At 52.5% G+C, this 71,648-nt stretch overlaps 1 protein-coding gene across 1 annotated transcript; it reads right to left on the reverse strand.

The window, feature by feature from the left end:
• Nucleotides 1-5,636: 5,636 nt before the first annotated feature.
• LOC134339618 (inositol-trisphosphate 3-kinase B-like) lies at nucleotides 5,637-55,390 on the reverse strand. Its single transcript, XM_063036295.1, has 7 exons — nucleotides 54,642-55,390; nucleotides 26,510-26,594; nucleotides 25,709-25,922; nucleotides 22,573-22,777; nucleotides 20,441-20,542; nucleotides 15,710-15,781; nucleotides 5,637-9,710 (listed from the first exon to the last, which is right to left on the reverse strand). The coding sequence occupies exons 1-7, from the start codon at nucleotides 54,945-54,947 to the stop codon at nucleotides 9,474-9,476; spliced, it is 1,221 nt and encodes a 406-aa protein (XP_062892365.1). The 5' UTR covers nucleotides 54,948-55,390; the 3' UTR covers nucleotides 5,637-9,473.
• Between the last annotated feature and the right edge of the window lie 16,258 nt (nucleotides 55,391-71,648).

Raw genomic sequence — 71,648 nt, forward strand, 5'->3', positions numbered from 1 at the left:
GGGGAGCTTTACCAGGGTGTAAGGATTGAATTGCCAGAGGCGATGGCTCCTGCAGCTGAGATTAAGGGGGTGCGCATTTAATTAGGATATTTCAGATACTGAGGGAAACTGATGGGGTAGATTTGGAAAAGAATTCTTTGGTTTCCGAGGAGTGTGAAAACAAGTCGGCAGTGCCTCACACAAAGGATGTTGTTGGACCTCCTTTCTGCAGGCCGCCATTAATCTCAGCTCTACTATTTCTTCTCGGGATGATCTTCGCGAAGTTTATTCAAGCGCGGGAATGCGTGCAAGTCCAGATCACGTTTCAGCCGCAGGAGTTGAAAGGCTCTGGTTTTCAGTCTGCGCTACACTGGGCTCCGACGCGGTTCCGGAACCCGTCGGTGCCCCACTTGTTGGCAGGTCGGAACTGCTAGATCATTCAGCGGAGGACCCCGTCTGCTAGGGCAACCTCACGCCTTCTTCCAGCCCGCCTGTTGTCTTGCATTCCCAATACTCCCGCAGTACCTCATTTCCTCCGCCTGCAATGCACCTCCTCTTTTCCCGAGGCCCAAAGGTCATGGACCCCATGCAGATTACAGAGGAGGAGGAGGTGTTTGCTGTCTGGGAGCAAATGAGGGTGGATAAATCCCCAGGGCCTGACAAGATGTTCCTTTGGACCCTGTGGGAGGCAAGTACAGAAACTGCAGTGGCCCTAGCAGAGATGCTTAAAACATCCTGAGCTGCAGGTGAGGATTGGAGGACAACTAATGTCGCTCTGTTGTTTGAGGAAGGCTCTTAGAAAAAGCCAGGAAATTGTCGACCAGTGGGCCTGGTGTCAGTTGTGAGAAAGTTATTTGAGGGTATCTGATGTATGAGTATTTGGATAGACTGGGACTGATTGGGGATAGTCAGCATGGCCAAGCTGACAGAGGTTTCCTTGGAATTTCCCAGGAAAGTGGATAAAGGTAGTGGATGTTGTCTACATGGACTTTAGCAAGGCATTTGACAAGGTCCCACACGGGAGGTTGGTCAACATGGTTCAGTCACTTGCTATTGAAGATAAGGTAGTAAATTGGATGAGACATTGGCTTTCTCGGAGAAGCTAGAGAGTGGTGGTAGATGGTTGCCTCTCTAACTCTAACTGGAGACCTGTAACTAGTGGAGCGTCACAGGGATTGGTTCTGGGTGTGTGGTCGTTTGTCCTCTTCACAGTGTTACAGTCCAGTAGGAGATACAGGAGCCTGAAGACACACACTCAGCGATCCAGGAACAGCTTCTTCCCCTCTGCTGTCCGGTTCCTAAGTGGACATTGAATCTTTGGACAATACCTAAATTTTCAAAAAAATTTCTGCTTTTGCACATTTTTAAAAATCTATTCAATATACATTTATATTATTATTGTTTTATTTCTCTCTCTCTCTCTGTCTCTGCTAGATTACATATCACATTGAACTGCTGCTGCTAAGTTAGCAAATTTCACATCACATACCAGTGATAATAAACCTGATTCTGATCTATATCAATGTGATAATGTGGTTAACTGGATCAGCAAATTTGTGGATGACACCCAAGACTGGGGATGTAGTGGACAGTGAGGGAAACTATTAGGGCTTGCAGTGGGATCTGGACCTGCTGGAAAAATGGGCTGTAAAGTGGCGGATGGAATTAAATGCAGACAAGTGGGAGGTTTTACGCTTTGGTAGGACCAACCAGGGCAGGTCGTACACACTGAACAGCAGGGCACTGACTACTGCAGTAGGGCAGAGGGATCTGGGAATACAGGGCCATAATCCCTTGAAAGTGGTGTCACACCTAGATAGGGTCATAAAGAGAACTTTTGGCACATTGACCTTCAAAAATCAACGTACTGAGTACAGGAGATGGCCTGTTATGTTGAAATTGTATAAGGTATTGATGAGGCCTAATTTGGAGTATTGTGTGCAGTTTTGGTCACCTACCTACAGGAAAGATGTAAATGAAGTTGAAAGAGTACAGAGAAAATTTACAAGGATGTTAACACAAGGAAATCTGCTGATGCTGGAATTTCAAGCAACACACATAAAAATTGCTAGTGAACATAGCAGGCCAGGCAGCATCTATAGGAAGGGGTACAGTCGACGTTTGGGGCCGAGACCCTGCGTCTGGTGCTCCCGATGCGGCCTTCTATATATTGGCGAGAGCCGATGCAGGCTTGGGAGACCATTTCGCTGAACACCTATGCTCTGTCCGCCAGAGAAAGCAGGATCTCCCAGTGGCCACACATTTTAATTCCACATCCCATTCCCTTTCTGACATGTCTATCCACAGCCTCCTCTACTGTAAAGATGAAGCCACACTCAGGTGGGAGGAACAACACCTTATATTCCGTCTGGGTAGCCTCCAACCTGATGGCATGAACATTGACTTCTCTAACTTCCGCTAATGCCCCACCTCCCCTTCGTACCCCATCCGTTATTTATTATTTATTATTATATATAATTTTATTTATTTTTCTCTCTCTCCTTTTTCTCCCTCTGTCCCTCTGAATATACCCCTTGCCCATCCTCTGGGTTTCCCCCCCCCCACCTTGTCTTTCTTCCCGGACCTCCTGTCCCATGATCCTCTCGTATCCCCTTTGCCTATCACCTGTCCAGCTCTTGGCTCCATCTCACCCCCCCCCCGTCTTCTCCTATCATTTCAGATCTCCCCCTCTCCCTCCCACTTCCAAATCTCTTACCAGCTCTTCCTTCAGTTAGTCCTGTCGAAGGGTCTCGTCCCGAAACATCGACTGTTCCTAGAGATGCTGCCTGGCCTGCTGCATCCACCAGCAACTTTGATGTGTGTTGCTTGAAATTCCAGCATCTGCAGATTTCCTCGTGTTTGCGAGATGGAGTTTAATGCTGATAAATGTGAGGGGTTACATTTTGGTAGGACTAATCTAAATAGGATATACATGGTAAATGGTAGGGCATTGAAGAATGCTGTAGAACAGAGGGATCTAGGAATAATGGTGCATAGTTCCCTGAAGTTGAAATCTCATGTGGATAGGGTGGTGAAGAAAGCTTTTGGTTTGCTGGCCTTTATTAATCAGAGCATTGAGTATAGGAGTCGAGACGTAATGTTGAAATTGTATAAGGCATTGGTAAGGCCAAATTTGGAGTATTGTGTACAGTTCTGGTCACCGAATTATAGGAAAGATGTCAATAAAATTGAGAGAGTATGGAGAAGATTCACTAGAATGTTACCTGGGTTTCATCACCTAAGTTACAGAGAAAGGTTGAACAAGTTGGGTCTTTATTCTTTGGGGCATAGAAGGTTGAGGGGGAACTTGATAGAGGTGTTTAAAATTATAAGGGGGATTGATAGAGTTGACGTGGATAGGCTTTTTCCATTGAGAGTGGGGGAGATTTGAACAAGAGGACATGAGTTGAGAGTTAAAGGGCAAAAGTTTAGGGGTAACATGAGGGGGAACTTCTTTACTCAGAGAGTGGTAGCTGTGTGGAATGAGCTTCCAGCAGAAGTGGTTGAAGCAGGTTCGATGTTGTCATTTAAAGTTAAATTGGATAGATATATGGACAGGAAAGGAATGGAGGGTTATGGGCTGAGTGCAGGTCGGTGGGACTAGGTGAGAGTAAGAGTTCGGCACGGGCTAGAAGGGCCGAGATGGCCTGTTTGCGTGCTGGAATTGTTATAGAACCATAGAAACTACAGCACAGAAACAGGCCTTTTGGCCCTTCTTGGCTGTGCCGAACCATTTTCTGCCTCGTCCCACTGACCTGCACCTGGACCATATCCCTCCATACACCTCCCATCCATGTACCTGTCCAATTTATTCTTAAATGTTAAAAAAGAACCCGCATTTACCACCTCGTCTGGCAGCTCATTCCACACTCCCACCACTCTCTGTGTTATATGGTTAAAGTTCACCAGAGATGAGGATGTTTACGCTGGGTCAGGAAAGAACAACCCAGTTGGGTGCCTCCCTCTCGTACAATCCCGCTGCTTCGCAAACCATATTCTGCTCGGCTGAAGTTATTGCCATGGACTCTTGGCTTTGAGACACGGCATTTTCATCCCTAACTAGGCGCCGACGTTTCGGGCCAAGACCTTTCAGGGGCCCTGGTGAAGGGTCTCAGCCCAAAAATATTGACTGTTCATTCCCCTCCATCGATGCCGCCTGACCCGCTGAGTTCCTCCGGCCTTTTGTGCAGTTCCAGCGCCTCTGCCGTGCCCGTATCCGCGGCCTTTGTCGAGCCCTCCGCCGGCATGATGGCGTTCATTGGGATCTCGGCAAAACTGCCCGACGGTGGCTCGGAGCGTTTCAGCCTCGGGGAGGCCAGTGGGATCTTCCCGCCCCTCCACGAGCTCTTCCATTGCTCGCCAACATTCACGGCCTGGACGTGGAAGGACTCCCCGGCACTTGGCCACCCTCCCCCGGACGGCCCTGCTGAGTTCCCCCAGCACTTACTGTGAATCGCACAGGTGCCTTTCTCTCTGTCGCAAGCTCACCTCCTCCAGAAACGCCTGACCGCGTCTTGGCTGATGTGCTGGTGTGGGGGACCGAACGAAACGCTGGGCTCCGAGAGAACAGTATTTCTAATTTCAGAGAACCAGCCCAATGGCACGATTACACACACGTGACCAATTCACCGACAAACCCGTACGGCTTTGGGATGTGGGAAGCCGCCGGGGCACGGGGAGGAAACCCACGCGGTCCACAGCGAGAACCTACGGAACAGGACGGGTATTGAACCCGGATTACTGCTGGTGACAGAGCGTTATGCTAATCGATAGCCTATTATACCATCCACACCCTGTCCCATCAAGCACAGCTAGGGTGTCACGCACACGCTGCAGAGTGTCTTGAGTTCCCGGCTGGGACGCGAGGTCTGTGCGGCGGCGAGATGTCTCATTGCACCGATAATCGCAAAGCAGCTGTCAGGGCAGAGATTCCGCTTGGTCACAACCAACTGCAGCCGTGGCTGGCAATTCAAACCCTTCAGAGAGACTCGCATTGGCAGAGACCCCATCACTATTCCCTCGGGATCAATGAAGTATATCTGTCTATCTAACTATCCCCAGATCCCCACTTATCCTTACTGTATCCCCACTGACGTTAAGCCCTCTCCCTCACACCGTCCCTCAGTGACCCCTCTCCCGCAGCGTCCTGTGTCACTGACTGTATCCCCACTGACATTAATCCAGCACCGTCACACTGTCTGTCAGTGACCCCTCTCCCCCAGCACCGTGTCACTGACTGTATCCCCACTGACGTTAATCCCTCTCCTTCACACCGTCCCTTAGTGACCCCTCTCCCCCATCGCCCCCTGTCACTGACTGTATCCCCACTGACGTTAATCCCTCTCCCTCACACCGTCCCTCAGTGACCCCTCTCCCCCATCGCCCCGTCACTGACTGTATCCCCACTGACGTTAATCCCTCTCCCTCACCCCCAGTGCCCTGTGTCACTGACTGTATCCCCACTGACGTTAATCCAGCTCCCTCACACCGTCCCTCAGTAACCCCTCACCCCCAGTGCCCCGTGTCACTGACTGTATCCCCACTGATGTTAATCCAGCACCGTCACACCGTCCCTCAGTGACCCCTATCCCCCATCGCTCAGTGATCGTGTTCCACCCTGGTCTGAGAAAACCACACGCTATGCGGCTAGTCTCGTGTTTTCTGTGTTTATTTGTCAGGACAGGTACGATGAGTAAAGAAGCATTCATTTACAAAGTGAGACATCTACTGCAGGGACCATACAAAGCTCACCTCTGGCAAGTCTGAAAACAGACGAGCCTCTCGCAGTCGCTGCCGCCGAGTCCGCCTCGGTCCTCTCTGGACCTGGGTGTAAATCACGTTACTGGTCAGAAGATCCCCTTACCCCGGCTCAGCCCGCCTGTCCAGTGGGAATCCTCAGTCAAGTTCTCCTGTTCACCTGCACCGTGTGGCTTCATCATTATGGAGCCGTAGAACAGCTCTCTATAGAAACGGGCTCTTTGACCCGTCTAATCTGTGCTGGACCGTTTATACTGCCTACTCCCATCGACCGGCACTGGGACCAGAGCCCCCAACCCCACCCCCGTCCGTCCAAACTTCTCTTAAACGCTGAAAATGAGCCCACATGCACCACTGGGGCTGGCAGCCGGCATACCTGCTCATTAACATAAATATCTCATCAGCCAATCACGGGGCAGCAACTCAACCCATAAAAGCACGCAGACACGATCAAGAGGTTCAGACCAAACCTCAGAATGGGGGAAGAAAAGTGATCCGAGTGACTTTGACTTTGGAATAATTGTTGGTGCTGGACGGGGTGCTTTGAGTATCTTAGAAACTGCGAATCTCCTGGGATTTTCACACACAACAATCTCCAGAGTTTACAGAGAATGGTGTGAAAATCAAAAATCATCCAGCGAGCTGCAGTCCTGTGCCTTATTAATGAGAGAGGTTAGAGAATGGCCAGATTCGTTCAAACTGACAGATTCCCGGACTGCTGGATGTTAATATAGAACCACAGAACATTACAGCACAGAAACAGGCCTTTAGGCCCTTCTTGGCTGTGCCGAACCATTTTCTGCCTAGTCCCACTGACCTGCACATGGACCATATCCCTCCATACACCTCCCATCCATGTATCTGTCCAATTTATTCTTAAATGTTAAAAGTGAGCCCGCATTTACCACTTCATCTGGCAGCTCATTCCATACTCCCACCACTCTCTGTGTGAAGAAGCCCCCCTTAATGTTCCCTTTAAACTTTTCCCCTCTCACCCTAAACCCATGTCCTCTGTTTTTTTTCTCCCCTTGCCTCAGTGGAAAAAGCCTGCTTGCATTCACTCTATCTATACCCATCATAATTTTATATACCTCTATCAAATCTCCCCTCATTCTTCTACGCTTCAGGGAATAAAGTCCTAACCTATTCAACCTTTCTCTGTAACTGAGTTTCTCAAGTCCCGGCAACATCCTTGTAAACCTTCTCTGCATTCTTTCAACATTATTTATATCCTTCCTGTAATTTGGTGACCAAAACTGAACACAATACTCCAGATTCGGCCTCACCAATGCCTTATACAACCTCATCATAACATTCCAACTGTTATTCTGAATACTTTGATTAATAAAGGCCAATGTACTAAAAGCTCTCTTTACAATCCTATTTACCTGTGACTCCACTTTTAGGAAATTTTGTATCTATATTCCCAGATCCCTCTGTTCTACTGCACTCCTCAGTGCCTTACCATTTACCTTGTATGTTCTACCTTGGGTTGTCCTTCCAGCGTGCAATACCTCACACTTGCCAGTATTAAACTTCACCTGCCATTTTTCAGCCCATTTTTCCAGCTGGTCCAAATCCCTCTGCAAGCTTTGAAAACCTTCCTCACTGTCCACTACACCTCCAGTCTTTGTATCATCAGCAAATTTGCTGATCCAATTTACCACATTATCATCCAGATCATTGATATAGATGACAAATAACAATGGACCCAGCACTGATCCCTGTGGCACACCACTAGTCACAGGGCTCCACTCAGAGAAGCAATTCTCTACCACCACTCTCTGGCTTCTTCCATTGAGACAATGTCTAATCCAATTTACCACCTCTCCATGTATACCTAGCGACTGAATCTTCCTAACTAACCTCCCATGCGGGGCTTTGTCAAAGGCCTTAATGAAGTCCATGTAGACAACATGTTTTTTTTTAATCCAACACACTGTTGTTTAGCATGCTACACAGGCACTCGTTATTCCCCGGCGATATCGCTGGGTTTAGCGTCCCGAAGGAGGGCTTCGGCCCGGACCGCCGACAGTTTATTAACGTTTCCATAAATGCTGCCTGACTTACTGAGTTCCTCCAGCATTTTGCACGTTACGCCACGGTTTAAAAAAATGAACACAACTCCCGGATCGGAACTCGCAGTCCGGATTAACCGGTGGGTGGGTCATATTCGCGTTCAGCCCGCAGGGGATCGGTTCGTTGCCCCGGGCCGCCCCGAACGCTCGCCGATATCTGCTGTAAACTTTGACAGCAGCCACGGTTTGATGGGGTCTCCCCGTTCTCTAGGAACATGGCCAATCAAATCCATCCACCAGGTTGTTCCAGTCCCCTGACACGCGTCTCAGTCTCTCTCTCTCACACACAGTCACACCCCTGACACGGCCCAGATACAGACCCACTGCCTGCATTCCCATCCCCTCGGCCACATGCCGAGGTGCAATTCACAGCGGTCAACTAACCCAGTGACACGTCGTTAGGGTGGGGGAGAAGCGGAACTCCCAGGGGCGGGGCACAGGGCGAAGGTGCGCTCTCCGTACGCACGAATAGCACCGGGGGTCGGCGGCTCCACAGCCAGGCGCCGGACTGTGACTTCCCTCCCGCCAATGAAGCCCCGATCTGAGCTGACGGGTGCGCTAATCTCGGACTGGCCGCTGAAGCCAAAGACTCGGTAGCCATCCTGGCTCACAGTCCCTGGATCCTACTGCCGGCGGGAAGAGGGCCAGGGTGCTGTAATGAATCCAGAAGGACTCACATGGATGGAAATGGGATGACATATTCCTAAAATTCCAGACTCTGTATCTAGAACATTCGGCAGCCTCCGTGATTGATTATCTGAGCGGCGTGAGGACCGGACGGGAATTACAATTCTTCCCCGCTCACTCCCGACTCCCGGCACGGTTCCTGCTGCAGGCTGCCACTTGCAGCTGTAGTGTCTACGTGAAGTGATACCGAATACTGGAACCTCGTAGGAAGCTATCATCAGGGACGCACAAAGCTTGAAACGGTATCGTTCCGTACACGGCAGCCAATACCCTGACACTTGCTGTCCCATCACACACTCCCGGGGTCAGACACAGAGTGAAGCTCCCTCCCCACTGTCCCATCACACACTCCCGGGGTCAGACACAGAGTGAAGCTCCCTCCCCACTGTCCCATCACACACTCCCGGGGTCAGACACAGAGTGAAGCTCCCTCCCCACTGTCCCATCACACACTCCCGGGGTCAGACAGAGTGAAGCTCCCTCCACACCGTCCCATCACACACCATCACAGCCTTTCCATAACACAGCGTAAAGGAGCTTCAACCTACGAGGTCCCACAGTTCTTTTACCAGCTGCCTGGAGTTCCTCCCGTCTCGCTTCCCTGTATTTGTCCGATTACAGATGCGCCCTCACAGCCGGGGCCGGCACGGGGAGTGCGAGCTGCCCTTTAATGGGGATCAGTCTCTGATACTGTACCCCAAGCGCGGCTGTGCAGCGGCCTCTCGTCTGTCAAACGAGGCGGGACACATGGATGTGTTTCGGAGATACCCTGAGGGACAGGACAGAGGTTTGTGCATCGATCTGGGACCCTCGCCTTCCCGTGAGTGGTCATAGAGCAGATCCGACCGTCTCCGTCGGGCAGAGTAGAACCAGGCCACTGGGCCTATCGAGTCACCCCTCGCACACGCCCTCCGCCAGGTCAGGCAGCCGCTGGCCGTCCCATTGGCAGGGCCGGGCCCTCCCTGCCCTCCGTCAGTTCTCGGCCACGTCCCTGGCCAGCGAGTGCTGCCTGCTGATGGTCTCGGCGAAGAGGCCCAGCAGGTTGTCGAGTCCCAGGAGGTAACCGTCCTCCCGGTTGCCCTCCTCCCAGGGGAGGTCGTGCCTGAGGGTCTGCCCCTCGGGCAGCGCCGTCGTCTTCCCGAAGTCGATCATCCAGACGTTGACGCAGCGCTTCCTCTCATGGATGAAGAGCAGCGAGCTGCCGATGACCTGCGGGCGGGCGAGAGGACGCGATGACTGGGTGTGAAAAAAAGGGGAGAGGGGGACGCTGGCGGACACGGGGGGGGGGGCGCAGGGCAGTCACACGACACGGAAACAGGCCGTTTGGCCCATCGAGTCCTTGCCGACCACCTTCGTCCATTCTGTGTTACTCTCCGCACGCTCCCAGCCCCTCCGACTGCACCCCATACCCACAGAGGAGGAGGGCAATTTATAGCGGCTGATTAGCTCGCCAACCCTGTATGTCGCTGGGACGTGGGGAACACACACACACACACACACACACACACACACACACACACACACACACACACACACACACACACACACAGAAAAATCCCTTCAACAAGTCAGTTCCCGCAGCAATATTTGTGTGGGTGTGTGTGCATTGTTTAAGATCTCCAGTATCTGCACAATCTCTTGTCTGTGGGGACCGGAGCCCCGGTGGGGTGTGGGGTCGGAAAAGAGACCCACACGGTCACGGCGACAGCATTACGCACCATGCACACTCTCCCCACCCGGGCAGACACATTTCCAAAGCTGGGGATGGAGCGCATGTCTTTTCGAGCTGGGAGGCAGCTACCGGCGGTCCTCACTGCAGCGGGGAGCATGAGGGAGAGGCCTGACCGACGGGCAGCAGCTGGGCACCCGCTGGCTCCTGGCGAGGGGACGTTCCCTTTTTAATTCCAGCAAACACGCACCCCTTCCACCCAGCTGAGTGAGCCTGGAGTTTACAAGGTCTCCCGGTGGCCGTGTGGGTTCCCCCCCCCCGCTCCGGTTCCCAGCAACGCGCAAGAGCAGCTGGGTTAATCAGCCGCTGTAAATTGCCCCTCAGAGTGCGGGTGAGGGGGTGGGGTGGGGTGGGGGTGCTGCTGGGAACGTGGGCAGAATGAAAGGGGATGGGTATTAATGGGCCAGCAGGGACCTAGTTGGGCCGAAGGGCCTGCTTCCGTACTGTACGCCTCTGTAGATTGGGATTGTGCAGAGACCAGCGTGTCGGCCTGAATGCTCACCTCAGGAGCCACAGGGAACCAGCCGGGAGCGACCAAATGGTGTAGAATTATCTCAGGGGAGGGGGCTGTGGGGGGCATTGAGGGGGCTGTGGGGGGCATTTTGGGGGCCCAGGCATCCAGAGGCATGGCCGTGCTGATTTCTACTGCGGAGTGGGGTTAACTGGTATGAGAAATGGAAGAGTACTGAGATCATTCTATCCAGATCATTGGTATAAGAACTGATAGCACACACACCGATTTCTCTACTTCCAGTAAATTCTCCTCCCTTCCCCTCCTCTCCTTTTCCATTCCCCATTCTGACCTCCCCTCACCTCCCTATCAGCTCCCCCCGGTGCCACGTCCACGACCCATTCTCCCACTGATCCACTCTCCTCTCCTGTCCGATTCCTTCTTCTCCAGCCCTTTACTGCTTCCACCTCTCACCTCCCACACATTCACACTTCACCCCTCTCCCACTCACCTACTGTCCCCAGCTCCCGGTCTCAACTGTCACTCCCCTCTCCCCCACCTTCCCCCTCTCCCCGTCTCACCTGTCACTTCCCCCTCTCCCCCCTCTCCCCCCTCTCCCCCACCTTCCCCATCTCATCTCACCTGTCACTTCCCTCTCCCCCACCTTCTCCTCTCCCCGTCTCACCTGTCTCTTCCCTCTCCCCCACCTTCCCCCTCTCCCTGTCTCACCTGTCACTTCCCTCTCCCCCACCTTCCCCCTCTCGTCTCACCTGTCACTTCCCTCTCTCCCACCTTCCCCCTCTCCCCGTCTCACCTGTCACTTCCCTCTCTCTCACCTTCCCCCTCTCGTCTCACCTGTCACTTCCCTCTCCCCCACCTTCCCCCCTCCCCATCTCACCTGTCTCTTCCCTCTTCCCCACCATCCCCCTTTTGTCTCACCTGTCACTTCCCCCTCTCCCCGTCTCACCTGTTACTTCCCTCTCCCCCACCTTTCCCCTCTCGTCTCACCTGTCACTTCCCCCTCTCCCCGTCTCACCTGTCACTTCCCTCTCCCCCACCTTCCCCCCTCATCTCACCTGTCACTTCCCTCTCCCCCACCTTCCCCCTCTCCCCCACCTTCCCCCTCCCCATCTCACCTGTCTCTTCCCTCTCCCCCACCATCCCCCTCTCGTCTCACCTGTCACTTCCCCCTCTCCCCGTCTCACCTGTCACTTCCCTCTCCCCCACCTTTCCCCTCTCCCCGTCTCACCTGTCTCTTCCCTCTCCCCCACCTTCCCCGTCTCCCCGTCTCACCTGTCTCTTCCTTCTCCCCCACCTTCCCCCTCTCGTCTCACCTGTCACTTCCCTCTCCCCCACCTTCCACCCTCCCCGTCTCACCTGTCTCTTCCCTCTCCCCCACCTTCCCCCTCTCCCCGTCTCACCTGCCACTTCCCCCTCTCCCCGTCTCACCTGTCACTTCCCTCTCCCCGTCTCACCTGTCTCTTCCTTCTCCCCCACCTTCCCCCTCTCGTCTCACCTGTCACTTCCCCCTCTCCCCCACCTTCCCCCTCTCCCCATCTCACCTGCCACTTCCTCCTCTCCCCGTCTCACCTGTCACTTCCCTCTCCCCCACCTTCCCCCTCTCGTCTCACATAGAAACATAGAAAATAGGTGCAGGAGTAGGTCATTTGGCCCTTCGAGTCTGCACCGCCATTTATTATGATCATGGCTGATCATCCAACTCAGAACCCTGCACCAGCCCTCCCTCCATACCCCCTGATCCCTTTAGCCACAAGGGCCATATCTAACTCCCTCTTAAATATAGCCAATGAACTGGCCTCAACTGTTTCCTGTGGCAGAGAATTCCACAGATTCACCACTCTCTGTGTGAAGAAGTTTTTCCTAATCTCGGTCCTAAAAGGCTTCCCCTTTATCCTCAAACTGTGACCCCTCGTTCTGGACTTCCCCAACATCGGGAACAATCTTCCTGCATCTAGCCTGTCCAATCCCTTTAGGATCTTATACGTTTCAATCAGATCCCCCCTCAATCTTCTAAATTCCAACGAGTACAAGCCCAGTTCATCCAGTCCTTCATCATATGAAAGTCCTGCCATCCCAGGAATCAATCTGGTGAACCTTCTTTGTACTCCCTCTAAGGCAAGGATGTCTTTCCTCAGATTAGGGGACCAAAACTGCACACAATACTCCAGGTGTGGTCTCACCAAGGCCTTGTACAACTGCAGTAGTACCTCCCTGCTCCTGTACTCGAATCCTCTCGCTATAAATGCCAGCATACCATTCGCCTTTTTCACTGCCTGCTGTACCTGCATGCCCACTTTCAATGACTGGTGTATAATGACACCCAGGTCTCGTTGCACCTCCCCTTTTCCTAATCGGCCACCATTCAGATAATAATCTGTTTTCCTATTTTCGCCACCAAAATGGATAACTTCACATTTATCCACATTAAATTGCATCTGCCATGAATTTGCCCACTCACCCAACCTATCCAAGTCACCCTGCATCCTCTTAGCATCCTCCTCACAGCTAACACTGCCGCCCAGCTTCACGTCATCCGCAAACTTGGAGATGCTGCATTTAATTCCCTCATCCAAGTCATTAATATATATTGTAAACAACTGGGGTCCCAGCACTGAGCCTTGCAGTACCCCACTAGTCACTGCCTGCCATTCTGAAAAGGTCCCGTTTATTCCCACTCTTTGCTTCCTGTCTGCTAACCAATTCTCCACCCACACCAATACCTTACCCCCAATACCGTGTGCTTCAAGTTTGCACACTAATCTCCTGTGTGGGACCTTGTCAAAAGCCTTTTGAAAATCCAAATATACCACATCCACTGGTCATTTGTCATCTCACCTGTCACTTCCCTCTCCCCCACCTTTCCCCTCTGCCCGTCTCACCTGTCACTTCCCTCTCCCGCACCTTCCCCTCTCCTCGTCTCGCCTCGGAGATTTGGGAGTCCTCCTGCAGGATTCCCTGCAGGTTAATTTGCAGGTTCAGTCAGTGGTGAGGGAGGCAAATGCAAAGTTGGCATGCATTTCGAGAGGACGAGAATACAAAATCGAGATTGTGATGTTGAGGCTTTATAAGGCATTGGTCAGACCGCACTTGGGAGTTCTGTGAGCAGATTTGGGCTATCAGAAGGACATGCTGGCATTGACGGGCAACCAGAGGAGACTCACAAGAATGATTCCGGGAATTAAAGACCCAACGTACGAGGTTTGTTTGATTTTAACTACGTCTGTACTCGACGGAGTTTAGAAGAATGAGGGGGCTTCTCATCAAAACCTACCAGATATCAAAGGCCTAGGTAGAGTGGACGTGGAGAGGATGTTTCCTATAGTGGTATGCAAAAGTCTGGGCACCCCTGGTCAAAATTCCTGTTACTGTGAATAGCTAAGCGAGTAAACGATGAACTGATTTCCAAAAGACAAAGTTAAAGATGACGCATTTCTTCAATATTTTATTAAGAAAACTTTTTTATTTCCATCTTTTGCAGTTTCAAAATAACAAAAACGGAAAAGGGCCCAAAGCAAAAGTTTGGGCACCCTGCCTGGCAGTACTTAGTAACACCCCCTTTGAAGTATCACAGCTTGTAAACGCTTTTTGTAGCCAGTTTAGAGTCTTTCAATTCTTGTTTGGGGGATTTTCGCCCATTCTTCCTTGCAAAAGGCTTCTAGTTCTGTGAGATTCTTGGGCCGTCTTGCATGCACTGCTCTTTTGACGTCTATCCACAGATTCTCGATGATGTTTAGGTCGGGGGACTGTGAGGGACATGGCAAAACCTTCAGCTTGCACCTCTTGAGATAGTCCATTGTGGATTTTGAGGTGTGTTTAGGATCATTATCCTGTTGTAGAAGCCGTCCTCTTTTCATCTTCAGCTTTTTTTACAGACAGTGTGATGTTTGCTTCCAGAATTTGCTGGTATTTAATTTAAGTGCAAGACTCTTAGCTGGCTACAAAAGGCGTTTACAAGCTCTGATACTTGCCAAAGGGGGTGTTACTAAGTATTGCCACGCAGGGTGCCCAAACTTTTGCTTCGGACCCTTTTCCTTTTTTGTTATTTTGAAACAGTAAAAGATGGAAATAAAAAAGTTTTCTTGCTTAAAATATTAAAGAACTGTGTCAACTTTAACTTTATACCTTTTAGAAATCAATTCATCTTTTACTTGCTTAGCTATTCACAGTAACAGAAATTTTGACCAGGGTGCCGAAATTTTTGCATGCCACTGTATAGTGGGGGAGTCTAGGACCACAGGACACAGATAGAGTGGATGTGGAGAGGTTGTTTCCTATAGTGGGGGAGTCTAGGACCACAGGACACAGATAGAGTGGATGTGGAGAGGATGTTTCCTATAGTGGGGAGTCTAGGACCAGAGGACACAGATAGAGTGGATGTGGAGAGGATGTTTCCTATAGTGGGGGAGTCTAGGACCAGAGGACACAGATAGAGTGGATGTGGAGAGGATGTTTCCTATAGTGGGGGAGTCTAGGACCAGAGGGCACAGATAGAGTGGATGTGGAGAGGATGTTCCCTACAGTGGGGGAGTCTAGGACCAGGGATCACAGCCTCAGAATAGAATAATGTCCCTTTAGAACAAAGATGAGGAGGAATTTCTTGAGCCAGAAAGTGGTGAATCTGTGGAATTCACTGCCAGAGACAGAGGTTGGTAGGTTCTTGAATAGTCAGGGTGTCAGAGGTTAAAGGGAGACGGCAGGGGAATGGGGTTGAGAGGAATAATAAATCAGCAGAGGGAACGGTGGAGCAGTTTCGATGGGCCGAATGGCCGGACTCTGCTCCGATAGCTTCTGACGTTATCTCAGGGTAACAGGGCAGGAAGAGATGTCCAGGAACGGGACGAGTTTCCCCAGAGGGAGTGGCGTTAGCCGGCTGGGAATGTGAACGCTCCCAGTGGGAGTTTCGGGCAGAGGGGAAAGGCGGAGCCTGGTTTGAGGACAAGTGTGTCTTGATCACAGAATGACCCACAGCAGTTGTATCTCCAGGTGGAAGCTACCTTGCTAACGTACCTCGTGGGACCTGAAGAACTGGGACTGCAGCAGTGCCTCCTTTATTGTTTGCAGCCGCTCCAGGTATCCACTCTGGGGGAGAAAACACACGAGAGAGCCCCTGTCAGAAACTCCAGTTTCCCAGTCTGGGCCCAGCTGTCCCGCGCCCACCCGAATGCCAAGGACGTGGGTCTCAGAGGAGGGGAGGGCAGCTCAGGGGACCCTCATGCCCCATGGCAAATCAGCGACCCCGGGCTCAATTCCCGCCGCCGTGCGTTAGCAGTTTGCACGTTCTCTCTGTGACCGCGTGTTTCATCCCGGATCCCCATGCCGTACGGGATAGGATGCTGCGTTGGTGCTGGAAGCGGGCGACCCTCACGGGCTGCCCCCGTGCCGGTCTCCAGCGCTCGTTTCCATTGTACGTTTGACTAATGAAGCTAATCTCCACGACTTTAACCCGGACACCGGCTGGAAGACGAACGCAGTGTCTGCACCCTCCCTCCGAGCTCTGGTGGGACGGGTTGTGGGACCTCCTCCCAGTGCTGCTGACCTCGTGGGAGGCCCCTACGTCCTCAGTTACAGACACAGTGAACGCGATCTGGAAAAGTAACAGTGCAGTAGACAGACTCTCCACGGACAGGCATGTAACACACACACGGGGACAGAAAGCATCTCAAACTGCGCGCGCGCACACACACACACACACACACACAAAACACCCACCCCCCCAACATCTCAAACTGCGCGCGCGCACACACACACAACACCCACCCCCCCCCAACATCTAGCCTCAGAATAGGACGTTAGGACGTCCCTTTCGAATAGAGGTGAGGAGGAATTTCTTTAGCCAGAGGGTGCTGAATCTGTGGAATTCATTGCCACAGACGGCTGTGGAGGTCAGGTCGTTGGATGTATTCAAAGCAGAGGTTGATAGATGCTTGATTCGTCAGGGCATGAAGGCAGAAAGAGGGTTGTAAATCTAGTCAGCTCCATCTTGGGCACTAGTCTACAAAGTACCCAGGACATCTTCAGGGAGCGGTGTCTCAGAAAGGCAGCATCCATTATTAAGGATGTCCAGCACCCAGGGCATGTCCTTTTCTCACTGTTACCATCAGGGAGGAGATACAGAAGCCTGAAGGCACACACTCAGCGATTCAGGAACAGCTTCTTCCCCTCTGCCATCCGATTCCCAAATGGACATTGAACCCTTGGACACTACCTCACTTTTTAATATATATTAATTCTGTTTTTTGCAAGATTTTCAATCTATTCAATATATAATGTAATTGATTTACTTATTTATTCATTATTATTATTTTTTTCCTTCAATATTATGTATTACATTGAACTGCTGCTGCTAAGTTAACAAATTTCATGACAGATGCCGGTGATAATAAACCTGATTCTGATGGGGACTGAGGGAAAATGGATCAGCCGCGGTGGAATGCTGGAGTAGTACGGTCTTACAAACACGCATGCACACACACGGGGAAGGTACGGTCCAGCCACAGGTCAATGGGGCAAGGCTGAGCACAAGCTAGATGGGCTGAAGGGCCTGTTGCTGACCCTCTTGACCAGTAGGGAGGAGTGGGCAGCATCAGTGGAGACCAGCTCATTGCGGAGTGGTCAGACCCCAAGGAAGTGGGGGCCTGGCCTCTGCGGCAGGCAAATCACAGTCCTGCAGATGCCGGAAATCTGAGATAAAATCAGGTCAGGCTCAGAGAGTCTTTGACCAGAGTCGACATGGGGCACAAACAAGGTGGCTGGTTGCACTCTCTCCCCACGGGCTACAGGGCACACCGAGCGGAGAGATTTAAAGGGAACCTGAGGGGAAACAGTGGGTGGGGGGGGGGGTTGTACGAGTCTCCACCCTGTAGAGTCCATGTTACAGATCGGTACATGGACAGGAGGGGTTTGGTGGGTGCAGGTTGAAGGGACGAGGCAGAACAACAGATTAGAGGGGCTGAAGGGCCTGCTTCTGAACTGTCGTGTTCTACAACTCCAGGCAAATCACAACATTTGAAAGAAATGGTGTGCCTCAGGGATCTGTTCTCTCCGTGATTTTTATAAATGACCTGGATGAGGAAGTGGAGGGATGGGTTAGTAAGTTTGCTGATGACACAAAGGTTGGGGGTGTTGTGGATAGTGTGGAGGGCTGTCAGAGGTTACAACGGGACATCGATAGGATGCAAAACTGGGCTGAGAAGTGGCAGATGGAGTTCAACCCAGATAAGTGGGAGGTGGTTCATTTTGGTAGGTCAAATATTATGGCAGAATATAGCATTAATGGTAAGACTCTTGGTGGTGTGGAGGATCAGCAGGATTGGGGTCCAAATCCATAGGACACTCAAAGCTGCTACGCAGGTTGACTCTGTGGTTAAGAAGGCATACGGTGTATTGCCCTTCATCAATCATGGGATTGAGTTTAGGAGATGAGAGGTAATGTTGCAGCTATATAGGAGTCTGGTCAGACCCCACTTGGAGTACTGTGCTCACTACAGGAAGGACGTGGAAACCATAGAAAGGGTGCAGAGGAGATTTACAAGGATGTTACCTGGATTGGGGAGCGTGCCTTATGAGAATAGGTTGAGTGAACTCGGGCTTTTCTCCTTGGAGCAACAGAGGATGAGAGGTGACCCGATAGAGGTGTATAAGATGATGAGAGATATTGATCAAGTGGGTAGTCAGAGGCTTTTTCCCAGGGCTGAAATGGCTAGCACGCGAGGGCACAGTTTTAAGGTGCTTGGAAGTAGGTACAGAGGAGATGTCAGGGGTAAGTTCTTTTACGCAGAGAGTGGTGAGTGTGTGGAATGGGCTGCCGGCAACGGTGGTGGAGGTGGAAACGACATGGTTTTTTAATAGACTCCTGGATGGCTACATGGAGCTTAGAAAAATAGAGGGCTACGGGTAAGCCGAGGCAGTTCTAAGGTAAGGACATGTTCGGTACAGCTTTGTGGGCCGAAGGGCCTGTATTGTGCTGTAGGTTTTCTGTGTTTTTAAATGCACAGGGGCAGGAAAGCCTGAAAGGGAGAGGGGGCCAGCTGGGACAGCATAGAGGCTCACCATTGCAAAACTCTACGATGACAATTCCACTCCGTGCCCTGTCCTAGGCACCCGGAGTTGTGTGGGGACACGGGCTGTGGTGGGCAGATGAGTGAGTGTATTCCTACCGGAGGGGATTGGATCAAAGCTGTAAATTCTTTCCTGTCAGCCTCCCCCACCGCCCTTGCCAGATGAAATTAACAGCGGGGCCAAAATGAATTTGTCAGATGCCAGGATGGGAGCCAAGTGAGGCTGGGAAAGTTGCCAGAACTGGGATTACTGACGCAGCTTGGGATACCAGGACTGCCTGGGCTTGCTCTGCTGACAAAGCACATGGCAAGTACTTACAGGTATATCCCCAGAGCAGAGTACCTAATCTCTTCCGGCAAGTCATTACCAGGGCGTGTCCCCTCCCCTGCTCGAACATGGGAACAGTATGAAACTGAACTGTTCAAACTGTGTAACTCTCTCCACACCGTCCCATCACACACTCCCGGGGTCAGCCACAGAGTGAAGCTCCCTCTACACCGTCCCATCACACACTCCTGGGGTCAGACACAGAGTGAAGCTCCCTCCACACTGTCCCATCACCCTCTCCCGGGGTCAGACACAGAGTGAAGCTCCCTCCACACCGTCCCATCACACACTCCCGGGGTCAGACACAGAGTGAATCTCCCTCTACACCATCCCATCACACACTCCCGGGGTCAGACACAGAGTGAAGCTCCCTCCACACCGTCCCATCACACACTCCCAGGGTCAGACACAGAGTGAATCTCCCTCTACACCATCCCATCACACACTCCCGGGGTCAGACACAGAGTGAAGCTCCCTCCACACCGTCCCATCACACACTCCTAGGGTCAGAAACAGAGTGAAACTCTCTCCACACCGTCCCATCACACACTCCCGGGGTGAGCCACAGAGTGAAACTCCCTCCACACTGTCCCATCACCCTCTCCCGGGGTCAGACACAGAGTGAATCTCCCTCTACACCGTCCCATCACACACTCCCGGGGTCAGAAACAGAGTGAAACTCCCTCCACACCGTCCCATCACACACTCCCAGGGTCAGACACAGAGTGAAACTCCCTCTACACCATCCCATCACACACTCCCAGGGTCAGACACAGAGTGAATCTCCCTCCGCACCGTCCCATCACACACTCCCAGGGTCAGACACAGAGTGAAACTCCCTCTACACCGTCCCATCACACACTCCCAGGGTCAGACACAGAGTGAAGCTCCCTCCACACCGTCCCATCACACTCTCCCAGGGTCAGACACAGAGTGAAGCTCCCTCCACACTGTCCCATCACACACTCCCAGAGCAGGGACAGATGGTTTCGAGAAGCTGTGCAGATCTACAAAATGGTGAATGGGATCTATCGGAGAACTGCCGAGAAGCCCTCATCATTTATCTATCAGCAGAGTGTTCCAGGGGCAGATGATCTGGGAAAGATGTTTCTCCCCTCGGGTGGGGAGGGGTTGGGAATCTGGTGGCAGACTCTCAGTACAGTGGCGAGATCTACACAAGCCCTTAGATCAGGAGGTGTGGGTAAATGAGATTGGCGCCCATGGGCAGCACAGCCACGACGTGCCGAATGGCTTGTCTCCCCCGCCGGCACCGGGCGTCCTGCGCCCCACCCAGTCCCCACCGGAAGTTCCGGGACGTCGGCGTTCCCAGGAACGGGAAGTGGCCAGACCCACCAGCACACCCAGATGTCCCTCGGTGAAACGGGTCAACGTGGCGATGATCTGCTCCCTCGTCTTGGTCTTCTTGAAGTCCTTGAGAACCGTCCCGCTCTCCATCTGCAAGGGGATTGCGACAGTCCCATCAACACCATTCGGCCCATCGCCAGCGTGCTGCTGCAGCCCCTGACCCCCCCCGCGGAACCGCGCACCAGCACGCGGACGGGCAACACACCAACTGCTCCCCTCCACTTGGCATAGGCACGGGGAGGGGGGTGGTTTAGGTGCTGTCGGTTCCATTAATCCTCCGCACACCCTTGGGGATGTGTCTCCTTCTCGTCTGCTCCTCCCTCCCTACCTGCCCCTCCGGGCCTGTGTGGAAGCTCACTGCCCCAGGGCAGAGGGGTGGGTGTAAAGAGCACCGGAGCGTGCATTGTCACTGGGGCTGTGGGCGGTTGGCCGGTGAGGAGATAGACCAGGCTAAATGGGCCGAAGAGCCTCATGGCCCACGCTAGTGCCGTGATTGTCCACCCATCATCTGATGGAGACATTAACGTCTGCTCGTCTGTCAATGTCAATGATTCCGACGATGGAACTAATGGCTCTGCCGCAAAGTTTGCAGGCGAACTGTACAAATCGTCTTGCCACAGGGAGGGTGTTTCAGCGATAGAGACAGTGTGGGAGGGATTCACCAAGAAGTTGCCGGGAACACCCCTGGAATTTATACAACTATCAGGGACAGAATTCTAGAATCTGTAAAATTATGAGGGTTGGAATCCTAGAATTCATAATAGTATGGGGGCATAATTCTAGAATTTAGAAAATTACGAGGAGGGAGTTGTGGAATTTATAAAATTATGAGGGACAGAGTTCTCAAATCTATAAAATTACAAGGGGCACAGTTCTAGAATTTATGAAATTACGAGGGGGGGCATAGTTCTCGAATTTATAAAAGTATGAGGGACAGAGTTCTCAAATCTATAAAATTACGGGGGGCATAGTTCTAGAATTTATAAAACTATGAGGGACATAGTCCTCAAATTTATAAAATTATGAGGGGCATAGTTCTAGAATTCATAAAACTACAAAGGAGATTATACAAATCTGAAGGCAGAACACTGAGTTAATGACAGGATTTTAACAGTGTAGAGGAACAGGGTACCGCACAAGTTAACAGGGTGGTTAAGAAGGTGGTGCGTTGGTCTTCATTATTCCGGGGATTGGGTTCAAGAGCCGTGAGGTAACGTTGCAGCTCTATAATAGACCAGATTGTGCTCAGCTCCGGTCGCTTCATTATAGGAAGGACGTGGCAGCTTTGGAGAGGGTGCAGAGGTTGACCAGGAGCTGCCTGGACCGGACAGCATGTCTTCTGAAGATTGGCTGAGTGAGCTCGGCCTTTTCCTCTCCAGAGCTCTTTCCTCCTCGGAGGACGAGGGATGATCTGATTGAGGTGTTCCTGACAAGAGGCTTAGTCAGAGAGCACCTTCCCCCTAGGGCAGGGATGACCACTACAAGGGAGCATAGTTTTAAGGTGAATGGAAGAAAGTAGAGGGGGGATGTCAGAGCCAAGTTCTTCACACAGAGGGCCGTGGGTGCATGGAACACCCTGCCAGGGGTGGGGTGCGAGGCAGATCCTTCGGGGGTGTTTAAGAAACTCTTAGACAGGTACGTGGATGACAGAGGGCTGTGTAGGAGGGAAGGGTTGGATTAATCTTGGAGCAGGTCAAGAGGCCAACACAACATTGTGGGCCAGAAGGCCTGCACTGTGCAGTAATGTTCTATAGATAGAGGTGGTCTGAATCTTTTTCCCTCCATAAGGGGGTATCTGGAGGGGTATATGGAAGGTGGGTATAAAGGAAGTGGTACAGTAACGTTTATAAAATACTTGGACGGGTGAATGGATAACAAAGGTTTGGAGGTGTACAGTCAAATGGGACCAGCTCAGGCGGAGATCTGGGTCAGCATAGAAGACTGGGGCCGAAGGGCCTGTATTCATGCCGTACAGTCCAATAAATCCACACTAATGCCAATCCCGGAAGGAATGGTGCAGAGGGAGACGGCGGTGGCGTCAGCGCAGACCGGCCTCACGACCAGCATGTGCTCAACTGGAATGGCCGGTGTCTCTGTTTCCACCGCCCCAGGCTGCGTACCGTGATGCCTTCGATGCGGAAGCCGAGGGTGGCCGTGGAGCTCAGGGTCTCCCTCCACTGCATGTAGCGGGGCTTGGTGACAGCTCCCTGCCGGTGCTCCTCCTGGGTGGGGGCCGACGGGTCAACCTTGGTCATCTTCTGGTACATGTCCTCGCGGAGGGTCAGCTTCATCCGGGCTTTCGTCAGCTCCTCCTCCAGGTAGGTCCTGGGGGGGAGGGGGGAGAGGTTCCCGTCAGTGAGCTGGATCCCAGGGAAGATCAGGAGGCCCGATCTGGGACGGGAAGCGTATCCGCGTACGGAATTTGTGCGTTCCCCCTCCCCCCCCCAGCTTCTCCGACCTCACCCCCCCCCCCCACATCCCAACGACGTGTGGTGTCATTGGGCTGATCGGCAGCCGTAAATTGCCTCCCTCCCTCCCCCCACCAGGGTGTGGAACCGGGAGTGGGTGGGTTGATGGGAACCCGGGGAGAAACGGTTAGCGGCAGGTAACTGGATCTGGGTGGGGAAATGGCGGATGTGGCTCGGGGAGCGGGAGATCGGCAAGTCGAGTACGAGGAGACAGCTGACAGCCAACGGCACTGAGGTAGACAGAGAGAGCTTCGGCAGGACGGCGACAAGGGCGTGCGCGTGGTCACCGGGCAGAGCCGGCGGGAGGCCGTGCCTCCGCTCTCCGAAACTGTGCAGAGATCTGGCCACCGCTCTGCAGGGAGCGGGCTGGAGGCTTTGGAGAGGGTGGCGCATACGTTCATTGGGATGCTGCCTGGACCCGAGGGCCCGAGCGGTAAGCGGACACTGCGGAAACACGGGCTGCTTCTTCCGGAGCGCCAGAGACCGAGGGCAGATCTGGCAGAGGGTCATAAGGTTACGGGCGGCATTCGTTTCCCTCCAGAGTTGAAATCTCCAGTACTAAAGGGCAGGTGAGAAGGTGAGAAGGATAAAGTTGAAAGGAGATGTGTGAGTAAAGTGAACTTTTAAAAACAAAACACAGAGATTGTTCAGTGTGTGGGTGTTGCTGGGGTGATAGAGGAGGTAGACACCACAGAGGTGTCCAAACAGCTCTTGGTTGGACACTAAGTCATGAGGAGACTGGGGCAGAAGAGATTACTTTAGTTAGGTTACTAGTTTACTTACTAGTTTAATTAGTGGGGCAAATCATCATGGGGCAAAGGGCCTGTTCCTGTTCTGTTCTGTTTTCTGACATGGGAGCCAATAACGGACAGGAACTTCCACAACTGCGACATGATTGGTTAGTGGGCTGTGGCCAATGGCAGCCCTCCATTTCTTTAACTTCTCATGGCGAGCATAACAGTGACATGATTGGTTAGTGGGCTGTGGCCAATAGGAGCCCTTAATTTCTTTAACTTCTCGTAGCGGGCATAACAGCAACGTGATTGGTTAGTGGGCCGTGGCCAATGGGAGCCCTTCATTTCTGTGACTTGTGGAAGTGGACGTAACAGGGGGATCGAGGATTAGAAGGATTTCCAGTGCTACACCTGCTCCAGGCTGCCCCTGCCACCCCAGGGTGGGGGGCGGGGGTGAGGGTTCAAATTCTGACTCCCCTCGATCTGCTGGGAGAGGTCTCAGACTGAGTTCAACCGTGGAAGTATGGCAAGGAATGTCAGATGGACTTCAGCTCAGCTAAGTGCCAAATGATCAATTCTGCGAAGTTAAACCAGGGCAGAAATGGACGGTGAAAAGTCAGGGGCCTGCACAGTGACCTGAGGCAGGAGACAGAGTGGTGAAGTCAGGACCGTGACTGGGGACGTCACGTTACCAACTTGACAGCGAGCAGACCGCACACGGAGTACTGTGTGGTATTCTGGTCGCCCGGCTGCCAGAGGGACGTCATTAAATCGTGGGGGAGAGAGGCAGAGAAGATTCACGAGCACGGTATCATCTCGAGAGACGGGGACAGGCTGGGCCTGTTTTCCCGGGGGGCGAAGGGGGACGAGGGGTGACCTTAGAGAGGTTTATAAAATCACGGCCGGTGGGGATAACGTGGACGTTGTCATCCTTTTCCCCAAGGTAGAGGAGTCTAAAACCTGAGGGTACAGGGAACAGAGGGAAATCATTCACAGGCAGCTCCTTCCACACAGAGCTGGGGGAATTTCAACAGCTTCATGAACAGAACAGGGTCAGGGAGATACAGGCCAAACATTGGCGTAGCACCCTAGTGTAGTGGTTAGCACATCGGTTTACAGTGCTGGCGACCTGGGTTCGATTCCCATCGCTGCCTGCAAGGAGTTTGTACGTTCTCCCCGTGACCGCAGGGGTTTCCTCAAAGTCATACCGGTTGCGAGGTGAATTGTAATTTAGTCGGTTAGGATGAGGCCACAATAAATAAAACTCAGTTCGGCCCGGCTGGCAATGCTCAGTTCTGGTCACCTCACTACAGGAAGGACGTGGAACTATAGAACAGGTGCAGAGGAGATTTACAAGGATGCTGCCTGGATTGGGGAGCATGCCTTATGAGAAAAGGTTGAGTGAACTTGGCCTTTTCTCCTTGGAGTGACGGTGGATGAGAGGTGACCTGATAGAGGTGGATAAGATAACGAGAGGCATTGATTGTGTGGATAGTCAGAGGCTTTTTCCCAGGGATGGAATGGCTAGCACGAGAGGGCACAGTTTTAAGGTGCTTGGAAGTAGGTACAGAGGAGACGTCAGGAGTAAGTTTTTTTTACACAGGGAGTGGTGAGTGTGTGGAATGGGCTGCCGGCGATGGTGGTGGTGGAGGTGGATACGATGGGGTCTTTTAAGAGACTCCTGGACAGGTACACGGAGCTTAGAAAAATGGCGGGCTATGTGTGAGCTTAGGTAATCTGTAAAGTAAGCTCGGCACAGCTTTGTGGGTCAAAGGGCCTGTATTGTGCTGTAGGTTTTCTGTGTTTCTATGAATCCCAGAGTTGTTTAAGGACTGAATAAAGCAGCACAGGTGGGGGAGGGGGCAAGCACAACGGGCAAGGGCTGACAGTCTGACCCAGGTCTGGTGTTCACCGGGCCTGATTGAGCCAGGCCTCAGTCAAAGGCCAAACCCAGACCTAGGGCCTGTGGGGTGGGGGAAGGCCCAATTCTACTCTGTCAGGTCCTCCCGATGATTGAGCGCCCTCTCTCGGCCCCTCCTGCTCCCCCGGCTCACCGCACACCCATCTTGCAGTCCATGATGCAGGGGGCGGAGAGGCCGGACAGGAGGTCCTCCATCTGGGTAAACCGCTCTCCCTGCTTCTCCACCACGCCGTGGTAGGCCGGCACGAAGGGCTTCAGCACATCACCCATCAGCGTCTCCAGGCAGGCACTCTCCGTCCCGCTGAACTTCTTCAGGATCAGGCCCCCTTCGCTCGGCCGGAAGTGCCCTGGGGGGGGGGGGGAGAGAAAAACATCAGAGGCAGAAACAACGCCCACGTTCCCTCTGCCCCTCCGCGATCAGTGAAGTGACCTCGGCCCGCCCATGGTAGAAAGGCACAGCAGGAGCCCGTAGCAATGACCAGATCCTCGACCACCCCTGGTGTGGTATGGGGGGGGCAGGATGGAGGGGGGTAAGGGGTAGACGGGGAGAGGGAAAGGTAAAGAGGAAGGAGAGGTGAGAGAGGCGTGCCAGGCACGATGGGCGCAGAAAGACACAGCATGGACCTTCCACCCACTCCGCAGCTGGTCACGGGAGAGAATTCCAGACATTCATTCTCGTCATCTCTGTTTTAAATAGATGTCCCTCTATTCTGAGGCTGTGCCCTCTGGTCCGAGACTCCCCCACTATAGGAAACATCCTCTCCACATCCACTCTATCTGTGTCCTCTGGTCCGAGACTCCCCCACTATAGGAAACAACCTCTCCACATCCACTCTATCTGTGTCCTCTGGTCCTACACTCCCCCACTATAGGAAACATCCTCCCCAGGGACACCTACACCCTACCCCGAGTGCATTCACTCCAGTGTTCTCACCCTCGTGTCCCGCTAGCTGTACCCAGGAGTTTGATCTTCGGAAAGTCCAGTGCATGGCCGTGAAGAAGGTCTTCCATGATTTGGTCTGGAAGAGGCAGGACGGGAGGAAAGCAGACGGTGAGTCACATTCAACGTCACGGACACGGCTGCTGGCGGTCGGCGCTGTGGGAGCGCAGACCGTCGATCACCGAGCACACCAGCGGAGGTCCTTCACTGCAGTATCCGCCACACCATCGCACCACCACCACGTACCCAATCCCCTCAGACCCCGTGTTCCACAGGGAGATTTGATGGAGCCAAACAAAATGACCAGGGCTACAGATGGGGTAAATGCAAGCAGGCTTTCTCCACTGAGGTCAGGGGTGAGAGGTGAAAGGTGAAATATCGAGGGGGAGCTTCTTCACTCGGAGGGTGGTGGGGGTGAGGAACGAGCTGCCAGTGGAAGTGAGGGACGGAGCCTCGATTTCAACATTTCAGATGAGCTTGGGCGGGTACGGGGATGGGAGCTTGGGCCTGGACAGTGATGTTTATGGGTGAGGAGATCCCAGCTGAGAATCTGATCCACTGAAATGCTCCTGCAACCGACAGACTGTTCATCTCATCTTCTCCATATTTATTTACTATTACAGTATTTCTTTCTTTCTGCATTTGCAGTCTGCTGTGTTTTGCAAGCAGGTCGATGCAGTCTTTTACCGATTCTGTCACGCTGCGGAGTTACTGGGAATGCCCGCAAGGAAATGAGTCCCCGGGTTGGGAGACGGTGACACGTTTGCACTATGATGGTAAATTCACCCTGAGCTTTGACTTCGGAACGGCATGCGAGCGGAAGGGTGGGTGGGGGGGACCTGCGGGCGGCGGCTGTCAGTCGGGGGGTGGGGGGTTCGGGCGGCGGGCAGGGAGGGAGCGGCTTGGGGAAGCGCCTCGCCGCGGGTGGGTGGGTGGGGGGACGGACAGGAGGAAGCACCCTCCCCGTCTCTACGCTGAGGGTAAAACTTCCCCCACGGCTCAAAGCAGGGGGAAGCACCCTCGTACCCAACCCCCACACTCCCCACCCAGTCTGGCTCCGCGCACGTCACAACGAGGTCACACTCGCTAACACTGCGTCAGCCCGGGTCACCCCGGAAGCCGCCGGGGGGTGGGATGGAGGGGAAACGAGCGGCTCCCCGGAGACAGACTGGCCCCTGGGTGGGGCGGGCGACAGAGCAGGAGGTTGGGTGGGGGCGGGGGACTCGCACGCCTCCTGCTTCCGGCAGCTGGGAGAGGAAACCCCCCCGGTGCCGGCCGCGTTCAGAGTTTCCACTGCGGTTGAGCGATGCGTCAAACCCAGGGCTTCGAGAGCTGCGGTTCTGCACCAACTGCGCTGAGTTAACCCCTCGGCGGCCGCAGGGCTCTCGCTGACACTGCTGCTGGGGGTAGTGTCTATCCCAGTGTCCCCGACTCCCGAACAAACCCCTTCCCCGCCGCCGCCGGCTTTCCGGACTGTCACCGACACCTCCTCAGTATTCTCACCCTTCTTACACTCGTTATTAATTTAAACACAACGTCTGCAACTACATTACAGCAAATTAGAGCGTGGCACAAAGTCACAAATGCAATGAGGCACCCTCCGTGGCCAGGCCACCGGGCACACCTGCACACCCGCTTGTTAAACCAACCAATCACGCGGCAGCAGCTCAGCGCATTAAAGCACGCAGACACGGTCTAGAGGTTCAGTTGTGGTTCGGGCCAAATGGGGAAGAAATGGGCGACTTTGTCTCAGACTGTTGGCACCAGATGGGGTGGAGTGACTGTCTCGGAAACTGCTGATCTCCTGGGATTTTTACACTTACACACACACAGCAGAGTTTACGGAGACGTACAGCACAGAAGCAGGCCCTTCAGCCCATCTGGTCTATGCTGAACCATTTAAACTGCCCACTCCCATTGACCTGCCCCGGGACCAGAGCCCTTCACACCCCTCTCATTCCCTGTACCCATCCAAACTTCTCCTAAATGGTGACATCGAGCTCGCAAGCACTTGCTCTGGCAGCTCGTTCCACGCTCTCACCACTCTCTGAGTGAAGAAGTTTCCCCTCGAACATTTCACCTTTCACCCTTAACCCATGACCTCTAGCTATAGCCCCATCTAACCTCAGTGGAAAAAGCCTGCTTGCATTTACTCTATCTATACCCCTCATAATTCTGTATACCTCTATCAAATCTCCTCTCATTCTTCCACATGCCAAGGAATACAGTCCTACCCTATTCAATCTTTCCTGATAACTCAGGTCCTCCAGACCCAGCGACATCCTTGTAAATTTTCTCGTATTCTTTCAATTTTGTTTACATCTTTCCTGTAGGTAGGTGACCAAAACTGCACACAATATTCCAAATTAGGCCTCACCAATATCTTGGACAACTTCAACATAACATCTGGAATGATTTAAATATCTCCGCTAGGGTCCCGGCAATTTCTGCACTAGCCTCCAACAGGGTCCAAGGGACACCTTGTTAGGCCCTGGGGATTTATCCACCCCAATTTGCCTCAAGACAGCAAACATGTTTGAAGAAGGCGGCAGAGAAGATGGCAGTGTGCGCAGCCTTTCTGGTGATGAACATTTGTTACCTGTCAAGTAGGGGACTGTGCACAATCCTGGTTTGATGGAGACGGATGTGAGAGTACAGAGAAACATCTGGAAAATTCCTGAAATGCCTGTTTCGCTGCCACTGCTACTGAGTGGTAACCAGAATCTCTGGAGCGGAAGGCCCCGAAATCCTCGGCTTTGTGTGTTTCAGCGGCCGGGGAGAGGTCAAAGGCGCTCGGCAGAGGATGGCGCTCGGGAGGCTGTATCGGAGGGGCTGGTCGGAGGCTCGAAATTTTTGGACGGATGGACTCAGGGTTGGCTGGGGTCGGCTGCTTCCAAGGTATCGGCAAGTTGACGGTGCCTGGAGGTTTATGGCAGGGAGTTTCTCCCTTTTGCCGCCTGCTATCGGGGACTCGGGAGTCGATCGACACGGGGACTTTGAGACTTTTTTTTTTACTGTGCCCATGGTCTGTTCTTCATCAAATTATGGTATTGCTGTGCACTGCTGTAACTATATGTTATAATTATGTGGTTCTGTCTTTGGTCTGTCCTGTTTTCTGTGATATCACTCTGGAGAAACATTGTATCATTTCTAAATGACAATAAGAGGACTGAGTGTTCTCATAATCTAAATCTAATCTAATCTAAATCTCCTCCTCTGTAATCTGTACAGGGTTCATGAAGTTGATGCCGATTTGCCTTCCTGCTATCAACTGTGTCTGTCTCCTGAGCAAATACAACAAAATCACTGAAGATTTCCCCCATCCCTTTTGGCTCCACACATAAATTCCAATTCTGATTTTCCAGAGAACCAATCTTTTCCCTTACAATCCTTCTGCTCTTAACGTATCTGTAGAATCCCTTAGGATTCTCCTGCTCCTTGCCTGCTGGACAACCTCATGTCCTCTTTTAGCCCTCCTGATTTTTTTCTTAAGTGTTCTCTGGCATTTCTTATGCACCACAAACACATCATTTGCTCCTACCTGCCTATATCTGCTATGCACCTCCTAACTTTTTTATCCAAGGTCTCAATATCGCTTGAAAACCAAAATTCCATACACTGACATCTTTACTTCTATTCTGACAGGCGCATACAAGCTTTGTCATCTCAGAATTTCACTTTTGAAGGCCTCCCACTTACTGAGTACACAACAGGCTGTCCCAATCTACACTTGCTAGATCATTTCTGATACCATCAAACTTGGCCTCTCACCAATTTAGAATCTCAACCCGCAGACCAGGCCTATCTTTTTAAATATTTACTTTGAGTTTAATGGCACTTGGATACAGAGGATGCAAAGTGTTCCCTTGAACAAATTTCTGCCACCTGCCCTGACTCATTCCCCAACAGCAGATCGAGTATTGCACACTTTCTCATTGGGACTTCTACATAAGGAAACTTCCTGAACACATTTGACAAACTCTGTCCCATCTCGTCCTTTTACAGTATGGGAGCCCCGGTTAATGTGTGGAAAGTCAAAATCACCTTCTAAACAACCTTATGTTTCTTACACAGTCAGCGATCTTTCTACGAATTTGTTCGACTACATCCCGCAGACTGTTGGGTGGTGGGGAATACAGCCCCATTAAAGTGGTCGTACCTTTCTTACTCCACAATTCCAGCCACGACACCTCACTGGACCAGTTCTCCACTCTGTCCTGACTGAGCACTCTGTGACATTTTCCCTGACCAGTAACCCCATCCCTCCTCCATGAATCCCTCTCACTCCGTCATGTCTAAAACAACAGAACCCCAGAAGGCAGAGCTGCCAGTCGCACCCCTCCTGCAACCAACTCTCACTGATGGCTACAATATCATAATTCCTAGTGTTGATCCAGGGCCTGAGCTCATCTGCCTTTCCCACAATACGCTGTGCGAGAAACAAAAAAGACCATCCAGTGAGTGGCAACACTGTGGGTGAAAACACTTTGTTAATGAGAGAGGTCAGAGGAGAATGGCCAGACTGGTTCAAGCTGACAGGAAGGTGACAGTAACTCAAAAAAACCATGTGTTACTTCCTCCACCATAGGAAACATCCTCTCCACATCCACTCTATCTGTGTCTTCTGGTCCTAGACTCCCCCACGAAAGGAAACATCCTCTCCACATCCACTCTATCTGTGTCCTCTGGTCCTAGACGCCCCCACTATAGGAAACATCCTCTCCACATCCACTCTATCTGTGTCTTCTGGTCCTAGACTCCCCCACGAAAGGAAACATCCTCTCCACATCCACTCTATCTGTGTCCTCTGGTCCTAGACTCCCCCACTATAGGAAACATCCTCCCCACATCCACTCTATCTGTGTCCTCTGGTCCTTGACTCCCCCACTATAGGAAACATCCTCTCCACATCCACTCTATCTGTGTCTTCTGGTCCTAGACTCCCCCACGAAAGGAAACATCCTCTCCACATCCACTCTATCTGTGCCCTCTGGTCCAAGACTCCCCAACTATAGGAAACATCCTCTCCACATCCACTCTATCTGTGTCCTCTGGTCCTAGACTTCCCACTATAGGAAACATCCTCTCCACAGCCACTCTATCTGTGTCCTCTGGTCTTAGACTCCCCCACTATAGGAAACATCCTCTCCACATCCACTCTATCTGTGTCCTCTGGTCCTAGACTTCCCACTATAGGAAACATCCTCTCCACATCCACTCTATCTGTGCCCTCTGGTCTTAGACTCCCCCACTATAGGAAACATCCTCTCCACATCCACTCTATCTGTGTCCTCTGGTCATAGACTCCCCCACTATAGGAAACATCCTCTCCACATCCACTCTATCTGTGTCCTCTGGTCCTAGACTCCCCCACTATAGGAAACATCCTCCCCACATCCACTCTATCTGTGTCCTCTGGTCCTTGACTCCCCCACTATAGGAAACATCCTCTCCACATCCACTCTATCTGTGTCCTCTGGTCCTGGACTCCCCCACTACAGGAAACATCCTCTCCACATCCACTCTATGTGTCCTCTGGTCCTAGACTCCCCCACTACAGGAAACATCCTCTCCACATCCACTCTATGTGTCCTCTGGTCCTGGACTCCCCCACTACAGGAAACATCCTCTCCACATCCACTCTATGTGTCCTCTGGTCCTAGACTCCCCCACTACAGGAAACATCCTCTCCACATCCACTCTCTCTGTGTCCTCTGGTCCTGGACTCCCCCACTATAGGAAACATCCTCTCCACATCCACTCTATGTGTCCTCTGGTCCTAGACTCCCCCACTACAGGAAACATCCTCTCCACATCCACTGTATCTGTGTCCTCTGGTCCTGGACTCCCCCACTATAGGAAACATCCTCCCCACATCCACTCTATCTGTGTCCTCTGGTCCTGGACTCCCCCACTATAGGAAACATCCTCTCCACATCCACTCTGTCGAGGCCTTTCAACATTTGACAGGTTTCAGTAAGGTTCTCCCTCATTTTTATGAACACAGGCCCAGAGACACGGTCCTCAGATGACAAGCTTGTTAATCTCAGAACCATTCTTGCGAAGCATCGCCAAGGTCAGCGCATCCTTTTTTAGACAGGGGGCCCAAAACCGCTCACAATACTCCAAGTGAGGCCTCACCAGTGCCTGATAAAAGCTTGACACTATATCCTTGGTTTTACATTCCTGCTCCACGTGTGTAAGTCACAACCCAAGCAGCAACTATAAAATTCTGTTTTAGGCAATATTAACCTCACAGACAGAGGCCGGCATTTATCATCGTCCTTAACAGCCCCCGGGGGTGGGTGGGGGGTGTTTGGCCAAGCTGCCTCTTCAACAGCTACAGCCCCTCTGGTGACGGGGCTCTCAAGCTGCTGCTGGGGAGCGAGCTGTGGTGTTCCGACCCAGTGACGGCGAAGGAACAGGGACACGTTTCCAATTCGGGACCGTGTGACCGGGAGGGGAACCGGAGGGTGGTGGTGGCCCCCTGTGCCCACTGCTCTGGGTGGGGGAGGAAGTGGGTTCAGGAGGGGCTGTTGGAGTGGACCAGGGGAGCAGGCACTGAGCGTTTGTAGATGGCGCACACTGCGGGGAGAGCAGTGGTTGGGCGAGGCGAGGAGGGAGCGCCGTGGGAGGGAGTGTTTGGTGCCAGGTGCTGAGTGGAGGAGTGGGGAGGAGGGAGTGCTGTGGGAGGGACGGTGAGGAGGGAATATTTTACCCGAGGTGGTGAGGGATGGTGAGGAGCGAATGTTTTACCCGAGGTGGTGAGGGAATGTTTTACCTGAGGTGGTGAGGGATGGTGAGGAGGGAATGTTTTACCCGAGGTGGTGAGGGATGGTGAGGAGGGAGCACTGTGGGAGGGACGGTGAGGAGGGAATATTTTGCCCGAGGTGGTGAGGGATGGTGAGGGAATATTTTACCCGAGGTGGTGAGGGATGGTGAGGAGGGAACGCTGTGGGAGGGTCGGTGAGGGAATGTTTTACCCGAGGTGGTGAGGGGAGGAGGGAGCGCTGTGCGAGGGACGGTGAGGAGGGAACATCATGTTGTGGGTAGGGAATCTGCAGGTGGTCGTGCTCTCCTGCGCCCAAAGCCCTTGGTGACAAGACGGAGCTCCACACCGCGGGTGGGACACAGGAGGGACTCGGCCTGAAACGTCGACTGTACTCTTTTCCATGGATGCTGAGTTCCTCCAGCATTTTACTGGGAGCGGGGAGAGTGGATTCACCAAACACACATCACCACCCATGGACAACCGGTAAACTCCCATCTTCTCACACGGTCACTGGTACCGCTTTCACGGTCCATGGGAGTGCTCGTGCACGGTCTGCAGGCGATCACGGCGGCAAATGGAACGTTGGCCTTCATTGCCAGAGTGACTGAATTTAAGAGCAGGGAGGTCATGCTGTAACTGTACAGGGTACTGGTGAGACCACACCTGGGGTACTGCGTGCGGTTCTCGTCTGGGGGAGAGGGGTCACTGAGGGACGGTGTGAGGGAGCTGGATTAACGTCAATGACATGAGACGCTGGGGGAGAGGGGTCACGGAGGGACAGTGTGAGGGAGCTGGATTAACGTCAGTGACATGAGACGCTGGGGGAGAGGGGTCACTGAGGGACAGTGAGGGAGCTGGATTAACGTCAGTGACATGAGACGCTGGGGGAGAGGGGTCACTGAGGGACAGTGAGGGAGCTGGATTAACGTCAGTGACACAGGACGATGCGGGAGAGGGGTCACTGAGGGACGGTGTGAGGGAGCTGGATTAACGCACTCCCTTGTAGAATTAAAACCACTCTCTGATTGTTGAAGCAGCAGAATTTGCTGGAACACTGCCTGGACTGAGCTGCTGTCTCGATGATGGGGTTTGAATGTGGGATTCCTCCTGGCACTGTTCACCTGGGACTGCAGCCAAATTTCCCTGGCCAGGAGCGTCAGCAAGCTCGGAATACACAGAACTGGTGTCTGTGAACCACACACCGCAGAGGGCTGGGCCGGGTCCAGGGAAACACACAGGGTGGGGCCACAGCACTGCTTTCAGCAGAGGGCAGAGGGCAGAGAAGAGGCAAGGGAGGGAGGCGGAGGGCGAGGAGCACGTGTCCGAGGCCACAGGGCGAGTCAAAAATAGGGAGAGAAAAGTAGGGAGGGAGGGGGCTGAGAGAGGGGAAGAAAAACAATAGGGGGAGGGGAGAGAACATAGGAGGGGAGGGGAGGGTGGGGTGAAATGGAGTGAGAAAAACAGAGGAGAGGGGAGAGGAGCAGCCATGGACAACTGTTCATATGCTCTCTATCTTTTTACCTCACTCACTCTCCTCCTCAACCCTCCCCTTCTCGCCCCCCCCTCACACCCTCCCCTTCCTCTCCCCCTCACCTTCCTCTTTCCCTCACCCCCTCCCCCCTCCCTCCCCCCCTCCCTCACCCCCTCCCCCTTCTCTCCCCACTCATTCCTCCCCCTTCCCTTCTCTCCCCCTCACACCCTCCCCTTCTCTCCCCCTCACACCCTCCCCCTTCTCTCCCCTCTCACACCCTCCCCCTTCTCTCCCCTCTCACCCCCTCCCCTTCTCTCCCCCTCACACCCTCCCCTTCTCTCCCCTCTCACACCCTCCCCCTTCTCTCCCCTCTCACACCCTCCCCCTTCTCTCCCCTCTCACACCCTCCCCCTTCTCTCCCCCTCACCTTCTCTCCCCCTCCCCTTCTCTCCCCCTCACCCCCTCCCCTTCTCTCCCCCTCACCCCCTCCCCTTCTCTCCCCCTCACCCCCTCCCCTTCTCCCCCCTCCCCTTTCTCTCCTCACTCTCTCTCAACATGTTTTTTGATGCTGAAGGTCAGTCGGCCCGTCAAGCTGCTGCTAGCTCTCACAGCAACACCAGTCCCCATTTCATCTGCTGGGAAACCCCGCTCCCCATGCTCCCGTCCATTTCCCCCTCCGCCCCACACTAATGGGGCAATTTGCTCTGCTCGATGAACCCACTGACACCACACATCGTTGGGATGTGTGACAGAATTGGGGCCACAGGGAGAACGAGCCAACTGCACACCCACACACACACACACACCCACAACCAGACACACACAGACACACACTCACACCCACCCACAGACACACACCCACACACAGACAGACACACACACACAATGCTGGCATTTGGGATCAATCCTAGGTCTCTGGCATTGGTAAATGAGACATTACAACCCACCCCTGCCTCTCTCTCCCTCTCGCTTCCCTCGATGGGCCCACGGTCAGGGTCACTTCAGGCTGCTCAAACCCACCCAGGATCCAGGATGCACGCAATGGCCCCGGGAGTTGGGGTCGTTGGTCTTGAGGAAGCAATGGAGGGGGCTGGGATGGGTATTGTGGGATGCACAAAGAGACACAGCCGCGGATAGCGAAGATGCTTCTCTGGGTTTACCAGGGGTGGGGTGGGGTAATACTGATCAGCGGTGGGACCCCCCCCCCACCCCGCAGGCAGCATTGGGGGGACGATGGGAGCTCCGAGGAGTACGTGGTTCCCCAAGTGTGATGCTTGGCGCACTGGTCTCCTTTAGTCAGCGCACTGAGTCTCCATAGACGGATCAGGAGAACGGGCTAAGACACGGCAGATGGAATACAGCGTCAGGTAGTGTATGGGCATGCACTTTGGTAGAAGAAATAATGAAAAAAGACTATTTTCTAAACAGGGAGAAAGCTCGAAAGCTCGAGGTGCAAAGGGACTCGGGAGTCCCCGTGCAGGATCCCTGAAGGTTAATTTGCCGGTGGATTTGGTGGTGAGGAAGGCAAATGCAATGTTCCTTTCAAGAGGACGACATGGAGGTAATGTTGAGGCTTTATAAAGCCCTGGTGGGGCCTCACTGGGAGTACTGTGAGCAGGTTTGGGCCCCTTATCTTTGAAAAGATGTGCTGGCATTGGAGAGAGTTGAATGGCAGATCACAGTATTCTGGGATTGAAAGGCTTTTCAGACAAGGAGTGTTCGATGGCTCTGGGCCTGTATTATCTGGAATTCAGAAGAATGACGGTCGAGGGGTGGGGAAGAGGGAGGAAACCTCATTGAAATCCATCGAATTTCGAAAGGCCTAGACTGAGTGGATGTGGAGAGGATGTTTCCTGTGTTGGGGGAGTCTGAGACCAGAAGGCACAACCTCAGAACAGAGGGACCTTTGATTGGAACGGAGATGAGGAGGAATTTCTTTAGCCAGAGGATGGTGAATCTGTGAAAGTTGTTGCCACAGGCAGTTGTGAAGGCCAAGTCACTGGGTGTATTTAAAGCAGAGGTTGATAGGTTCTTGACTGCTCAGGGCGTGAAGGGATACGGGGAGAAGGCAGGAGATTGGGGCTGAGAGGAAAATAGATTAGCCGTGGTGAAATGGAGCAGCAGACTCGATGGGCCAAATGGCCTAATTGTGCTCCTATACATTAGTCCTTAAGCTGGAAGTGTGCAGAAATGGTTTATAATCAGAATCAGACTTATTAATGCAGACACGAGGAAATCTGCAGATGCTGGAAATTCAAGCAACACACACAAAATGCTGTGAACGCAGCAGGCCAGGCAGCATCTCTAGGAAGAGGTACAGTCAACGTTTCGGGCCGAGACCCTTCGTCAGGACTAACTGAAGGAAGAGTTAGTAAGAGATTTGAAAGTTGGAGGGGGAGGGGGAGATCCAAAATGATAGGAGAAGACAGGAGGGGGAGGGATGGAGCCAAGAGCTGGACAGGTGATTGGCAAAAGGGATATGAGAGGATCATGGGACGGGAGGCCCAGGGAGAAGGAAAGGGTGGGGGGGCGAAACCCAGAGGATGGGCAAGGGGTATAGTCAGAGGGACAGAGGGAGAAAGAATGTGTGTATATAAATAAATAACGGATGGGGTACAAAGGGGAGGTGGGGCATTAGCGGAAGTTTGAGAAGTCAATGTTCATGCCATCAAGTTGGAGGCTACCCAGACGGAATATAAGGTGTTGTTCCTCCAACCTGAGTGTGGCTTCATCTTTATAGTAGAGGAGGCCGTGGATAGACATGTTAGAATGGGAATGGGACGTGGAATTAAAATACGTTTGTGGCCACTGGGAGATCCTGCTTTCTCTGGCGGACAGAGCGTAGGTGTTCAGCAAAGCGGTCTACCAGTCTGCGTCGGGTCTCGCCAATATATAAAAGGCCACATCGGGAGCACCGGACGCAGTATATCACCCCAGCCCACTCGCAGGTGAAGTGTCGCCTCACCTGGAAGGACTGTCTGGGGCCCTGAACGGTGGTAAGGGAGGAAGTGTAAGGGCATGTGTAGCACTTGTTCCGCTTACACGGATAAGTGCCAGGAGGGAGATCAGTGGGGAGGGATGGGGGGGGTACGAATGGACAAGGGAGTCGCATAGGAAGCGATCCCTGCGGAAAGTGGTGGGGGGGGGGAGGGAAAGATATGCTTAGTGGTGGGATCCCGTTGGAGGTGGCGGAAGTTACGGAGAATTATATGTTGGATTTATTAATGATGTCTTTAAGGTTGTCATAATTCTCTCATGACCTTGGGATTCATTCCTTAAGGCTGTTATTGCGGAGGAGGCGGGGGGAGAAGAGGGGGAGAAGGGGGGAGAAGGGGGGGGGGAGAGGGGGGGGGGGAGGGGGGGGGGAGAAGAGGGGGGAGAAGAGGGGGGGGAGAGAGGGGGGGGGAGAAGAGGGGGGGAGAAGAGGGGGGGGGAGAAGAGGGGGGGAGAGGGGGGGAGGGGGGGGAGAGGGGGGGGAGAAGAGGGGGAGAGGGGGGGGGAGAAGAGGGGGGGAGAAGAGGGGGGAGAAGAGGGGGGAGAGAGGGGGAGAGAGGGGGAGGGAGGGGGGGGGGGGGGGGAGAGGGGGGGGGGGGAGGGGGGAGAAGAGGGGGGAAGAAGAGGGGGGAGGGGGGGGAGGGGGAGAGAGGGGGAGAAGAGGGGGGGGGGGGGGGGGGGAGGGGGGAGGGGGGGAAGAGGGGGGGGAAGGGGGACGAGCTCCCACTACCTATTAAATGCTCCCAGTGGCGTGCGTCTCAAACAGCCTCTGACTGCCAGGTCCAGCTCCTGGCCTTCACGTGTGGCTTAGCCACTAAGCCCGGTGGATCCGTTTCCACCGACAGGACAAGAGGCAAAGGTGGGTTACTGGCACCTTACAACCAGTCACTCAGGCAGATGGAGTGGCTGGCAGCTCATCAAGAGGAATGAAGACTCTGATCTCAAACCTCCGCTGCCTTGTGGCGATACCCATTTTGGGAGCAAATCCTGAGGAAAACTCTGGAGCTGGAGTCCCCAAGGCCCCTGTTGGGTTCAACGCAGACTGGGAATTGCTGGTGCCAAACTGAGTTGGTCTCTGCCGTTCCTTTGAGTTCAATCGGCTGCGTGGAGAGCGGGAGCCTGCTACTTGGGCAACAGTCTGCTCTCCACATCGGACTGTCCTGGCTTGCGTATCACGTAGACAGCTAGGACACCGCACCCATCATCGACTTTGGCCAATGGAGGATTCAACAATCGGCCAATCACGTGGCAGCAACTCAATGCATAAAAGCATGCAGACATGGTCAGGAGGTTCAGTTGTTGTTCAGACCAAACATCAGAATGGGGAAGAAACGTGATCTAAGTGACTTTGACCGTGGAATGATTGTTGGTGCCAGACGGGGTGGTTTGAGTATCTCAGAAACTGATCTCCTGGGATTTTCTCACACAACAGTCTCTAGAGTTTACAGATACAAGAGAGTCAGCTGTGGTCAGGCACATCGGCAAGTTTGCGGCGTTTGGAGGTTCATGGCAGGGAGAGTTTCTCCCTTCTACCGTCTGCGTGGGATGATGGGGCTATCGGGACTTGAGACTTTTTTACCGTGCCCATGGTCTGCTCTTTATCAAATTACAGTATTGCTTTGCACTGTTGTAACTATATGTTATAATTATGTGGTTCTGTCAGTTTTAGTCTTGGTTTGTCCTGTGTTTCTGTGATATCTTTCTGGAGGAACGTTGTATCATTTTTTAATGCATGCATTTCTAAATGACAATAAACGAGGACTGAGTGTCCTCATAATCTAATCTAAAGATCTGCAGATGCTGGAAATCCAAGGCAACACACACAAAATGCTGGAGGAACTCAGCAGGTCAGGCAGCGTCTACGGAAAAGAATACAGTCGACGTTTTGGGCAGCAGAGAGAGAAAAAAAGATGAGGAGTCAAAGTTAGAAGGTGGGCGGGGGAGGCGAGGGAGAAACACAAGGTGATAGGTGAGACCAGGAATGGGAGGAGTGAGGTAAAGATCTGGGAATTCGATGGGTGAGAGCGACACAGGGCTGGCGAAGAGGGGACATCTGACAGAAGACGACAGAAGGCCATGGAAGAAAAAAAAGAGGAGGGGGAGCACCAGAGGGAGGTGATGGGTGGGCAAGGAGATAAGATGAGAGAGGGACAAGGGAATGGGGAACAGTGAAGGAGGGGGGGCATTACTGGAAATTCAAGAAATCGGTTCATGCAGAATACAAGGTGTTGTTCCTCCAGCCTGAATGTAGCCTCATCATGACAGTGGATTGACATATCGGAATGGGAAGGGGAATTAAAAAGGGTGGCCACTGGGAGATCCCACTTCTAGAGCAGAGGTGCTCAGCGAAGCGGTCTCCCAACCTACTCCGGTCTCAGGAGGCCACAGCTTGAGCACCGCACGCAGAATATGACCCCAACAGACTCACGGCAGAAGTGTCACGCCACCTGGAAGGACGGTTTGCGGCCCTGAATGGTAGCGAGGGTGGAGGTGTAGGGTCAGGGGTAGCACTTGTTCCACTTGCAAGGATAAGTGCCGGGTGGGAGATCAGTGGGGAGGGACGAATGGACAAGGGAATCATGGAGGGAGCGATCCCGGAGGAAAGCAGAAAGCCGGAAGTGAGGTGGGGAAGAAGATGTACTTGGTGGTGGGATCCCGTTGGAGATGGCGGACATTGCGGAGAATTATATACCGCACCTGGAGGCTGGCGGGCTGGTAGGTGAGGACAAGAGGAACCCTATCCGTGGTAGGGTGGTAGGAGGATGTGGTGAGAGCAGACGTGCGTGAAATGGAAAAGATGCGGTTGAGGGCAGCGTTGACGGTGGAGGAAAGGAAGCCCCTTTCTTTGAACAAGGAGATCTCCTTTGTTTCAGAATGAAAAGTCTCTTCCACAGAGCAGACGTGGAGATAACAGAGGAATTGAGAGAAGGGGATGGCGTTTTTACAAGTAACAGGGTGGGATGAGGTATAGTCCAGGTTTATAATAGACATCAGTAGCTAAGCTGTCTCCAGAAAGAGACAGAGAGATCGAGAAAGGGAAGGGAGGTGTCGGAAATGGACCAGGTGAATTTGAGGGCAGGGTGGAAGTTGGAGGCAAAGTGGATGAAGTGGACGAGTTCAGCATGGGTGCAGGAAGCAGCACCAATGCAGTCGTTGATGTAGCGTAGGAAAGGTGCAGGACAGTCACCAGTGCAGGCTTGGAACATGGACTGTTCCACGTAGCCGACGAACAGGCAGGTACGGCTGGGACCCAAGCCAGTGCCCATGGCTACCCCTTTGGTTTGAAGGAAGTGGGAGGAGCCAAAGGAGAAATTGTTTAGAGCGAGGACAAGTTCCGCTAGGTGGAGGAGAGTGGTGGTGGAGGGGAATGGGCTGGACCTGGTGTCTTTGAGGCCTTCCTGGTGGGGGATGGAGGTGTATGGGGGATGGACACCCCATCGTGAAAATAAGATGACGGGGGCCAGTGAATTTGAAATCCTTGAAAAGATTCAGAGCCTGTGAAGTGTCATGGACGTAGGTAGGAACTGGGGGGAATAAAACAGAGAATGGTACGAGGAACCAAAGACATCGAGTGAGCGGCAGTTCTGTGGGTGAAAACACCTTGTTAATGACAGAGGTCAGAGGAGAATGGCCAAACTGACAGGAAGGTGACTGTGGACTCGCTTTACACCGCACGCTGTCGGAGCAGTGCTGCCAGGATAATCAAGGACACGACCCACCCAGCCAACACACTTGTCGTCCCTCTTCCCTCCGGGAGAAGGCTCAGGAGCTTGAAGACTGGTACGGCCAGATTTGGGAACAGCTTCTTTCCAACTGTGATAAGACTGCTGAACGGATCCTGATCCGGATCTGGGCCGTACCCTCCGAATATCCGGACCTGCCTCTCGGTTTTTTTTGCACGACCTTACTTCCCATTTTTCTATTTTCTATTTGTGATTTATAATTTAAAATTTTAATATGCACTATCAATTTGTACTCCAGGGAGCGGGAAGCGCAGAATCAAATATCGCTGTGATGATTGTACGCTCTAGTATCAATTGTTTGGCGACAATAAAGTAAAATAAAGTAACTCAGATAACCACACATTACAACAGTGGTGTGCAGAAGAGCATCTCTGAACACACAACACGTTGAACCCTGATGTGATTGGGCTACAGCAGCAGAAGGCCATGAACATACACTCAGTGGCCGCTTTATGTGGTGGATTTTCACACGCAAGAGTGTTGAGTTTACAAAGAATGATGCAAACAAAAACATCCAGCGAGCAGCAGTTCTGTGGGCGAAGACTGCAGGGGAGGTTTGTGAGGATGTTGCCAGGACTCGAGGGGAGAGACAGAGCAGGCTGGCACGTTATTTTTTTTTTGGAGTGTAGGAGACAAGGTGATCTCAGAGTACAATATCATCAGGGCCACAGTTATTTCCCCAGGGTTAGGGACTCCAAACCTCAGGTTAGAGGGGAGCTGAGGGGCAACATTTGGAGTTGGAAGTTTGGAGTCCAAGGATCCCCTGTTAAATGGTATAGAAATGGCTTGGAACCCTTGATTTAGATGATTAGTGGATAATGGGACCAGCTCAAGAAGACGTCTTGGATAGCATGGAGCCATTGGGCTGAATGGCCTGTTCCTGTGCTGGGGTTAATGCAAGGGGTCAAACTCGGAGGGTGGCAGTACAGTGGAGATTTCAGGGACTCAGCGAGGCCTACTCTGGGCCTAAAAGCCTGCCCTCACCAACCGGCCCCCTCCAACACCATCGGCCGCTGGGGAGGGGGAGGAGGTGGTTCTGTATCCGGGATTAAGAACAACAGCTCAGCAGACCCGAGCAAATCCAACAAGACTGGCTTATCCCTGTATGTAAATACCAGCCCGACAAAGTGACAATCTGGGGAGTAATCTAGACAGTATGTTATTCAAACGAATGAACCTGGATTCAGGTCAGAGCCCGCACAGACAATAGTATTTAAAATTCCTTCCAGACGTTTCGACAATAGGATGGCCGTGATAAAACAATCTCTCTCTCAAACACACACACACACACACACACACACACACACACACACACACACAGCTTCTCGGACACAGTCTCTCTCACATACATGCACACACACAAACACACACAGTCAGTCTCCCTCTCTCACACACAAACACACACCCTAGCTGGGGACGACTCAGTCTCTCTCTGTGTCTCTCTCTCTCTCTCTCTCTCTCTCTCCCCCATGTAGAACTCTGTCCCTCTCTTATACATCCTCTCTCCCCCTCTCGCGTGTTCTCTCTCCCCCCCCTCACCCATTCTCGCCATCTCCCCCGTGGGCGGGTAATGCTCCATCCACACTGCTCCCTTGACCAGAACTACTCAGCCCCTCGACCTGTGCTAGCCCACAGGACAATCCAACTTCCCCCTCAAACTATGGACTCACTCTCAAGGACTCCCGAGCTCAATTTCTCAGTACTTTTTCCCTATTTACTATTCTTTCTTTCTCTTTTAAAATTTCCACAGTTTGTTATTTGGCTGGTGCGATCTGGCATTGATTCTGTTATGGTGATTGGATTTATTGAGAATGCCCGCGAGAAAACTGACCTGGCGATGGCAGATGGTGACGTACATGTACTTTGATAATAAATTTACTTGGAACTTGTTTAGAAGTTACCCCTGCTAGTTTTCCTGCCCGGAGAGAGGGGAGTGGTGGGGTGGGGTGAGAGGGACGGTCGGGAAAGTGCATTGGCGTGAAGCTGGGGAAACATTCGGGAAGTTGTCGAGAAGCACAAAGCAGAACGGGGCTCTTCGGTCTGTGCAGATCGTCCATCAGCCATTCTCCCCACGTTCCCATACACTACCCCCCACCCACACACCGAGAGGCACTGATATGGCTCGTCATTGGGGTGTGGGAAGGCACCGGAGCACCCAGATGGCCAGACTCCAGGCACAAACCCCGCCTGACGTCAGGATCCAACAAGGAGACAGCCTTGGACGAGCTGAGGAAGTATTTCGCATCAGGCTTCACTGTGGAAGACACCAGCAGTCCGCCATAGCTTTACGAGCTACAGGAGTCAGAAGAGTGCGAAGTTACCGTTACAAAGGAAAAGGTGCTTGGGAAGCTGACGGTAGATACGTCACCAGGACCCGGGGTTCCGAAGGGATCGTGGAGGCATTAGTAATGATCTTTCAAGAATCACTCGCTTCTGGAATGGTTCCAAAGGACTGGAAAATTACAAATATCGCCCCACTCTTCAAGAAGGGAGGGAGGCAGAACGAAGCAAATTATAGGCCAGTTAGCCTGACCTCAGCAGTTGGGAAAATGTGGGAGATGATTGTTGAGGAATGAATTTTTGGGGTTCTTGGAGGCACACGATAAAATAGGCCATTGTCAGCATGGTCTCCTCAAGGGAAAATCTTGCCTGACAAATCTGTCGGAATTCTTTGAAGAAATAACAAGCGGGAGAGACAAAGGAGAATCAGTTGGTGTTGTGGAGTTGGACTTTCAGAAGGCCTTTGACAAGGTGCCACACGTGAGGCTGCTTAAGTTACGAGCCCATGATATTACAGGAAAGATTCTAGCATGGATAAAGTGGCTGATGGGCAGGAGGCCAGGAGTGGGAATAAAGGGAGCCTTTTCTGGTTGGAGTTCCACAGGGGTCTGTGTTGGGACCAATTATTTTTATTTTATATGTCAATGATTTGGATGATGGAATTGATGGCTTTGTTGCAAAGTTTGCAGACGATACGAAAATATGTGGTGGGGCAGGTAGTGCTGAGGAAGCAGGGAGATTATAGAAGGACTCAGACAGATTAGGAGAATGGACAAAGAAGTGGCAGATGGAATACGATGTTGGGAAATGTGTGGGCATACACTTTGGCAAAAGGAATGAAAGTGTAGACTGTTTCCTAAATGGGGAGAAAATTCAAAAATCTGAAGGTGCAAAGGGACGTGGGAGTCCTTGTGCAGGATTCCCTGAAGGTTAACTTGCAGGTTGAGTCGGTGGTGAGGAAGGCAAATGCAATGTTAGCATTCATTTCACGAGGACTAGAATACAAAAGCAAGGAAGTAATGCTGAGACTTTATAAGGCGTTGGTGAGGCCTCACTGAGAGCAGTTTTGTTCCTAACCGAAGAAAGGGTGAGCTGACATTGGAGAAGGCTCACGAAGATTATTCCAGAAGGTTTAAAGGCTTGTCGTATGAGGAGCATTAGGTGGCTCTGGACTGTATTTGCTGAATGAGAGAGAGCTCATTGAAGCCTGTTGAATATTGAAAGGCCTCAAAAGTGGGGGAGTCAAGGTTCAGAGGGCACAGCCTCAGAATAGAGGGATGTCCACTTAGAACGGAGAAGAGGAGAAATTTCTTTTGCCTTGACAGTGGCGAATCTGTGGAATTCGTTACCACAGGCAGCTGTGCAGGCTGAGTCACTGGGCGTATTTGGTTGACGGATTCTTGGTAAGTCAGGGTGTGAAAGGTTACGGGGAGGAGGCAGGAGACTGGGGTTGCGAGGGAAATCGATCAGCCATGTAGGAATGTCAGAGCAGACTCGATGGGCTGAATGGGCCGGTTCTGCTCCGATGTCTTTTGTGACCCAACAAGTCTGAACAGCTGGAATGTGACTTCCTCGCCCCAACCCAGGAGAACAAGCAGGCCGTACGTCTCGGTGGTGGTGAGATATCCCAGCCGCCATAGCCGTCTGGAGGTCTCACTCTCTTCTACAAGAGCTACTTCTTGGTTTCGGTTTTACTGGTGGGTGCCGAAGGGTTCCTCTCCTACAGGGGAAGTGGGGCATGGTGTCAATCATCTCCAGAAGGAGCAGGGTGGAGCGGGGAGTCCCCCAATGATGAAATCAGGAATCCCTCTGCCGTCCCGTCCACACCCCCCGGGAAACCTCACTCTAAAACAAGGAAGTTTCCACCCTCCTGAACCGGAATTGGATGGTTTCCCAATTGGGAGGAGGGGAAATAGTGACAGAGGCACGGGTGGAGGGTGGGGGTTGAGAAATGGAGGAGGGGAAATAGTGACAGAGGCGGGGGGGGGGGGGAAGGATAGGCTTTGGAACCAATGTATTATTGTCACACCGGAGATAGATTGAGGAGCTTGTCATTCATTGCTCATACAGACCAGATCATTACACAGTGTGCGGAGGTGGAACAAGGTAAAACAATAACAGAATGCAGAATAAAGTGTACAACATTGAACAGTTCAGGCCATTCGGCCCACAATGTTGTGCTAACCCTTTAACCCACTCTAAGGTCAATCTAACCCTTCCCTCCAACACTGCCCTCCATTTTTCTATCATCCATGCACCAATCTTAAGAGTCTCTAAAATGTCCCTAATGTATCTGTCTCTACACCACCCCTGGCAGGACATTCCACACACCCACCCCATCACCTTAAATGTCCCTAATGTATCTGTCTCTACACCACCCCTGGCAGGACGTTCCACACACCCACCACTTACCCCCCATCACCTTAAACGTCCCTAATGTATCTGTCTCCACACCACCCCTGGCAGGACGTTCCACACACCCACCACTTACCCCCGATCACCTTAAATGTCCCTAATGTATCCGTCTCTACACCACCCCGGCAGGACGTCCCACACACCCACCACTTACCCCCGATCACCTTAAATGTCCCTAATGTATCTGTCTCTACACCACCCCTGGCAGGACGTCCCACACACCCACCACTTACCCCCGATCACCTTAAATGTCCCTAATGTATCTGTCTCTACACCACCCCGGCAGGACGTCCCACACACCCACCACTCTTTGTGTGAAGAACCTACCTCTGACATCTCCCCCACCCCCCCCCCGAGACTTTTTCCTCCAATCACCTTAAAATTCTGCCCCCTCCATATTAGCCATTTCTGCCCTAGGATAAAATCTTTAGCTGTCCACTTGATCTGTGCCTTGTATCATCTTGTACATTTCTATCAAGTCACCTCTCATCCTCCTTCACTCCAGAGAAAAGACTTAGCTCGCTCAACCTATCCTCATCAGACATGCTCTCTAATCCAGGCAGCATCCTGGTAAATCTCCTCTGCACCCTCTCTAATCCAGGCAGCGTCCTGGTGAATCTCCTCTGCACCCTCTCTAATCCAGGCAGCATCCTGGTAAATCTCCTCTGCACCCTCTCTAATCCAGGCATTATCCTGGTAAATCTCCTCTGCAGCCTCTCTAATCCAGGGAGCATCCTGGTAAATCTCCTCTGCACCCTCTCTAATCCAGGCAGCCTCCTGGCAAATCTCCTCTGCACCCTCTCTAATCCAGGCAGCATCCTGGTGAATCTCCTCTGCACCCTCTCCAATCCAGGCAGCATCCTGGTGAATCTCCTCTGCACCCTCTCTAATCCAGGCAGCATCCTGGTAAATCTCCTCTGCACCCTCTCTAATCCAGGCAGCATCCTGGTGAATCTCCTCTGCACCCTCTCCAATCCAGGCAGCATCCTGGTAAATCTCCTCTGCACCCTCTCTAATCCAGGCAGCATCCTGGTGAATCTCCTCTGCACCCTCTCTAATCCAGGCAGCATCGTGGTAAACCTCCTCTGCACCCTCTCTAATCCAGGCAGCATCCTGGTAAATCTCCTCTGCACCCTGTCTAAAGCTTCCACATCTTTCCTGAACTCAACACAAAACTCCAAGCGTGGTCTAACTAGAGTTTTATAGAGCCATAATGTTACCTCATGCTCTCGAACTCAATCCCCCGATTAATGAACTCCAACACCCCATACGCCTGCTTCACCACCCGATCAACTTGCCGGGTAACTTTGAGGGATCTTTGTACTTGGATCTAATTTTGGATACCCCTATCCTGAGAACGAAACTGTGCACCTTTATCCCATTTATACCGCATACACCTCTCAGATTTCTCCTGTCTTTTACACTCCAATGAATTAAACAACTTGCCAAACCTGTGCCCGTAACTCAGGCTCTCGAAATCCAGCAACACCCTGCTCAATGTCCTCTGCACAGCCCATTCAACCCCAAATACCTACTTTCTCACCATATCCTTTGATGCCCTGACCAATCAGGAAACTATCAACTTCCACTCTAAATATACCCACGGACTTGCCCTCCACCGCAGTCTGTGGTGAAGCATTCCACAGATTCACCACTCTCTGGCTAAAAATAATTCCTCCTTACCTCTGTTCTAAAAGGTCACCCCTCAGTTTTGAGGCTGTGCCCTCTTGTTCCGGATACCCCCACCACAGGAAACATCCTCTCCACATCCACCCTAACCAGTTCTTTCAACATTCGGTAGGTTACAATAAGATCCCCTGCATTCTTCTAAATTCCAGTGAGTACAGGCCCAAAGCTGCCAAACACTCCTCATATGTTAACCCCTTCAATCCCAGAAGCATTCTTCTGAGCCTTCTCTGGACTCTCTCCAATAACAACACATTCTTTCTGAGATATGGGGCCCAAAACTGTTGACAATACTCCAAGTGCAGCCTGACTAGTGTCATATAAAGGCTCAGCATTATCTCCTCACTTTTATATTCTATTCCCCTTGAAATAAATGCCAATATTGCATTTGCCTTCTTTACCATAGACTCAACCTGTAAGTTAACCTTCTGGGTGTCTTGCACGAGGACTCCTAAGTCCCTCTGCACCTCTGATGTTTGAACCTTCTCCCCATTTAGATAATAGTCCGCACTTTTGTTCCTTTTACCAAAATACATTATCATACATTTCCCAATACTGTATTCCATCTGCCACTTTTTTGCCCATTCTTTCAATTTGTCCAAGTCCTGCTGCAATCGCATTGCTTCCTCAGCACTACCTACCCCTCCACCTATCTTCATATCATCTGCACACTTTGCCACAAAGCCATCAATTCCATTATCTAAATCATTGACAAACAATGTGAAAAGTAGCGGTCCCAATACTGACCCCTGAGGAACACCATCAGTCACTGGCAGCCAACCAGTAAAGCCCACCCCCCCCTTTATTCCCACTCGCTGCCTCCTGCCTGTCAGCCGTCCCCTTATCCAGGCCAGTATCTTTCCTGTAACGCGGCAGGATTTTATATTGTTAAGCAGCCTCATGTGTGGCACCTTATCAAATACCTTCTGAAAATCCAAGTAAATGACATCCACTGCCTCTCCTTTCTCCGCCCTGCTTGTTACTTCCTCGAAGAACTCTAACAGATTTGTCAGGCAAGATTTCCTTTTACAGAAATCATGCTGACTTTGACTTATTTTATCATTAGTCTCCAAGTACCTGAAACCTCATCCTTAATGGACTCCAAAACTTTCCCAACCACTGAGGTTAGGCTAACTGCCCTATATTTTCCTTTCTTTTGCCTTCCTCCCTTCTTAAAGAGCGGAGTGACATTTGCAATTTTCCAGTCCTCTGGGACCTTGCCAGAATCAAATGATTCTTGAAAGATCATGACCAAAGCATCCACGATCTCTTCAGCAACCTCTCTCAGGACTCTGGGATGTAGTCTATCTGGTCCAGGTGACTTATCCAACTTAAGACCTTTCAGTTTGCCCACCACTTTTTCCTTTGCACTCACTTCTGCTCCCCAACACTCACGGCCCTCTGGCACACTGCTCGTGTCTTCCACAGTGAGGACTGAAGCAAGGTACCCATTAAGTTCATCTGCCATCTCTTTGTCCCCCATTGCTACCTCCCCAGCATCATTTTCCAGTGGTCCAATATCAACTCCCACCTCCCTTTTATTTTTTTTTTACCATAACTGAGAGAAACTTTTAAAATCCTGCTTTATTCTATTGGCTAGCTTGCCCCCATATTTTATCTGTTCCCTTCTTATAGCTTAAGGGAGCTGCTGCAGGCACAGGCCAAGGAAATCTGCTTCCCTTCGGTCCGAGGTAAATCCAGCTTCCCTCACCCCCTCCGACAAAACCCGACCAGCCTCAAGGTTACAGATCTTCCTACAGCCACCCACGTCACGACCATTACAGCGCATTCAACCACTGGGATCTGATAGGGGTTTACCCCCAGTAGCCACGTCATTCACTCCTCCTGTACCTAATAAAGTGGCCACTGAGTCTGTGGTCTTCTGCTGCAGTAGCCCGACCACTTCAAGATTCGACATGTTGTGTGTTCAGAGTTGCTCCTCTGCACATCACTGTTGTAACGTGTGGTTATCCGAGTTACTGTCAGCTTGAACCAGTCTGGCCATTCTCCTCTGACCTCTCTCATTAACAAGGCATTTCCACCCACAGAACTGCCACCCACTGGGTGTTTTCACACCATTCTCTGTAAGGTCTAGAGACTGTTGTGCGTGGAAACCCCAGGAGGTCAGCAGTTTCTGAGATACTCAAACCACCCTGTCTGGCACCAACAATCAAAGTCAGTTGGATCACATTTCTCCCCGATTCTGACGTTCGGTCTGAACAACAACTGAACCTCTTGACCATGCCTGCATGGTTTTATGCATCTGACGCGACTGACAGATTAGATGTTTGCATTAAAGAGCAGGTGTACAGGGGTACCTAATAAAGTGACCTCTGAGTACACTAGGTTACGAGAGGCAAGGATAGGGAGCAGATGGAGCCTTTTCCCCAGGGTCAAAACGGCTGATACCAGAGGGCATGCATTTCAGTGGAGAGGAGGTGGGCTCAAAGCTGGTGTGCGGGCCAAGTCTTTTTACACACAGAGAGGTGGAGTGCAGGAGATGTGCTGCTAGGAGTGGCGATGGAGGCCAACGCCAGAGGCGCTCAGCACGCAGAGAATGGAGGTAGAAGTTAGTTTAATTACGGATGTAAGTTTGTGTTGGGCACGTGGCCAAGTGGTTAAGGCGCTCGCCTAGTGATCTGAAGGTCGCTAGCTCGAGCCTCAGCTGTGGCAGCGTGTTTGTGTCCTTGAGCAAGGCACTTAACCACACATTGCTCTAGTGTCTAGTGGTGCCCCTTGTAAGCCATGAAAATGCCCAATGCAGGCCTCTCATAGTCTGAGTCGATGTTCCCTCTTTAAAGCAGCAGTCTTGAAGGACTGGTGCCGGGTCTCAGCCCAAAACATTGATTTATTTCTGTAGATGCTGCCTGACCTGGATCTCCAGCATCTGCAGAATCTGGTGTTCCTGCTTGCTGGTTTAGTGGGTCCGGCGCAGGCCGGCGTTCCTGAGCCGTTCCGGAATATAGTGCGACGGTCACAGGGGATCGCAGAGGAGTTTGAGAGGCACACGAATGTGTGGGGGACGGGGGAACATGGGACCGTGTGCAGGCAGACAGGACTCTGTGTCATCACAATCAGGTTTAACGTCACCAGCAACCGTTGCGAAATTTGTAGTCCTTGCGACAGCGGTACAATGCAATGCACAATAAAAATTGAATTACAGCAAGTAGAGATATCAAGTAGTTAAATAAGTAGTTCAAAATTAAATATAAAAAGTAGTGAGGTAGTGTTTATGGGTTTAATGTCCCTTCAGAAATCTGATGACCGAGGGGAAGAAGCTGTTCCTGAATCGTTGAGTGTGTGTCTTCAGGCTCCTGTACCTCCTCCCGGACGGTAACAATGAGAAGAGGGCATGTCCTGGGTGATGGGGGTACTTAATGACCATGGTGAGCTGAAAGACCTGTCTTAAGTTTTTTTCCATTCTACACACAAACACCAAGCAGGAGACAATCCACGGAGGAACCCAGCAGGTCAGGAGTTTTCGGAAGCGTCGGTGCTCCGAAAGAAAACTACGACATTCTGGCAGTTTGGGAATCCTGATATTCCAAAATCTGGTGCATCTGCTGGTCGGGAATGGGAACCAGGATCTGGAACAACTGCCTTTAAATTCACTGGGAAAGATCTGGGACAACTGCAAATGCACAAACAAGTGTTGGCAACACACACAAAACACCGGTGGAACGCAGCAGGCCAGGCAGCATCTCCAGGAAGAGGTACAGTCGGCGTTTCGGGCTGAGACCCTTCGTCAGGACTAACTGAAGGAAGAGCTAGTAAGAGATTTGAAAGTGGGAGGGGGAGGGGGAGATCCGAAATGATAGGAGAAGACAGGAGGGGGAGGGATGGAGCCAAGAGCTGGACAGGTGATTGGCAAAAACGATACAGAGTTGGAGAAGGGGGAAAATCATGGGACGGGAGGCCTAGGGAGAAAGAAAGAGGGAGGGGAGCCCAGAGGAAGATGGAGAGCAGGCAAGGAGTGATTGTGAGAGGGACAGAGAGAGAAGAAGAAAAAAGAAAGAAATGGGGGACACACAAAAAATGCTGGTGGAAACTTTTGGCAGATTGGCCTTCACTGTCTAGTATGGAGGGGCTACTGCACAGGACCAGAGGAAGCTGCAGAGGGTTGTAAATCTAGTCAGCTCCATCTTGGGTACCAGCCTACAAAGTACCCAGGACATCTTCAGGGAGCAGTGTCTCAGAAAGGCAGCATCCATTATTAAGGACCTCCAGCACCCAGGACATGTCCTTTTCTCACTGTTACCATCAGGGAGGAGGTACAGAAGCCTGAAGGCACTCACTCAGCGATTCAGGAACAGCTTCTTCCCCTCTGACATCTGATTCCTAAATGGACATTGAACCCTTGGACACTACCTCACTTTTGTAATATATAATTATTTGTTTTTTGCACAATTTTTATTCAATATGTGTATACTGGAAATTGATTTATTATTTTTTTTCTTCTGTATTATGTATTGCATTGAGCTGGTGCTAAGTTAACAAATTTCATGACACATACCAGTGACAATAAACCCAATTTCGATCAAAGAATCGACTAGGGGAGATGGGGTGTTATGTTGAAGTTGTGTAAGATGCTGGCGAGGCCCGTTTTGGTGCATTGTCCGCAGCTCTGGTCACCTACGTACAGGAGAGGCAGGCAATTGAAACAAGGTGGAAAGAGTACAGAGACAACGTACAAGGATGCCGTCAGGACTGGGGGTCCTGAGCTGGAAGGAAGGCTTGAACAGGTTCGGATTTCATTCCCTGGAATGTAGAATATTGAAGGGAGATTCGACAGATGTATAAAAATTATGAGGTGCATAGATGGGTTTCTTTTCCCCCACTGAGGTTGGGTGACACGACAACCAGAGGTCATGGGTCAAGGCTGAAAGGTGAAATGCTTCAGAGGAGCACGAGGAGGAAGGTCTTCGTTCACAGGGTGGCGAGAGTGGGGCTGTGGGCTCGATTTCAGCGCTCCAGAGAAATCTGGATCGGTACGTGGACAGGAGGCAGGAGGGGTGTGGTTACTGGATGAGGTGGATTCACTGACTGGACTCAGGGCCTGCCTCTGAGCCGCAGTTCCCTACGACTCCAGCGCGATGTGACGTGCGGTAGCCCTGAGGGTGTGGGATTAGGAGTGAGTTACCAGCCCTCTAACTGGCTGACTACCGCGCCCCCAGCACACCCCGTTATCCACACGGGAAACCCCAATCTCGCAGCGAGAGTCCGCGCGAGCACTCCAGTATGCACTGGGCGTTGTCCCTGGGTGGGTGGGGAGGGAGATGGACACAGTCCAAGGAGGAGGGGTAATGAGACAGGGAGGGGGTGGGGTTTAGGAACTTCTCCCAACATCCGAAATTCCCAATCACACAGATACGGAGGGACAGCCACTGAGAGTTGGAGATTTTGGGGGGGGGGCTGCAGGAAGAGAAGCAGCAAGGTGAAAGGTCAGGGATTGGGATCCCCCTGGAAGGAATGGTTGAACAGCCTCCTGCTGGATGGTTTCCTAATGTGGGCACGGCACTGGGTCAGGCAGAGGCCATGGTTTGGAAGGGTGGTACAACCCCAGGGTGTCCTAACAGGCCAGCGAGGATCTGGGCAGGGCATGGCAGTTACTGCTGTTGTACAGCCACAGCCCCTCAGCAGGCCTTTCGGCCCACTGGCCAGTGGGTAGCCCACTGCGCTCATCTCATTGGCCAGCACTTGGGGAAGGCAGGGCATCTTACCGAGTGGAGGAGGCACGAGCTGGGCAATTGCCCCTTAGCATGGAGTCTGGTATCCACCCTTTATTGTCCTGCTGCCCCAAAACTGGGTATTTCACAACACATGTTGTAAAATCAAAGTGACTGAAACAGGCCCACGTCCAACTCTGTCCACTCCCATGGCCCTGCTACCACTCCCCTCCCAGCCACGCACCTAGCCAAACTTCTCTTAGACTTGATATTGAGTTCCCAAGCACTACCCGCACTGACAGCTCCTTCCACACCCTCACCATCCTCAGAGTGAAGTAGTTTACCCTCTCCCCCACCACGCGCCTCAAACTTTTCACCCTTAACCCATGACCCCCAGTTGTAGCCCCACCCAACCTGCTTGCATTCACCCTGTCTGAACCCCTCCATCAGATCTCCTCTCGGTCTTCTACGTTCTCGGGACCAAAGTGAATCTTTCCCGAAATCTGAGGTCACTCCTGTGAGTGTTCCAGTAACCCTCTCTGCTAACTACCCCGCATCTTCACCCCTCCACCAGGTCACCCAGGCAGAATCTCCACTGTAGAGGGAGAGAGAACCAGAACACCACTTGGGGGGAGAGGGGATGGGGGGACGGGGGAACCGGGAGGGACAGAGGGGACGGGGGGACCGGGGGGGGGAACAGAGGGGACGGGGGGACCGGGGGGGGGGAACAGAGGGGACGGGGGGCCCGGGGGGGGGGAACAGAGGGGACGGGGGGACCGGGGGGGGGGAACAGAGGGGACGGGGGGATCGGGGGAACCGGGAGGGACAGGGGGGACGGGGGGACCGGGGGGGGAAGAGGGGACGGGGGGACCGGGGGGGGGAACAGAGGGGACGGGGGGACCGGGGGGGGGAAGAGGGGACGGGGGGACCGGGGGGGGGAACAGAGGGGACGGGGGTCCGGGGGGGGAACAGAGGGGACGGGGGGACCGGGGGGGGAAGAGGGGACGGGGGGACCGGGGGGGGGAACAGAGGGGACGGGGGGACCGGGGGGGGAACAGAGGGGACGGGGGGACCGGGGACATCTGCAGAGCGCTCTCACCTTCCTCAGAATGCCCCGCCGCCTCGGCTCCTCGTCGCTGAACACATCGTCGTCCGACTCGAGGGACGAGTAGCTGAGGGAGGAGGTGGACGAGGTGGAGGACCTCACCTTCGAGGTGTCCTTCCTTCCCTTCCTCGCCTCCTCGCCGCCCGGGACCTCGCCCCCTTGGCCGCGGGGAGCACCGGAGCCGGGCTCCGGCGGCGAGGACGGGTCCTCCTCACCCGGGGAGCCCCCGAGCCGGTCCTGGCATTCGGGTCCGCCTTCCGGGCAACCTGGGGTCTCCATGCCGGGGTTGTCAGGCTCCATCCGGCCGCTGCTGCAAAGGGACCGGCTACAAAGCAAGAGGACCCAAGGCTTTGCGAGGGAACTCCTTGCAAATGGTCGCTTGGACGTCGTTCTCTGACTGACGGGCTATCTCATACACAGCACAATCTTCACAACACAACGTCGTTCAGAAGGCCAGAACTTTCGGTAAAAGTTTTTTCAGAACGCCAGTCTGCACTGCAAACTTTGAAATCGCCCGATCTCGACGCGAAGCGCTCTGAAACCGCTCGGCGCTGTGCAGCCCGGCGGTTTGATGCCGCCTCCCCGGGCGCTCAGAGCGGGCGGCTGGCTCCCAGAGTCTTTCTGCGGACCGTCCCGGGGGCGGCAGGCAGAGCCGGGCGCTCCATTGGCGGGCCGCGGGAGGGAGATCCCTCTGGCCGGAGTAGCGGCGGAGGAGCTGAGTGTCCGTGACGACGGCGTTACGACTTTCCTCCCCCCGCGTTACATAAATGTGGTCAGGAGGCGGAGACCGGGATCCTCCCCCTCCCTGGTGTCGGGGTGTTTCCCGTGTGCAGCCGCCGGCCCCGTCCCGGAGCGTGAGCGCCCTCCAGCCCCCCGCAGCCTGCATCGCAGGGCAGCCGGCCGACCCAAGGCACGGCGAGATTCCGCCCTCATGAGCTGAAGGTTCATCGGCGGCTCCCGCTGCTTCGCCGCCCCCTCCCGTGGCGCTTCCACGGTGCTGCGCTCCCTCATTCCCCCTCCCGCAGCGTGGCGCTCCATCCTCACCGCCCCTACGGCTCCCTCACCCTTTTCTCTCGGTAGTCTGTGACCTGAGTCTCTTTTCCCTCTGTTCTGGTGCCCGCATCTCTCACCCGCCTCACCTCTCCGGCTCACCCTCTCCCCACCCCCCCCCAGTCCTGCCAACATGGAACCATAGAACCCTACCGCACAGAAAACAGGCCATTCGGCTCTTCTAGTCTGTGCCGAAACTTGATTCCGCTAGTCCCATTGATCTGCACCCAGTCCATAACCCTCCTGACCTCTCCCATCCATGTACCTATCCAATTTATTCTTAAGACTGAGCCTGAAGGCAGGACCCTCTGGTGTTCTCATCACTCCCTCTCTTCCCCTTCCCCTCCCCCTCCCCCTCCCCCTCCCTCTCCCCCTCCCCCTCCCCCTCTCTCCCTCCCCCTCCCCCTCCCCCTCTCTCCCTCTCCCCCTCCCCCCTCTCTCCCTCTCCCCCTCCCCCTCCCCCCTCTCTCCCTCTCCCCCTCTCCCCCTCTCTCCCTCTCCCTCCTCTCTCCCTCTCCCCCCTCTCCCCCTCTCCCCCTCTCTCCCCCTCCCCCCTCTCTTCCTCTCCCCCTCTCCCTCTCCCCCTCCCCCCTCTCCCTCTCCCCCTCCCCCCTCTCCCTCTCCCCCTCCCCCCTCCCCCTCCCCCCTCTCCCCTCCCCCTCCCCCCTCTCCCCCTCCCCCTCCCCCCTCTCCCCCTCCCCCTCCCCCCTCTCCCTCTCCCCCCTCTCCCCCCTCTCCCCCCTCTCCCTCTCCCCCTCTCCCTCCCCTCCCCCTCCCCTCCCCCTCTCTCCCCCCTCTCTCCCCCCCTCCCTTCCCCTTCCACCCTTGCCAGTTCTGGGAACATGGAGGGCAGGACCCCCTAGTGTCCTCATCACTCCCTCCCTTCCCCTCGCCCCTCTCTCCCTTTCCCCCTCCCCCTCTCTCCCCCTCCCCCCTTCCCCCTCGCCAGTCCTGGGAACAGGGAGGGCAGGACCCCCTGGTGTCCTCATCACTCCCTCCCTTCCCCTCGCCCCTCTCTCCCCTTCCCCCTCCCCCTCTCTCCCCCTCCCCCCTCGCCAGTCCTGGGAACATGGAGGGCAGGACACCCTGGTGTCCTCATCACTCCCTCCCTACCCCTCACCCCCCCTCCCCCTCTCCCCTCCTCCCTCTCTCCCCCTCCCTTCCCCCCTCCCTTCCCCTTCCCCCCTTGCCAGTCCTGGGAACATGGAGGGCAGGACCCCCTAGTGTCCTCATCACTCCCTCCCTTCCCCTCGCCCCTCTCTCCCCTTCCCCCTCTCCCTCTCTCCCCCTCCCCTCCCCCTCTCTCCCCCTCCCCCCTTCCCCCTCGCCAGTCCTGGGAACATGGAGGGCAGGACCCCCTGGTGTCCTCATCACTCCCTCCCTTCCCCTTCCTCCCTCCCCCTCTCTCCCCCTCCCCCCTCGCCAGTCCTGGGAACATGGAGGGCAGGACCCCCTGGTGTCCTCATCACTCCCTCCCTTCCCCTTCCTCCCTCCCCCTCTCTCCCCCTCCCCCCTCGCCAGTCCTGGGAACATGGAGGGCAGGACCCCCTAGTGTCCTCATCACTCCCTCCCTCCCCCTTGCCCCTCTCTCCCCTCTCTCCCCCTCCCCCCTCTGCCCTCCCCCTCTCTCCCCCTCCCCCCTTCCCCCTCCCCCCTCGCCAGTCCTGGGAACATGGAGGGCAGGACCCCTTGGTGTCCTCATCACTCCCTCCCTCCCCATCGCCCCTCTCTCGCCTCTCTCCCCCTCCCCCCTCCGCCCTCCCCCTCTCTCCCCCTCCCCCCTTCCCCCCTTCCACCTCCCCCCTCGCCAGTCCTGGGAACATGGAGGGCAGGACCTCCTGGTGTCCTCATCACTCCCTCCCTGCCCCTCCCCCCTCTCCCCCCCTTGCCAGTCCTGGGAACATGGAGGACAGGATCCTCTGGTGTCCTCATCATTCCCCCCTCCCAATGGGCACCTGGACCGTAGCCCTCTACACCCCCACCCCCCAAACATCCCTTAAGTTTTGAAAGCGCCCCCACATCCACCACTGGCAGCTGATCCCACACTCTCACCACCCTCTGAGTGAAGAAGTTCCCTCCTCATGTTCCCCTCAAACATTTCACCTTTCACCCTTCACCCATGACCTCTGGTTGTAGTCCTGTGACCCAACCTCAGTGGAAAAAGCCTGCTTGTATTTACCCTGTCTATACCCTTCAGAAAGGTTGTATCCCTCCGTCAAATCTTCCTTCAGCCTTCTCCGACTTCAGAGGGTCCTGCCAACCATGTTCCTCGGACTGGAAGGGCGGGGGGGGGGGTCAATAAACTTGACTTTGGCATTTTTCCAGAAACTTCTGGGTCAGAATCAAATTCATATTTAATGATCAAATTGGGCTTGTCATAACTGATAAATGTCATAAAATTTGTTGTTTTGTGGCAGGAGTACAGTTGCAAGACACAGAAGTTGCTATAATTAGGGATAAAACTGAGATAAATGGTGGTAGGTGAACCAGCTCAGTTGGGACAGTGTTAGACTGAAGATCTAAACATTCCTGGCACAATCTCAGGTTTCGTCACCGAGACACACTCCTTTTATGGAAGCAAATAGGTTAGCATTTATTTCGAGAGGACTAGACTATAAAAACAAAGGATGTAAGGCTGAGGCTTTATAAGGCAATGGCGAGGCATCACTTGGAGTTTTGTGAGTTTTAGGCCCTCTTTCTAAGAAAAGAGGTGCTGGCTTTGGAGAGAGTCCAGAAAAGATAATGACTCTGGGATTGAAAGGTTTATCGCATGAGGAGTATTTGATGCCTCTGGGCCTGTACCCATTGGAGTTCAGAAGAATGAGGGAGGATCTCTTTGAAACTGATTGAATATTGAAAGACCTTGATAGAGTGGATGTGGAGCGGATGTTTCCTATAGTGGGGGAGTCTAGGACCAGAGGACACAGATAGAGTGGATGTGGAGAGGATGTTTCCTATAGTGGGGGAGTCTAGGACCAGAGGGCACAGATAGACTGGATGCGGAGAGGATGTTTCCTATAGTGGGGGAGTCTCAGCCCAGAGGGCACAGACAGAGTGGATGTGGAGAGGATATTTCCTATAGTGGGGGAGACTAGGACCAGAGGACACAGATAGAGTGGATGTGGAGAGGATGCTTCCTATAGTAGGGGAGTCTAGGACCAGAGGACACAGATAGAGTGGATGTGGAGGGGATGTTTCCTATAGTGGGGGAGTCTAGGACCAGAGGGCACAGATAGAGTGGGTGTGGAGGGGATGTTTCCTATAGTGAGGGAGTCAAGGACCAGAGGGCACAGATAGAGTGGATGTGGAGAGGATGTTTCCTATAGTGGGGGAGTCTAGGACCAGAGGGCACAGATAGAGTGGGTGTGGAGAGGATGTTTCCTATAGTGGGGGACTCTAGGACCAGAGGACACAGATAGAGTGGATGTGGAGGGGATGTTTCCTACAGTGGGGGAGTCTAGGACCAGAGGGCACAGATAGAGTGGGTGTGGAGAGGATGTTTCCTATAGTGGGGGAGTCTAGGACCAGAGGACACAGATAGAGTGGATGTGGAGAGGATGTTTCCTATAGTGGGAGAGTCTAGGACCAGAGGACACAGATAGAGTGGATGTGGAGAGGATGTTTCCTATAGTGGGAGAGTCTAGGACCAGAGGACACAGATAGAGTGGATGTGGTGAGGATGTTTCCTATAGTGGGGGAGTCTAGGACCAGAGGGCACAGATAGAGTGGATGTGGAGAGGATGTTTCCTATAGTGGGGGAGTCTAGGACCAGAGGGCACAGATAGAGTGGATGTGGAGAGGATGTTTCCTATAGTGGGGGAGTCTGGGACCAGAGGACACAGATAGAGTGGATGTGGAGAGGATGTTTCCTATAGTGGGGGAGTCTGGGACCAGAGGACACAGATAGAGTGGATGTGGAGAGGATGTTTCCTATAGTGGGGGAGTCTAGGACCAGAGGACACAGATAGAGTGGATGTGGAGAGGATGTTTCCTATAGTGGGGGAGTCTAGGACCAGAGGACACAGATAGAGTGGATGTGGAGAGGATGTTTCCTATAGTGGGGGAGTCTAGGACCAGAGGACACAGATAGAGTGGATGTGGAGAGGATGTTTTCTATAGTGGGGGAGTCTGGGACCAGAGGACACAGATAGAGTGGATGTGGAGAGGATGTTTCCTATAGTGGGGGAGTCTAGGACCAGAGGACACAGATAGAGTGGATGTGGAGAGGATGTTTCCTATAGTGGAGGAGTCTGGGACCAGAGGACACAGATAGAGTGGATGTGGAGAGGATGTTTCCTATAGTGGGGGAGTCTAGGACCAGAGGACACAGATAGAGTGGATGTGGGGAGGATGTTTCCTGTAGTGGGGGAGTCTAGGACCAGAGGACACAGATAGAGTGGATGTGGAGAGGATGTTTCCTATAGTGGGGGAGTCTAGGACCAGAGGACACAGATAGAGTGGATGTGGAGAGGATGTTTCCTATAGTGGAGGAGTCTGGGACCAGAGGACACAGATAGAGTGGATGTGGAGAGGATGTTTCCTGTACTGGGGGAGTCTAGGACCAGAGGACACAGATAGAGTGGATGTGGAGAGGATGTTTCCTATAGTGGGGGAGTCTGGGACTAGAGGACACAGATAGAGTGGATGTGGAGAGGATGTTTCCTATAGTGGGGGAGTCTAGGACCAGAGGACACAGATAGAGTGGATGTGGAGAGGATGTTTCCTATAGTGGAGGAGTCTGGGACCAGAGGACACAGATAGAGTGGATGTGGAGAGGATGTTTCCTGTACTGGGGGAGTCTAGGACCAGAGGACACAGATAGAGTGGATGTGGAGAGGATGTTTCCTGTACTGGGGGAGTCTAGGACCAGAGGACACAGATAGAGTGGATGTGGAGAGGATGTTTCCTATAGTGGGGGAGTGTGGAGAGGATGTTTCCTGTACTGGGGGAGTCTAGGACCAGAGGACACAGATAGAGTGGATGTGGAGAGGATGTTTCCTGTACTGGGGGAGTCTAGGACCAGAGGACACAGATAGAGTGGATGTGGAGAGGATGTTTCCTGTAGTGGGGGAGTCTGGGACCAGAGGACACAGATAGAGTGGATGTGGAGAGGATATTTCCTATAGTGGGGGAGTCTGGGACCAGAGGACACAGATAGAGTGGATGTGGAGAGGATGTTTCCTATAGTGGGGGAGTCTGGGACCAGAGGACACAGATAGGGTGGATGTGGAGAGGATGTTTCCTATAGTGGGGGAGTCTAGGACCAGAGGACACAGATAGAGTGGATGTGGAGAGGATGTTTCCTATGGTGGGGGAGTCTGGGACCAGAGGGCACAGATAGAGTGGATGTGGAGAGGATGTTTCCTATAGTGGGGGAGTCTGGGACCAGAGGACACAGATAGAGTGGATGTGGAGAGGATGTTTCCTATGGTGGGGGAGTCTAGGACCAGAGGACACAGATAGAGTGGATGTGGAGAGGATGTTTCCTATAGTGGGGGAGTCTGGGACCAGAGGACACAGATAGGGTGGATGTGGAGAGGATGTTTCCTATAGTGGGGGAGTCTGGGACCAGAGGACACGGATAGAGTGGCTGTGGAGAGGATGTTTCCTATAGTGGGGGAGTCTAGGACCAGAGGACACAGATAGAGTGGATGTGGAGAGGATGTTTCCTATAGTGGGGGAGTCTAGGACCAGAGGACACAGATAGAGTGGATGTGGAGAGGATGTTTCCTATAGTGGGGGAGTCTGGGACCAGAGGACACAGATAGAGTGGATGTGGAGAGGATGTTTCCTATAGTGGGGGAGTCTAGGACCAGAGGACACAGATAGAGTGGATGTGGAGAGGATGTTTCCTATAGTGGAGGAGTCTGGGACCAGAGGACACAGATAGAGTGGATGTGGAGAGGATGTTTCCTATAGTGGGGGAGTCTAGGACCAGAGGACACAGATAGAGTGGATGTGGAGAGGATGTTTCCTGTAGTGGGGGAGTCTAGGACCAGAGGACACAGATAGAGTGGATGTGGAGAGGATGTTTCCTATAGTGGGGGAGTCTAGGACCAGAGGACACAGATAGAGTGGATGTGGAGAGGATGTTTCCTATAGTGGAGGAGTCTGGGACCAGAGGACACAGATAGAGTGGATGTGGAGAGGATGTTTCCTGTACTGGGGGAGTCTAGGACCAGAGGACACAGATAGAGTGGATGTGGAGAGGATGTTTCCTATAGTGGGGGAGTCTGGGACTAGAGGACACAGATAGAGTGGATGTGGAGAGGATGTTTCCTATAGTGGGGGAGTCTAGGACCAGAGGACACAGATAGAGTGGATGTGGAGAGGATGTTTCCTATAGTGGAGGAGTCTGGGACCAGAGGACACAGATAGAGTGGATGTGGAGAGGATGTTTCCTGTACTGGGGGAGTCTAGGACCAGAGGACACAGATAGAGTGGATGTGGAGAGGATGTTTCCTGTACTGGGGGAGTCTAGGACCAGAGGACACAGATAGAGTGGATGTGGAGAGGATGTTTCCTATAGTGGGGGAGTGTGGAGAGGATGTTTCCTGTACTGGGGGAGTCTAGGACCAGAGGACACAGATAGAGTGGATGTGGAGAGGATGTTTCCTGTACTGGGGGAGTCTAGGACCAGAGGACACAGATAGAGTGGATGTGGAGAGGATGTTTCCTATAGTGGGGGAGTCTGGGACCAGAGGACACAGATAGAGTGGATGTGGAGAGGATGTTTCCTATAGTGGGGGAGTCTGGGACCAGAGGACACAGATAGAGTGGATGTGGAGAGGATGTTTCCTATAGTGGGGGAGTCTGGGACCAGAGGACACAGATAGGGTGGATGTGGAGAGGATGTTTCCTATAGTGGGGGAGTCTAGGACCAGAGGACACAGATAGAGTGGATGTGGAGAGGATGTTTCCTATGGTGGGGGAGTCTGGGACCAGAGGGCACAGATAGAGTGGATGTGGAGAGGATGTTTCCTATAGTGGGGGAGTCTGGGACCAGAGGACACAGATAGAGTGGATGTGGAGAGGATGTTTCCTATGGTGGGGGAGTCTAGGACCAGAGGACACAGATAGAGTGGATGTGGAGAGGATGTTTCCTATAGTGGGGGAGTCTGGGACCAGAGGACACAGATAGGGTGGATGTGGAGAGGATGTTTCCTATAGTGGGGGAGTCTGGGACCAGAGGACACGGATAGAGTGGCTGTGGAGAGGATGTTTCCTATAGTGGGGGAGTCTAGGATCAGAGGACACGGATAGAGTGGATGTGGAGAGGATGTTTCCTATAGTGGGGGAGTCTAGGACCAGAGGACACAGATAGAGTGGATGTGGAGAGGATGTTTCCTATAGTGGGGGAGTCTAGGACCAGAGGACACAGATAGAGTGGATGTGGAGAGGATGTTTCCTATAGTGGGGGAGTCTGGGATCAGAGGACACGGATAGAGTGGATGTGGAGAGGATGTTTCCTATAGTGGGGGAGTCTAGGACCAGAGGACACGGATAGAGTGGATGTGGAGAAGATGTTTCCTATAGTGGGGGAGTCTGGAATCAGAGGACACGGATAGAGTGGATGTGGAGAGGATGTTTCCTATAGTGGGGGAGTCTAGGACCAGAGGACACAGATAGAGTGGATGTGGAGAGGATGTTTCCTATAGTGGGGGAGTCTAGGACCAGAGGACACGGATAGAGTGGATGTGGAGAAGATGTTTCCTATAGTGGGGGAGTCTGGAATCAGAGGACACAGATAGAGTGGATGTGGAGAGGATGTTTCCTATAGTGGGGGGGTCTAAGCCTCGGACTACAGTGACGTTCATTTCAAATGGAAATTTCTTTAGCCAGAGGGTGGTGAATCTGTGGAATTTGTTGTCACAGACGACTGTGGAAGCCGGGTCCCTGAGTGCATTTAAAGTGGACGTTGATCGGTTCTCGATTAGCCAGGGTCTGAGGGGTTACGGGGAGAATGCAGGAGATTGGGGCTGAGAAGGGAATTGATCAGCCGTGATGGATAGGTGGAGACTGGATGGGTTGAACTGCTTGTCCTGCTCCTGTGTCGGATGGGCTGTGGTTATGCACAATTCTGCTCTCTCAGCTGCATCAAGCGATTGATTTCAGGGGACCGTTTGCAAGGAGTTGAGAGCCTGAGTTACCGGGAAAGATTATTGTGTGCGGCAGTGGGAAAAAAACATCCCTCTTTTTTTTTCCTTCCCAAACCTCGATCGTGGCAGTGTCACTACCCCTGCTCCCTTGGAGTGACCCTCGATCCGCTGCGCTTGGCCTTCCTGACCTTACGAGGAGTCAGTCTTCTCTTCTGCTTGTGTGTGTGAGGGAGGGGCCAGTTATCCCCCCGGCGGCGGACCGTGCATGTGTGGGAGGGGCAGCGGCTCGGGAGACAGTTAGGTGTGTCCGCTCGGAGGCCCAGTGCTGATCGGGGCTTTGCCCAGTGGCCTTTCTGTTAAGGGTTGGGGTAGGATTAGGGGCCGGATGGGGGCGGGGGAATGGAAGAGGGAGGGAGTTATGGTTAAGGCTAGGGTTGGGGTAGGATTACAGGCTGCAGGGGCGAGGGACGGACTCGCGGTTCGGATGAGATTGTGCAGGCAGTGGGGAAATCATCCCCCTTGTGCCTGAGATTTGCTGTCCCACAACCCTGGCCCACGCCTTCCCTAACCAGGTCCAGAACTGGCCTTTATCGGATCTTCCTCCTCCTTATGCAAGTCAGCGGGTTTGTGGGGGTGTGGCCAGGGTTAATCGGGGTGCGGTTGGGGTTAGTGGGGAGTGTGTTCCCCTTGGACATTAGGATGTTTGAGGCTGGGGCTGGGAGAGATCAGGTTGTGGAGTTTAGCCTGGCGAGATATGTGGGGCTGTGGTGGATAGCGTAGCGTAGGGCGGCCACTTTAATCCGGCCCATGCCTTTCATTAACGTGGCCTGACACCACTTGGCTTAACGAACCGGGTGTGCAAAGGGACACATCATCAGTAATGCAACCTGGGGTCACTGGCTCTTTCGGGTCTTTAATCATCACTCAGGCGACCCAGCCAGTATGGTTGCCAACTGTTCCGTATTCGCCAGGGCATCCCGTATACTGGGCCAAATTGATTTGTCCCATATGGGACTGCCCTTGTCCCGTATTTCCCCCGCTAAGGTAGAGCATTCCGATGAAACCGTTCGTAAGCAGAAATGGTGTAAAACGCAGAAGCAATTATCATTAATTCATATGGGAAAATTTTTGAGTGTTCCTTGACCCAAACAATAACCTACCAAATAACACATAAAACCTGAAATACTCGAACATATAACCGAACATATAGTAAAAGCAGGAATGCTATGATAAATACACAGCCTATATAAAGTAGAAATAATGTATCTACAGTGCAGTTTCACTGAACAGAATCGGGAAGATTAAGCCAAAACCGATTTGTCGAAAAAAAATCGGCACACACACGCATGCGCACGTCACGTATACGCAAGTCATGCGTGTGCACACAGGTGCCTGCGCAAGGTTTCATGGTCATGGTAGTCTTTCTCGGGGTAAAGACAAGTGTCCCGTATTTGACTGCTACTTTTGACCCTTATTTGGGAGTGAGAAAGTTGGCAACCCTACCAGCCAGGGTTGATCAGGCCCGGCTTGTGTTTATCCCATGGGCCAAGATCATGAGAGGCATCTAATTCTGTGTGTTATGGGTGTTTTAGAACTTGTTACTTGGCTTTATTTTTGATCATTTGGGGAGTGGAATGTCCTGAGGCCTAGTTATCAGGGTTTACCTCCAAGTGATGTTCATCTTCCCTGCTTTAAATTTACACTGCTCTGGACAGGGTTAGGGGCTTGAGGGGAGAGGGGGATGTAGAGGGAGGGAGTTAAGGTTAAGGCTGGGGTTCAGGGTAGGATTAGGGGCTGGAGAGGAGAAGGGGAGGAATTATGGTTAGCACTAGGGATGGGAAGGATTAGGGGCTGGAGAGGAGAGGAGGATGTAGAGGGAGGGAGTTAAGGTTAGGGTTAGGGTTCAGGGTAGGACTAGGGGCTAGAGAGGAGAAGGGAAGGAATTATGGTTAGGGCTAAGGTTGGGGTAGGATTAGGAGCTGGAGAGGAGGGAGGATGGAAAAGGGAGGGAGTTAAGGTTAGGCCTAGGGTTCAGGGTAAGATTAGGAGCTGGAGGTGAGAGGGAGTGGAAGAGGGAGGGAGTTATGGTTAGGGATAGGGTTGGGTAGGATTAGAGGCCGGAGGGGAGGGAGGGGATGGAAGGGGGTTGGAGTTAAGGTTAGGTCTAGGGTTGAAGCACCTTCAATAACTCCAAAAGAGTGAAGTAGGGTAAATACTGAAAGGCTTGTTCAACCTTCCTCTGTAACTTAGGAGATGAAACCCAGGCAACATTTTAGTAAACCTCACAATTTTATTGACATCTTTCCTATAATTCGGTGATCAGAACTGTACACAATACTCCAAATTTGGCCTTATACAATTTCAACATTATGTTATAATTTCAAATTTTGATTAGTAATTAGTGATCTGGATGATGGGGTGGTAAATTGGATTATTAAGTATGCAGATGATACTAAGATAGCTGGCATTGTGGATAATGAAGTAGGTTTTCAAAGCTTGCAGAGAGATTTAGGCCAGTTAGAAGAGTGGGCTGAAAGATGGCAGATGGAGTTTAATGCTGAAAAATGTTAGGTGATACATTTTGGTAGGACTAATCAAAATTATATTCAAATTATGTTATAACTAAAATGGCTTTTCTGTAATAGTAACTGTGATGTAAGGAGTTCTCTCTCTCTCTGCTTGTTTGGGTTATATTATTGATAAGAGGGTAAACGAACCAATTGGGATATATATGATATTCTTTCTTGTGTGTCTGTAAGCTATTGTTTTCGCGGGCTTTGGGGAGAAGGCGGGATGGGGACAGAGAGGGGAGATGTGATGCTGTAAGCTGGGCGACGGAACGGACCCAGAGCGGGAGTCCGAGGCCCAGGGTCTTCGCCGAGGACAGGAGATGAAGACAGACTGGTGTGAAGCGGCTGGTCCCAGGCGGTGGGTCGAGGGGGTCGGAGGGGATGGAATGGTGGAAAGAAGACTCCGTTAATTGAGCTCCAATGGTTGTGACGAAGTGGTTGAACTTTGATAAGTTTGGCGCCTTTTATTTTCCTTTTATATTTTATCTCTATTAATTACATAGTTCCAGTAAGATCTATAAAGTGTAATCATTTAATCACATATGGTGTATTGTCTGTTATTTGGCGTGGTGGGGTACATCACACAGCATCCACACAAACTTGATTACCCAGTTTGGTGGGACTGAAGGCTGCTCCCCCCGGACGGAAGCGAGTTGAGTGAGCCTGAGGCTTAACGGGGGCTACACCCGATTCTGATATCGGTCTCTATTGTGGACTGAGAGTGGGAAGGGGGCAGAGAGAGGGGAATCATGGTTGGGAAAAGGGGAAGGGAGAGGGGAGGGAGCGGGAAGCACCAGAGAGACATTCTGTAACAATCGATAAACTAATTGTTTACAATCAAATGACCTTGCCTGGTGTCTCAGGGCTGGGTGTGTCTGTACCCACCCCTGACACTCCTTCTCTGCCACCTGTCCCTCACCCCTTCCACGGTGCTCCACTCTCACATCTTTTGCTCCCGCCAGATTCACTAACTCGCTCTCTGCTCCACGTTGACAAATACAGCACTGTGTAAAACTCCTAGGCACCCTAGCAATATATATGTACCCAAGACTTTGCCCTCTCTTGTTGGAGATGGTTGTTGCCTGGCACTTGTGAAGCTCAAAAGTTACTTGCCACTTGTCCCTAATGTATTTGCCTCTACCACCATCCACACCTGTTTGTGCAAAGAATTTATCTCTGACATTCCCCCGCCCCATACTTTCCTCCAATCACCTCAAAATTATGTACCTCATATTAGCCATTGCCTACATGGGAATAGAGTGCTGGCTGTCCACTCGATCGATGCCTCTTAACATCTTGTACACCTCTATCAAGTCATAGAGTCAAAGATTATAGTTTCATTTATTATCAGAGTATACAACTCTGAATATGGCCCTTGTGGCTACGGGGATCAGGGGGTATGGAGGGAAGGCTGGGGCGGGGATCTGAGTTGGATGATCAGCCATGATCATAATAAATGGCGGTGCAGGCTCGAAGGGCCGAATGGCCTACTACTGCACCTATTTTCTATGTTTCTATGAAATTCTCCTTCTCCAAATAGTCACAAACCCAAGAAAAAAAAGAACAGCAGCACAATTATCAACCACCCCCACCCCAAATCCCTCCTCACTGCGCAACAAAAAAAATCATAGAAAACTATAGCACAACAGCAGGCCCTTCGGCCCATCTAGTCTATGCTGAAACCACTTAACCTGCCTTCTTCACCGGGACCTCAGCCCTCCACACCCCTCCCATCCACGTACCTGTCCAAACTTCTCAAACTTCCCTTAAACATTGAAATCGAGCTCACATGCACCACTTGTGCTGGCAGCTCATTCCACACTCTCACCACCCTCTGAGTGAAGAAGTTTCCCTCACGTTCCCCTTAAACTTTTCACCTTTCTCCCTTAACCCATGAACTCTGGATGTGGTCCCACCCAATCTCTGTGGAAAAAGCCTGCTTGCAGATAGTCTCTCTGTACTCCTTGTAATTTTGTATGCCTCCATAAAATCTCCTCTCAATCTTCTACATTCTAAAGACTTCATTCCTAACCTATTCAATCTTTCCTTAGAACTCACGTCCTTCAGATGTGGCAACATTCTTGCAAATTTTCTCTGCACTCTTTCAACCTTTCCTGTAGATAGGTGACCAAAACCAAACACGATACTCCAAAGTATAGAACTTCAACATTATGTCCCATCTCTCCTGTGCTCAAGACATTGATTTACAAAGACCAAAGTACCAAAACCTTTCTTTGCAACCCTGTCTACCTGTGACGCCACTTTCAATGAATTAGGGACCTGTACTCCCAGATCCCTTTGTCCACACTCTTCAGTCAAGACCTACTCTGGTTGGTCCAACCAAAGTGCAACACCTTGCACTTGTCTGCATTAGCTTCCGTCTGCCATTTTACAGCGCATTTTTCTGGCTGGACCAGACCCCACTGAAAGCCATGATAGCCTTCCTCACTGTCCACAACATCCCAATCTTGGTGTCATCCGCAAATTTGCTGCTTCAGTTAACCACATTTTCATCCAGATCGTTGATATAGATGACAAACAACAACAGACCCAACACCGGTCCCTGCAGCACTCCACTAGTCACAGGCGTCCAGACAGTGAGACAACCATCTACCACCACTCTCTGGCTTCTCCCTCAAAGCCAATGTCTCATCCAATTTACTACCTCATCCTGAATGCCGAGTGACTGAACGATCTTGACCAATCTCCCGTGCGGGACCTTGTCACCTCTCATTACCTTTTCTCCAAAGAGAAAAGTCTAAGCTCACTCAATCTTTCCTCATAAGACACCCTCTCTAATCCAGGCGGCATCCTGGTAAATTTCCTCTGCATCCTCTCTAGTTCAGGCAGCATCCTGGTAAATCTCCTCTGCACCCTCTCTAATCCAGGCAGCATCCTGGTAAATCTCCTCTGCACCCTCTCTAATCCAGGCGGCATCCTGGTAAATTTCCTCTGCACCCTCTCTAAACCAGGCAGCGTATTGGTAAACCTCCTCTGCCCCCTCTCTAATGCAGGCAGCATCCCGGTAAATCTCCTCTGCATCCTCTCTAGTTCAGGCAGCATCCTGGTAAATCTCCTCTGCACCCTCTCTAATCCAGGCTGCGTCCTGGTAAATCTCCTCTGCACCCTCTCTAATCCAGTCAGCATCTTGGTAAATCTCCTCTGCACTCCCTCTAATCCAGGCAGCATCCTGGTGAATCTCTGCTGCACCCTCTCTAATCCAGGCAGCATCGTGGTAAACCTCCTCTGCACATTCTCTAAAGCTTCCACATCCTTCCAATAAGACGCGACCAGAACGGAACAGAATATTCCAGGTGTGGTCTAACCAGGCTTTCATAGACCTGCAACTTAACCTCATGGCTCTCGAACTCAATCCCCGACTAATGAAGGCCAACACCCCATACGCCTTTGTCACCACCCTATCAACTTGCACGGTGACTTTGAGGGGTTGGTTGGCCCCAGGATCTCTCTGCTCCTCTGCACTCTGGAGAGGAATGAAGTGCGGTGTGAGGGGAGCGGGAAGAGGACTTGACCATCAGAATTAAGTCTATTATTGCTGACAAATGTCATCAAATCTGTTGCTTTTGAGGCTGCAGGTCAGTGGTATACCTAAAATACACAATAAATTATAATAAGAATTATATTTTTAAAAGTTAATATGTAGTGCAAAAAGGGAGCAAAAAAATTGAAGAAGTGTTCGTGAGTTGATTGTAAATTCAGAAATCGGAATGGTGGAGGGGAAGAAGCTGAGGGTGAGCCTTCAGGCTCTTGCACCTCCCCTTTGATGGTAGCAGGTCCTGGGTGTCGGGGACCTCAATGATAAGACTCCTACGGTCAAGATGAGGCCGGAAAGTGGCGATTCTTTGCGGGTGGCACAGAAGTGATTTCTCACAGTTGAATTCCACATGAACCTTGAAACACAACGTGCTATCAGTAACACAAGTTTACAATGGATTGAAGTGGAGGTTCATTCTCTGGATTCTCCAGGGTAGGAAGGGGTGTTGTCTACCAGGATTCTGTAGCAGAAGGAACTGGTGCATCCTTTGTATGACAGGTACAGTGACCCGAGGCGCATTGGTGCAGTGTGTTAAGCCGTGGCCGCCTGACTCCAGAGACCCTGGTTCGATTGCAACGTCTAGAGCTGTGTGTGTGTGGATTTTGCCTGTTCTCCAAGACCTCTATTATCCAGGACATGCTCTCTTCTCACTATTGCCATCGGGAAGGAGGTACAGGAGCCTCAGGTCCCACACCACCAGGTTCAGGAACAGTTATTACCCTCAACCATCAGGCTCCTGAACCAGTGAGGATAACCTCAACTCTGAACTGATTCCCTCGGGAAGGAGGTACAGGAGCCTCAGGACCCACACCACCAGGTTCAGGAACAGTTATTACCCTCAACCATCAGGCTCCTGAACCAGTGAGTATAACCTCAACTCTGAACTGATTCCATCGGGAAGGAGGTACAGGAGCCTCAGGTCCCACACCACCAGGTTCAGGAACAGTTATTACCCTCAACCATCAGGCTCCTGAACCAGTGAGTATAACCTCAACTCCGAACTGATTCCATCGGGAAGGAGGTACAGGAGACTCAGGTCCCACACCACCAGGTTCAGGAACAGTTATTACCCTCAACCATCAGGCTCCTGAACCAGAGGGGATAACTTCACTGAACTTCACTCACCCCATCACTGAGCAGCTCCCACAACCTATGGACTCACTTTCAAGGTCTCTTCATCTGATGCTCTGGATATTTATTGTTTATTTATTTAGTTTCTTTCTTTTGTTGTTTTTGCACCTTTGTGGTCTACCCTGTTGGTGCAATCTTTCATTGATCTGTGGTCATTGCATTTATTGGGTATGCCCGGAACAAAATGAACCTCAGGGTTGTATGTGGTGACATGTATGTACTTTGGTAATAAATTTATCCTGAACTTTGAAGTTAACCCTGAAAGAGTCCTGAACCATGTTGGTTTGTGCCTGAATTCTCTCCACATTTAGAAAGCAATTTACACTTTGATTCACTCTGCATCACTTCCCTGCCCCAGATCACTCGGTACAACACAACTGGTCGCTGCATCCATGGCTACGATGGTCAGATACACCTGCCTCAGGTAGACCGTGTGGAGCCAGGTCAGACAGGGTTATCCTCCTGACTGCTGCTTGCAGCCCAGAGGGGCAGCTCGGTCCATTAGGATTCGGCGTGCCTGGTCTGGGCTCGTCCTGCCGAGTCACACGGTGTCAGGCATTGAAACGCCCACCCGGAGTGCTTTCGTTCCCCGCAC

This window comes from Mobula hypostoma, chromosome 30, assembly GCF_963921235.1.
Source record: "Mobula hypostoma chromosome 30, sMobHyp1.1, whole genome shotgun sequence".
NCBI lineage: Eukaryota > Metazoa > Chordata > Chondrichthyes > Myliobatiformes > Myliobatidae > Mobula > Mobula hypostoma.

Coding starts and splice junctions, on each gene's coding strand:
- LOC134339618 (XM_063036295.1), bottom strand. CDS start 54,947: ATGGAGCCTGACAACCCCGGCATGGAGACCCCAGGTTGCCCGGAAGGC. Junction 22,778..25,708: donor GACTGCAAGATGGGTGTGCG/GTGAGCCGGGGG, acceptor CCTCCCCCCCAG/GACCTACCTGGAGGAGGAGC. Junction 15,782..20,440: donor AGGGACATCTGGGTGTGCTG/GTGGGTCTGGCC, acceptor TTTCTCCCCCAG/AGTGGATACCTGGAGCGGCT.